At 34.2% G+C, this 72,089-nt stretch overlaps 2 protein-coding genes across 3 annotated transcripts in view; both read right to left on the bottom strand.

Moving 5' to 3' along the window:
• LOC128209961 (uncharacterized) overlaps window positions 1-2,986 on the bottom strand; it is a 12,973-nt gene extending 9,987 nt beyond the window's left edge. For both annotated transcript variants that reach the window (XR_008257088.1, XM_052914239.1), the window contains exon 1: window positions 2,713-2,986. Coding sequence is in view for 1 of the 2 variants with exons in the window: in XM_052914239.1 (XP_052770199.1) it covers window positions 2,713-2,812 (100 nt within the window). In the remaining variant the exon portion in view is untranslated. The remainder of the gene's footprint in view (window positions 1-2,712) is intronic.
• A 10,219-nt stretch (window positions 2,987-13,205) lies between these two features.
• Window positions 13,206-22,747, bottom strand: LOC128208465 (uncharacterized). The gene is made up of 5 exons (XM_052912029.1): window positions 22,591-22,747; window positions 22,233-22,382; window positions 16,530-16,633; window positions 14,132-14,197; window positions 13,206-13,334 (listed from the first exon to the last, which is right to left on the bottom strand). Exons 1-5 carry the CDS (start codon window positions 22,691-22,693, stop codon window positions 13,206-13,208), a joined length of 552 nt encoding a protein of 183 aa, XP_052767989.1. The 5' UTR covers window positions 22,694-22,747.
• Between the last annotated feature and the right edge of the window lie 49,342 nt (window positions 22,748-72,089).

The following is a 72,089-nucleotide window of genomic DNA, read 5'->3' as shown; positions in this document are numbered from 1 at the left end:
GACACTATTTCCAATCTAAAGTCTATCTGACTGTAAATAAGAATTGGTTCTACTAGAATTAACTTTAAATGTATCTAGTGTGTGTGAGTTTCGCGTGTGATTTGTACTTGTATCTGTTCTTTGTAGATAAACGAAAACATGTGCTTTTAACACGCGCTGTTATGCTAAATGTTGATTCCATTGGTCTGCTGCTTTGTAATTCCTGCACCATTTCGTGTAGGTATGTCCACTGTCATGGTTTCATGTAATGTTCCATAACGTACGAAAGTTGTTATCATTAAATAGACTCTTGGAACCCAAGAGCCAGCTTAGCAACAACAACGCGACCAGCGTCGGCAACTGCAGCTATGTAAATGAGTGTATCATCAGCATATGCAAGTTGTAAACTGATTTGGATTTAACTTGGTGGTAGCAGGTTTGTTTCTATTCCTTCAACAAATAAAAATTGTTAAGTGGTGTAATTGCATGAACAGTAAAGTTGTCCTCAAAGATTATTTACGCGCTTTAAATCCTTTGTTGTGACCGTCATCACTGGTTTCCTCATCATTCATATTTAAATGAAAATATTCACTCGCATTACTTGTTTTTACTTAGCTCTAAGACATTTCTAGCAAGCTTTTTTATATTCGTTGTTCTAAATAATCCATTTCCGTTTTGTTGTCTTTACAATTTTGATGCAATTTTGGATCCAATATTCGTTAAACATCATTCGTCTGGGGGCCAGCTAAGTGAACTAATGGGTAAACCAGCGGTTAAACCAACGGGTAAACATCTATCATAATACTCATATGTTCCACTACGAATATTATATTTACTTTTCTTTTAATCTTAAGGCAAACCTTTAATATACTGCATTTAAGATAACCTTTTTACCAAATGATTTTATATTTTATTCATTTTACAAAATTTAATTATTGCAGGGCGATAATGAGGATTTTAACTATGAATTTTTATCTGATTATTATAGAAATAATAATAGTAATTTTCCCACCTTGACCGTTTCGATAGATCCATAAGTGGAGAAGAAATATTTAAGGCGATTGGTGAACATGGAAATAACAAGGCATGTTCGATTGATAATATTTTGTATGAGTAAATTAAAGCCAGTCTCCCGATTTTTATTCAGCCCTTACGTTATTGTTCATTACCGTTCTTGACAGGGAAATATTTCCCAAGTCCTGTCCTAACGAGGCCATTATTCCCGTAGATAAAAAAGGAGATAAAAAAAGATATTTTAAACGGGATGCTTAAAAAATGGACTAGGGGGTAAGATGTTCTCACTGATGCTGAATTTGGCTTTTAAAATAACTTCCGTTGATCCGATTTTTATTTTACACTCGCTGATTCAAGGGCAGTTGAATTCTAGGCAGAAGTTATACTGTTTTGTTGACTTTAAAAACACATATGACTGCATTGGAGCAGGATGTGGTATAAATTAATAAAATCAGGTAACGATTGTAAGTTGCTGGCTCTGTTACGTTCAATGTACGAAGAAGTGAATCTTTGTGTTAAACATGTAGGTACATTGTCTGATTTCTTTGGTAGTAATGTCGGATTAATTCAAGGAAATTATATACCAAGATATTATTCATAACATTCTAGTATGGCTAACTTAAAGTTTATTTCTTTGCTGCAAACTGATAACAAATCACTATTTGTTACATTAGCAATAGTTTGTTTAAACGCCTTTGAAATAAGAAAGACTAATGTCTAATGGTCTTATTTATGACCTGTCACCCAAAACAAAACGAGCCATATGTGTCTTTGTATTACTTTTACATGTTTTTGTTGTTGTTGTTGTTGTTGTTTTCTGATGTAGATTTTCACAAATGATTTACCTGTAATCTATATATATAAGGCTCCTTTATAACTGCAATATTGCTTCTATTTTCATGTTTCATTCTATTGCTTTTCGCAATTTACAAAATTCATATGTTAAATGATTTTAAATTCTCACTTTCATATCAACGATAATACACGCTGATATGTGTGTAACTAGGTTGACGTTTTTGTGTGATTTTTTTCTCTTTTCGTTTTAGAGAAACTTCTAAAAAGACTGTGTATAATACAAAAATAATTAAAAAAACGCGTTATAATATAATCATGTATGTATTGATTGGTTGTGTGCGTATATTCTGTATTTGTATTTTACGTTTGTGTTATGTGACGATGAGCTGTTTATTAGACAAAAGAAAGTTTTCTGTTCTGTTCAAACACATTACTATACCTCTAAAGTTAAACAACGATTGAGCAATTATATAAAGCGTGTTTATCAATTCGTCTAAAAATATAAATCAACTTCTTCATTCAGAAAACATTTCGTTAATATCATCATGCGCAGACTAATGAAAAGGTTGGCGTTAACAGCGTTAACAACCTCATCAAATTTAACAATGGAACAGTACTTCGTTTTGTAGTTGCTTATTTAAATTGGAATTGAATCCGCATTGTATGTTTACCACAGTATATTTAAACACGTTTGTATACCTCTCGCTTAAAGACTACTGCTCAAATCTTTTTATTGGAGTAAATTTAATTGAAACCATTCAATCAATACGTGTAGTCTATTTTTACCTGCGTATAATTTCCATTAAATATAATTTAAATTAATTCAGTACACTGGTAAATTTATGTTTATCACAAGGCAGTTTTTCCTTGACCGTTTTGTAAGTTTTACTAATAGTATCATCACGTTTAGGACAACATTATTACCTGGACAATCTTTAATATACGGGATCCCATTCACAATCGAATCCGTCCCTTCAAATCCAAGCAGAAGCAGTAAAACTACGTACAGAATTTTGAATTCCATATTTAATGAAAAATCTGTCCAGCAAAAATATGTCCTTGCTGCTTGCCACCCGTGTTGACGATGACACAGTATACTGTTTTGCTATTCTTATTTTCCGAAATTGATATTTTCGTTTTGTCTAATTAGATTGACCAAATCGGAACACCTCGGCCATAATCCAACATAATCGGAACACCTCGGCCATTACCCAATAGAAATGACCTCGGAAATAATACGGTTTTACTGAAAGAAATAGCCCATCATCGCGGACCAGTGAGATGTTCAAACAACAAAGCGATATGTTACACCAAATATAGAATGCTGGGCTAAATATTGCCACCTTTTATGTGTAAGCGTTATTTCACCACAGCCGTGTAAAACTGTTGACTGTAACCTAAAAGTTGTTTCCACTTATATTTTAATTGCCAAACGTTAAACCTGTATGCATTCCTACTCGATTTTTTTAAGGTTATTTATAAAATATCGTTGCTATTTTATATAAAAGAATCATATTAAGGACTGAAATACTGGTAAAAGTGTTTTATGATCTATGTAAATCACTATTTTGTTTGTGTTACTTTTAACAAGACTTTAGCATATTAAAGCTGCACTCTCACAGATATGCCAATTTTACAACTTTTTTTTGTCTTGGAAAGAGCAAACTTTTGCGTAAATATCTGCAAACCAGTGATATAAGATTGTTGACAAAAAATCAGATCGTAGATTTTCATATTTCCGTTTAAAAATTAATGTTTAATGGCTTAAATCGTTACTAACGGTGTAGGAAAAATGCATAAAACATCAATTTTTGAACTTAAATATAAAAATCTGCGATCTTATTTTTGTCAGCAGTCTTATATAACTGGTTTCCATGGATTTTTGCAAAAATTAGCTCGTTCCAAGACAAAAAATAAAAAGTTGTCAAAACCTCCAATCTGTGAGAGTGCAGCTTTAAAGTCGGTCTTAAAAAAGGCAAAATTAAAATGCATAGTGAATATCGCAAGCCAGATTCATCTTAGGAAGTCATTTTATAAGAATATTTTTTACCAAAAAGAATGCTGATTGCGACCAATCAAAGTGCTTGGTTTCAAACAAACGACGCTCAGTTTAAAGACGATTTTTTGGAATAGGGCACTTGTATTGTCACATAACCATCTTAGTAAATGAAATTGCTGATAAAATTGCAAAACAAGCGCCAAGACAAGGTTCACGAACATACATCAAATTAACGTCCCCAAAGCAAACAGCTGGATAAACAAACTAACAAAAAACAAATTTGTAAGAGACTTTATAATACATGTATATAAACTTGAGCACAATTTTGAGTATGGGAAAATCCACACTACAATCAAAACATACAGTACAAATACACTAAAACATAAAGTCTACACAAGACTTAGATTAGAAACTAGCATGCTAGCTGCTGAAAACTATGCGAATAATGACGGCTGTAACCAACGCGGTGACAAAGAAACATGTAACCACATTTCCTTTAAATGCCCATTGTTTAAAGAACAACGGGATAAACTAAAAATAGATCGTCTAAAGCTAAATATTCCAGTCATTTTGATAGGTATCACCTGCTGTTTCCCGAACCTGATGTTACAGAGAAGGTAAGAAGAGCAGTAGTTGCATACTTGTCGAAAATAAAATACCTAAAAAAATATCTAATACCACACAAAATATGATGGTATGTAAGGTACGGGGTTCTGGGTAAGTTCATAACACTAGTCAATCAACAAATTTCAAAAACATTAACCTTTGTAAGCGATCCGTGCCCAGTATGGGCGCACGCAATATCAAAGCTACAGCGATACTCAAGTAATAAATTTAAAAATAAACTTCAGAAAACGAGCAAGATCATTGTATACGACGAGAACAACTTATTTGTGCCCTTTTTAAAAGGGTGGTAGTACGATAACTGCTTTTAATATTTCTGAGTAGGTTCTGAGTAGGTTCATTACAATAATCATCAAACTAAAAATAGAAAAGAGTAAAAAGGGCACGATCATTGTATACGCCGAGAACCACTTGTTTGGGCCTTTTTTAAAAGGGTGGTAATACATCATCCCGTTGAGGTAGAAAACATGATTTCCTAATAATGCTTACCTCACCATAAACGCATTAATTTGAAGTTTTCAAGACACGCGTGCTATCCAATTTCTAAATAACAACAAGTTATGACCAAAGAAATAAAACCATATCCAATATTCACATGCAGCTGTGGGATCACTCTAGATGTCATTCATTGTAGGGCCCGCGGCAATTTGGGTTCAAAATTACTCGTTTTGGCGAAAATTCCACAAAACGATGGGAATAAATCTCTTTGGCCTCAAAAATGTTACAGTCACAATTGGGGATGTGGCAGAGTCAAGCCATAATGCAGCCATTATAGGGTGCGGGCAGACCTTTATAAACTCAACAACGACAACAGGGCACTTGTGCCATAGTTCGTAGTGATGCACCAGGAGCCTGCGATGTCTGGTCGCGTTTGAGGGTTCACTGACGTAATGTATCACTACGCTCTTCATTTTGATTCGTTGTCCGTTAGTGAATTTGAATAATCAAAGTAGTACCAGGACTGCTCACAATGTACTATAACGTGAAAAATAGTTCTCCTAGCCAGGCATTCTAAAAGTGACAGCAGCCAAATTTTAACATAGAAGATGTAGGACAATTTTTAACTCATTTAACCAAATTAGTCGCAGCATGTAGAAAAAAAAACAACTATAAAATGTTCAAATATAAGCACAGCTTTAAACGTAATAAGCAGTTTAAATGGACGCACTGCTGTGTTAGCTTTAGTACCGGCCATACCAAATGTTGTAGCAGGTGCTATTCCCGAAGGAATTACTGTTTTTGCTAAATAAAACTCGCGGCGGCATGAATTAGGTAAGTATCTTAAATATGTTTTTCATTACAATTATATTTTATATGGTAAAGAGAATAAAATCCTACTTTTAACAGACGGTGACTCCCTTTGTTATAAAGTAAAAACGAAAGACGCATATGAAGATTTAAAGATTTACATGCTGATATTTTAACACCTTTTTGATAACAGTGATTACCCCAAAAATAGTAAACACTATTAAACACTATTAAACATTATTAAACAATATTCAATCAAATCCTGAAAGGGTTACCAAGATTAAACGCCATCTAGAAATCCTAGCCATTTTACTAGATCTTTTTTTTTTCTTTTTGTAATAATTTCTAGTAACCTTCTTTCAATCTAAAGACATATTTTTTGCATGGATTGTCTATTGTCCATAAAAAAGAAACCAACATGGAATCTCCATATAAATATTTCAATTGATACGTAACTGGATCCGTCACAAACAGTGTATCTATAACAAATATTTCTTCTGTCGGTGTATAACCCTTTTCAAAGTGACGGCTGAATTAACTTAAATGAACTTGATCCACAATTTGTACTTAAATGGTTTAATTTCATTGTGCGAATCAGAACAAAGATTAAGGTCAACTTGCCCTCTGTTTAAGTTTACTTGCTGCTATTGGATAAATTTTAATACTTTACTGTCTTGTTTTAATGAAATGTTGAACCATATCCTGCTTGCCACCCGTGTTGACGATGACACAGTATACTGTTTTGCTATTCTTATTTTCCGAAATTGATATTTTCGTTTTGTCTAATTAGATTGACCAAATCGGAACACCTCGGCCATAATCCAACATAATCGGAACACCTCGGCCATTACCCAATAGAAATGACCTCGGAAATAATACGGTTTTACTGAAAGAAATAGCCCATCATCGCGGACCAGTGAGATGTTCAAACAACAAAGCGATATGTTACACCAAATATAGAATGCTGGGCTAAATATTGCCACCTTTTATGTGTAAGCGTTATTTCACCACAGCCGTGTAAAACTGTTGACTGTAACCTAAAAGTTGTTTCCACTTATATTTTAATTGCCAAACGTTAAACCTGTATGCATTCCTACTCGATTTTTTTAAGGTTATTTATAAAATATCGTTGCTATTTTATATAAAAGAATCATATTAAGGACTGAAATACTGGTAAAAGTGTTTTATGATCTATGCAAATCACTATTTTGTTTGTGTTACTTTTAACAAGACTTTAGCATATTAAAGCTGCACTCTCACAGATATGCCAATTTTACAACTTTTTTTTGTCTTGGAAAGAGCAAACTTTTGCGTAAATATCTGCAAACCAGTGATATAAGATTGTTGACAAAAAATCAGATCGTAGATTTTCATATTTCCGTTTAAAAATTAATGTTTAATGGCTTAAATCGTTACTAACGGTGTAGGAAAAATGCATAAAACATCAATTTTTGAACTTAAATATAAAAATCTGCGATCTAATTTTTGTCAGCAGTCTTATATAACTGGTTTCCATGGATTTTTGCAAAAATTAGCTCGTTCCAAGACAAAAAATAAAAAGTTGTCAAAACCTCCAATCTGTGAGAGTGCAGCTTTAAAGTCGGTCTTAAAAAAGGCAAAATTAAAATGCATAGTGAATATCGCAAGCCAGATTCATCTTAGGAAGTCATTTTATAAGAATATTTTTTACCAAAAAGAATGCTGATTGCGACCAATCAAAGTGCTTGGTTTCAAACAAACGACGCTCAGTTTAAAGACGATTTTTTGGAATAGGGCACTTGTATTGTCACATAACCATCTTAGTAAATGAAATTGCTGATAAAATTGCAAAATAAGCGCCAAGACAAGGTTCACGAACATACATCAAATTAACGTCCCCAAAGCAAACAGCTGGATAAACAAACTAACAAAAAACAAATTTGTAAGAGACTTTATAATACATGTATATAAACTTGAGCACAATTTTGAGTATGGGGAAATCCACACTACAATCAAAACATACAGTACAAATACACTAAAACATAAAGTCTACACAAGACTAAGATTAGAAACTAGCATGCTAGCTGCTGAAAACTATGCGAATAATGACGGCTGTAACCAACGCGGTGACAAAGAAACATGTAACCACATTTCCTTTAAATGCCCATTGTTTAAAGAACAACGGGATAAACTAAAAATAGATCGTCTAAAGCTAAATATTCCAGTCATTTTGATAGGTATCACCTGCTGTTTCCCGAACCTGATGTTACAGAGAAGGTAAGAAGAGCAGTAGTTGCATACTTGTCGAAAATAAAATACCTAAAAAAATATTTAATACCACACAAAATATGATGATATGTAAGGTACGGGGTTCTGGGTAAGTCCATAACACTAGTCAATCAACAAATTTCAAAAACATTAACCTTTGTAAGCGATCCGTGCCCAGTATGGGCGCACGCAATATCAAAGCTACAGCGATACTCAAGTAATAAATTTAAAAATAAACTTCAGAAAACGAGCAAGATCATTGTATACGACGAGAACAACTTATTTGTGCCCTTTTTAAAAGGGTGGTAGTACGATAACTGCTTTTAATATTTCTGAGTAGGTTCTGAGTAGGTTCATTACAATAATCATCAAACTAAAAATAGAAAAGAGTAAAAAGGGCACGATCATTGTATACGCCGAGAACCACTTGTTTGGGCCTTTTTTAAAAGGGTGGTAATACATCATCCCGTTGAGGTAGAAAACATGATTTCCTAATAATGCTTACCTCACCATAAACGCATTAATTTGAAGTTTTCAAGACACGCGTGCTATCCAATTTCTAAATAACAACAAGTTATGACCAAAGAAATAAAACCATATCCAATATTCACATGCAGCTGTGGGATCACTCTAGATGTCATTCATTGTAGGGCCCGCGGCAATTTGGGTTCAAAATTACTCGTTTTGGCGAAAATTCCACAAAACGATGGGAATAAATCTCTTTGGCCTCAAAAATGTTACAGTCACAATTGGGGATGTGGCAGAGTCAAGCCATAATGCAGCCATTATAGGGTGCGGGCAGACCTTTATAAACTCAACAACGACAACAGGGCACTTGTGCCATAGTTCGTAGTGATGCACCAGGAGCCTGCGATGTCTGGTCGCGTTTGAGGGTTCACTGACGTAATGTATCACTACGCTCTTCATTTTGATTCGTTGTCCGTTAGTGAATTTGAATAATCAAAGTAGTACCAGGACTGCTCACAATGTACTATAACGTGAAAAATAGTTCTCCTAGCCAGGCATTCTAAAAGTGACAGCAGCCTTTGTTGTTATTGAACTATACGAAAACAACAACATAAAAAAGGCAACAAGATTAGCAAAATGCATGACATGTTGTAGTATTGTAGTATATATAAAATAAAAGTAATCGATTAAATGATAAACAACCGTCAATCAAGTCTGCCAAAAAATTGACATGTCAATGCTACTTTCGGACTACATGGATCTTTATGGCTACTTTATGCAAGTTCAAGTGAAGTTATTTTGCAGTAAGGCAACCCATGGAATGGTTTCCATTATCAAGTAGATTCAATCACAATATAGTGAATATACCGTGAGTTGCATGGACAATTTGACACGCAATACAAATTCGTTTGATCCCGATCAAAAACGGGTCAAATCAAAGTCATTTTATGTTTGCAAATGGAGTGAGATTAGAAATAAAAACTCTGCGCATAATTATTTCTTTCTAAATGAAGCCAAATATGAATATTTGCATCATCGGCAGTTTACTGGCGCCTTGAAAAGTCTTCGGAAACATTTTCAGGCCAATCAGGGTAAGTACATATTTATTTCATACATTGTCCACAGACAGTTTTCATGAAAAGTAATGAAGTTACCTGGCGATGTCAAACCGGAAACCCTCTTGGCTTGTGATTGGCTTGTATATTCAGATTAAGGCTTGGGCCAGTAGTTGACACATTAACTCCAATATAATGTTACCTCTTCTTGGTCGCATGAGTACGGGCCATCCGACGATTGCGCAATTTTAAGAATATACAGATGTTATACTCTATGCATGTTATCTTGAAGATTAACAAAGACTGTGTGAATCTTAACGTTTCATACCAAATACAATTACCTCGCAGGGTGAAAGTTAATTGTAAAGTTGATACTTAAATGCACCATTCAATTGTATAGCATCCCCCCCCCCACCCCGTTCCGGGGATAGCGGGGGAAATGGGCCGTTATTCTACCTTCCAGGTGGCCCCGCAGTGCCAAGTGAATGCGGTGGTTTTGTTTTTGAGCCGCAAATAGCGGGAAATGGGCTTTACCTAGGATGTCCCCGGGGTGCAGGGGCATTTTGCGGGGATTTTACCAGCAGTTTGTTCCCGATTTTACCTGGGTTTGGCTGTACCGAAAGTCAAAGTTTCCGCTATTCCCCGGACCTGGAGGGCGTGGTTACAATTGACTGGTGCATAATACAGTGAGATTTTCAGAAAGTTTTCGATAATGTTGACGCTTATTAAATGCTTGAAACCTGTGTACATAAAACAAATCTGGGTTGCAAAAACAAGTGTATAGAGGATGAAAAGGGAGAGGCAGAAGACGTAGTACTTCAATTAACAACAAGTGAAACCGATGCTACAATTAAATGAAGAACAAAAAGGAAATGGCAAAACATGGCACAAATGGCGAGAATATCTCACATTTATATATTGACCAAGGTTAGGTAGAACGACACATTTTTTATATTTTCAATTCAATTCAGACGACTTCTATGCGAGAAATCACGAGAATCGAACTTGAATTATCCCTGTCATAGTCAAAACTCATGACCAATAAACACTTAATAATTTGATTTAAGTCATTTACATGGATGTGAAAATCAGATTTTTGATTAACAAATATATACTTTTTTTAGTGACCTAACATTATTATAAATAAGAACATTAATCTAAATGTCAAACAAATGTGATTCAATTAAAGTTGTCTTGCCCCTAAAAGTATTTGAACAAGTATATGTGCTTGGGATTTAACATTTTTACATACAACGATGAGTACGTTTGAAGGGTTTAGATATTCTACTTAAGGTAACTTTTGCATAAAACAATTCTACAAAGTGCATAAATAGAGCAACATTAAGGGAAATTGTCACTCACTCTGTATTTTGAATTTTCTTATTTGTCTAAACTTTCTCTCGGTAATGAGGAATACATTTTATTTTATGCCGTTGCTTTTCTAGAAAGAAAATAAAAATATAGAAAACAACGTATTACTCTAATGCCGATAAGCGTGTAGATTTCTTGAGGTCATGGCAGATTGCTACGGGCAACTGATAAGCCCCGCCGAATGCGGACACTGATCGGTCAGTCGGGTATGGATCGGCTGGCTTGACTGGCAGGGAAGGCCTTGTCAGGTCAATTTTCAATGTAGTTATGCTTATGGTAGGCATTATGAGCATGTTTATTTCTTCATTTCAACTATCATTTTGTGAATGTTTACGTAATTATTGTACAATGAAATAAAACAATGCGAGAAGTGTAGGTTTGAATATGAGAGCTACCTTTACATAGAATACGTACAGTGTTTTCACAAGAGACCATTGTCCGGTCTGTGGAACAGATAATACATTATAAATTGTTTAAATTGCTTGTTTCGAAAGTTCGATAGTTAGATTTTTTTATTGTACATCAGGAAAATGTTGAATCGTATTGTTAGTTAAATGACGACTTCTCCAGCTCTCTAGAAAGTCAACGTCGGGCCCTTAGCAGATCAAATTTCATGTGATTCCAAATAATCAATTTGACAATGGTTTATATCGTAACATATTAATGATTAGTTTGAAAGAACGTGTAAGTGTTTTGATTTATTGAATGTGGAATCAAATATCATGCACTAAATGAAACATAATTTACAGTTCTACCATTGACACATTAACACATAATCTCAAGTACGTGTAGATCAAGGACCAGCGGCTTTGATGGAGTGGGCAGAAAAATTGCATGTTCATACATTGTAATTTCCTATGAAAGAACCGCTTGTTTATTGAAAGTAAAAGAACTACGATATGGCTTGTCGAGCTGAGATACCATCAAGATTTGCGTTCAAAGTTGCTGCAATTCCAGTCACATCTAGATATCAGAGGTATTGAAACACTGTTCTATTAGTATACAATGAATCACTGTCAAGAAACTAAAGCTCTTTTAAATAGACATGGCCATTTGTAAAGTAGCTGCAACATGTACCGACACACCTGATACACATTTCCATGTGTCTTTTGAACAAATAGTGAGCACTCCAAATGTCATGGTACCATTTCATTCGAGTGCCAGGAAAGAAAGCTACTTGATTCAATTGCCAACGTCTTCTTTCTGTATGACACGTTGGACCAGGAGGATCATGAACCTACAACCTTTAGTTACCAATGAGGTACTGAGCTCTTGGGACAGTTACGGAAGACAATACAATCTTGAATGACAAGGCCTGTGTATGATCTATGTGGTGATTGCAAAATAAGACAGAGAAAAAACTATACATTTGTCCAAACTATTTCCTTACCACAGTAGTTGGCATTTTGTATGCAGTCTGACATACATGCAGTGGTCCTTTACCATGTTTGTTGTCTAATGTGGGCTGTCAGGTTTTTCTGTATAATCATTATATATTAATATCTTTGAAAATATTCTTCTCTGAAACTTCAAATCGCAAACCTTTTGTATTAAGATGTACAAGCTCATCAAGTGGCCCTTTACCAAGCTTGTTCAAATTATGAACATTGTGTTAAATCTTGTACAAGCCCTGAGGTCCCGGGTTTTCTATATAGTTATATAGTTAAAGCTTTGGAAATATGAGAAACTAACTCTTTCTTATTTCATCATTTTCGGAATAAGTGTTGAAAATCATTAAATGCATTAAACTGTTTACAACGTTTGTAAAACAACTGGTCAACGAGATAAACAATCGCGTCCGTTTCATGTTTCACGTTTCAATAAAACTCAATTTGTCCCTCTGAATGTTAGCCCATCCGGAGATCTTGGTTTAAACATATTTTATTGAGCAGAATTAATCAACATTTCAATACAAATGCATAATCTTATTTCAGGATTAGAACGGTAGAAATAAATTAAAAGAGTTCCTTCCGGGAAACTTATAATACATATACTTTATAAAATGAATTGTAAAAGAAGACTTGATGGCTTCAACTCCATGCAATTGTGTACACAATACAATCATCACCAAACTAAAGAAAGCAAAACAAACAGAACAGACTAGCAAGTTTCTTTGATTTTAAGGCATTACTGTTACTCATGACATGCAAACATACAAGAAAATTGATGAACGCATTTATGCATGTCAAGATTAATTAAAGAGCTCGAGTCAATAAAAATAAAGAAAAAAACAGGACATGTTTAAAAGATTGATGGATTCATTACTTGTTATAGAATTTAATAATTATTTTATCTTAAAAACACTTAGATTACTCCAATAAATTAATGTGTTAAAGTTCCACAGGTTGCCGACACATTCAAGCCTGCTGGTGCTCCCCACCTCGTCCCCGGTGTATCTTCCTGTTTCAATGCTGACAATGACACAGGTTTGGTTCTGGTAAATCAACATCCAGATCAGACGTTTCTTGTATAGGAGGAACGTGAATAATCTCTGGCAATCGAGGATCAAGTGGCAACGCGTTCAAACTAAACCGCTACAATATAAACGAAGAATATGTGAATACCTGGTTAAGCTAATTCATGATCAGCAATTAATTTAAAGAAAAAAAATCAATATTTAATTATATCTATATCCATAGATAGTTTGTAGTAATATGATCATTATTGTGCGTATTTTTACAAATAATGCTGGCGTTGAACATATTGTTCAATGGTTCTATTTAAGTTCAATTCATTCAAAATTACCATCGTCTTGAAGACAAGCATGGAAGGAAAAAGCACAAATTAACGTAAGAATATTATTCAAGGATCTGTTATAATTATAATCAAAACATGTTTTAAACCATCGTCGGATATCCCGGATACACTACTACGCTATGTATCATTATGTAGTGTAACGAAAAATGTACCGTGGTTGTTTTAAACTCAAAATATGTAGTTTCTTTGTAAATTGCAACGCTTATTTAATCAGTATTTAAGAATATACAACAGTTGCGTGCCGGTACTGGAGGATATCTCGAAGCTGTTCAAATTGTTATTGAATAAACTGTGCATTGAAGTAAGAAACGTGTTCATGGGTCATTAGGCCTATACCACAAAACCATGACAACCATTCTTTATTGCTTTACAAATGCCAATCACAGCCCAATTGTAATTTTATTTCAATTTAACATGCAATCGTAGTTTACTTAAGTATTTGATAATCATATTTCGTTTTTCAAAACTGCTGAAGAACGAGAAACTTTTGTCATACATGCGTTTTTAACATGACAAACTCGAAAACACATTGCAGATCACAACACTTCCACATAGAAAAGCTCGCTGTGTTTACCTCGGGAACAAATTCCACTACACTATGCGCTAGCTGGAAAGCACTTCCGGCGTACTCTTGGACACCCTAAAAGAAATGAAGCATTGATCTATTTCATAAAAAAGCTTGCTAGCAAGCACAGCAACAGAATCACCATCAAAGAAAAACCGTTTTATTTTCGAAAATTCGTTTGATAGTTGGGAGCATATACGTTTATTTTGTCAGATAAATAATTATAAATGATGCAGTATAAACATAACATGAATCAAACTGGACTCTACCGTGAAATCCGGTAAGTTCGAATTACATACCTTGTTTCTTTCTTGTATATCAAAGGCACTAAATTTCTTCAGATGTCTTGTTTATCTCACTGTATATACCCAAAATGATTTTAATTAACATTTTAGAGACAAACAATGATTCAGACGCCGGTGATTGAATTGAGAACTTTAGACATGAAAATGAAAAATGTCAATGATTAGTACTGAACAAATTTGTGAAGACTTTTAATATATGAAATTGATAGAAAAATGAATAAGCACCCCAATGTTGTTTTCATTTGCTTCCGACTTGGCTTGGCTCACAAAACCTATGTTTAATTTAAAACTAAGTTTACTAATCATCGGTAGGCTTTAATGAGATAGGAATACAACTGGGCTTGGTGTAAATTTTAAACAACAATTATAATTAACTTATAAAAAGAAGACAAGTATGTACAAGAAAAAAGTTGATGCATAGCATCAAGTCGGCGCAATGAAATTAGAAGAAAAACGTGCATGCAGATAACCAAAAATGGTTATTATTTCAATGATAATATTTTGTTTTATGTTGGGTGTACATATGCTCGAAGGACATTATGGTTATTTTTTCCCCAAGCTAATCCTCCGGTTAAAACTGAATAATAACAAAAATATACATACGTTTCTTCGGATTAAATAGAGTCAATGGTCTAATACATAGATTTCAATAGCATGAAATTCACCTTTTATTTGTACCGGCATGTTCTGTGAATTCCTTGCTTTATATTTTGTACAAGTTTATGTAACACATTTCACTCATATGAGTATATAGAATGGGGGTAAAAATACTATATATCAAAGGGGAATTATCTGGAGTTCATTCTTTCGAATGGCATTTTCAAAACAAACAAATAAGCTCAAGGTTAATTTTTCAAAACTCGGCATTTTTGCTGTCACCAAGGGAGATTACTGCGTAGGAGGTTTACAGACATAAAGGAGATTTTAATAGTACCGTGTAACCTTCATCTATATCAATCGGAACACCTCGGCCTGTATCTATCTCGGAGATGGCCGAGTTGCTATGATTGAGTTGGTATTTAAAATCAAAACGATAAGCAGGGCTATTATAATTCAAGGTTTCATGATCAATTAAAGTGTAAAGTTTTATAAAACAAATTAAACTTCATATTTTATCATGCAACGTGGAAACTATTGAAAGCATTGTTCTGCAATATATGAACTAGTCCCTAAGTTGGAATATTTCTAAAGTAATATCAAATATAGTCGGCGCCCTTCTGGGCGCCGACTAATTAAAGAAATTAAAACATTGAGGAGACGGGCCGTTGTGACGGGCCCTCGTATTCCTAACGTCAATCGACTACGTCTCAGGCCAATTATCACACAACAGACCGGCTCCGCCTGCTATAAACCTCTGAATAACGACTGAGCACACATGTGGTATAGAAAACATCATATATTGAAAACATCAACCTCGCAGTGAGTCATTTAAAGTTGGGAAGTCATACCTTGCTTGGGGAAGATCGTATTGTACATAACCATTGGGTTAAATAGTATAAACATATACCCACAGAAAACAACCAGAAGCGCCACAAAACGAAACTAGGTGTTTTAAATGGGCAATTAACATTATAGCCAATTCATGTCTGGTAGTTAAAAAACAGCAGCTTTTCTTTTGACTTGTATGAAAAGGGGACATAAATGAACATTACTCTAGTAAAGTATAGTATGTGTTTAGTTTCGCTTTAACATTCATACTTAGTTTCATGACCTTGACCCGACCCCCTTCAAAGTCAAATCCTAAACTTACTCTTCATATTATCTACATACACACCAAATTTGTTCACTTTCAAGCAATCGTTGCTAAAGTTATTGGGTAGAAATTATTTTACTGTTTTTAGAAACAGTGACCTACTGTTTTTAGAAACAGGGACCTTATCCAAGCTAGTTCTTCGCATAAACTACATACACACCAAGTTTCGTCGCTATCCAAGTCATTGGGCGCAATCACCTTGACATTGGCCCCACACACATTTAAAGCAATCCCAGACGAGCTGATAACATTACATACACACTAAACATCACGTTTTGCCCGCCCGCCCATGAACATCCTCATTCTGATAATAAGGTTTTCGTTGAAAACCTTGTTAATAAGAATATACCTGTAGCCCTACAGCTGAGAATCCAGCAGCTTCGCCCGCGGAAGCTGCAAGGGATGCAGCAGCGGCATCCAACCAAGGTCTCGATGCTTCACTCCCGCTTGGTTCTGAAAGTTTTCAACACACGGTAAACTTGGATATAACTATTACGTATCGGTCAAGAGTAAATTTGCTCACATCTTACAAGTTTGAAGAGTATATACGTGTTTTCTCCACCTAAAAGATATCGTGCCGAATATGGGCCCTGTTTACAATTAAAAGACCACGGGCTACTAACTCGAAGCAACCTTAGGCCCTTATACCACCTTTACGCTCCCTTGGATTTGTTTTCACTAAGGTTGTGTTGTAAATGTCTCCTTAGCTTAAGAGGACTCCATCGAACTCTTAGTGCTCCTTTAAATGCACTTTAAATATAATATTTGGGGAAATACCGCTTCGTTAATAAACATAACGGTAAAATTCGGAGGTAGTTTGTAGTTGGTGACTCGATTATCCCACTACCAATTAGAAGGTAGTTGGTTAATCCAGTATTCAACTACCTGCTAGTCGCCAGTTGGGGATTCGAATAATCAACTACATAGTTGTTAGATGTTGCTGTTGATATTTAGCTACTCGATCATTTCCAGTTGCTTATTTGCGAATATCAGCGTGTAGTGGGGGATTCAAATTTTGTCTCGTTTTATGGTTGAAGGGTACTCATGGAAGAAATCAATGTACACAAATGTATTTTCATGAGAAATACTGTTTCATTTTGGTGTTTTTTTTCTGCATTTGCCGGTTGAATATTTGAACATTTCCAGATTTTTGCGATTATTCAACTACCAACCAGTAAGCAGGTTGGGGATTCAGATTTGGTGTTGTATTATGGTTAAGTTGGTAGTTGGATCTTTACGAATAACCAACTGGCAATGTTTGAATAACCTACAAGCCAATGTACGAAAATAAGCGATTAAAACAAGTGTGAAACATATATGTGAAAATGCATAAAAAATACATTTAGCTTGTGATTTCTTCAAATGTGTACTCAAGACCATACAAATAAGACAAAATCTGAATTTATTTATCTTTAAACTAAGTATCGATCAACGAATGTATCTGTTACCATTGAAATCGCATTTTTGCTTGTATAAGTTGTGATTATTACTGGTTCAGTTTAATCCTATCAGTGGGTTATAAGTTGTTACAAATAATTATTATTTGTAGTAATTTATGTTTAATTCAGAATGTCACAAACATGTGTATTGTTACTTTGTTCTCTCTAAAACGTTTGATGCAGTATAAAAATACTAAAGTTAGATACACTGCATTTTTTAATTGCTTGCGGCGACCTTTTACAGAAATATGCTGAGGCAGTTAAATTATCACAGGACTGATGCTACAAGCGCGTTACCACTATTAAAATATATAAAGTTACTTCAAAACACGTTTTTCAATATATAAATACAATATCCCAATAAAGTAAAATCTTATCCTAACATATATATAGCTGAATTGCCTGAGCTTATTGCAAGAGGTAGAACAGAGAAGTCAGATTGACAATATTCCGCATCAAACATTTCCTTCGCTTAATATTCGGAAGATGGACCCCTGCGTTTTGCAGATTTCATATCAAAGTATATTCATCTTGTTGTTATCTTTCACAAACGATGCATCACATATGAAATTGTTTTATGGTAAGGATTTTAAATAAGTAGGCTTTGTATGAGCAGATGTTTGACTGATCACATTCTTCACACATGTGAAAACATGATTTTATTCGTTTATTCGATATGAAGAATTAGATCTTATTTTAAGCATCACGAGGTATATCCCTCAATCCCAAAGATTCAGCCGCTTTACTGTTACAGGAATGTTCATGCAATTGCCAACACTTTACCACTTTTACAATAACTCAAATGTTACACTGTAATTAGGATGTATGTTTAGTGGTCTTTCAACAAATAAATGCATGTTTGAAAAAAACTTGATCGAATTTATCAATAAATAGCATGTCTATTTCATGATCCTCCAATGCAGGGGGTCCAAGCTGAACACTCACAGATTGAACGTTTTGACAACCTCTTTATTTGTTGTCTTGGAACGAGCCAATTTTTGCGATAATCCATGGAAACCAGTTATATAAGACTGCCGACAAAAATTAGATCGCAGATTTTTATATTTAAGTTCAAAAATTGATGTTTTATGCAGTTTTCTTAAACCGTCAGTAACGGTTTAAGCCATAAAACATTAATTTTCGAACGGAAAGTGAATACAGAAAATTGCGTGACTTTAAACTATGTTTTTAGACAAAGTGCACTGTTTGTACCTAATTTAGCTGTTTTGCATTGAATGTTGGCATATTTTTTTTATTTTCAACGGTTAGTGCACTTACATGGGCACTATACGGCTGATTTTTCTATGTTTAAACACCTTTTACGTTGGGCGAGGAAGTTGTATGCAGTTTTTGTGTGATGCAGAATCAGAATAAGCCGGGCGTGTTAATAAAAGTGTAATTAAAACACGAGCTGTAAGACAGGTTAAATTTTATAACAAAAGGCAATTTGTTATCCAATAAGAACGTACCGCGTATTTGTTATGCAAAATTACCTATATATCCCCATTTTCATGTCCTCGTTTAACAATCAAATATTGTTCAATGGTGATAACAAAACGCCAAATGTTAATGTAAATACGAAAACAGTTTGCGTGACAGTGTCCATGAGTATCTGAGTGTACATAACATGTTTTTAAAAACGTATGCCAATAAAACCCAGATGACATCGATGAAATTATTCGTTTGAAATAAATGTTATGTCATTAAATATTTATATGATGTTTAGAATTGGGGAGAACGTCCGGTATATTTTTCACTATGTTATATTTGCTAATCGCTCAAATCAAGATTATACTGCATTTCATATCAATAATGCGTCATCATTTTCGTAGAAAAGATATGTTATCTTCAGGATGGAGAGTATTTAATTGAGAGTGAAGCTAGTTAATTGCGACCCGTAAAGACAATACATTGTCTCATAAAATTCATACATATAATATTGTACTGACATACCAGAAAGTGTTGTTAGTGGGATTGCCCATGGTTTGTTAAATGCACTTTTTACGAAAAAACATATAACGAAATAAAGTGTGGCAAATCATTATGCACTTATGCAAAAGATTGTAGAATGATTGGTTGATAAACATGTTCACGTGATGTTAACAATGAATTCGATAAAGGTTAAAATATTCGACAGTTGCTCTGCATGAGACATAGTTGTGTTGTTAAGGCTTCAGTACTCTATTTTTCTGAAATGCAATGGCGTTTGTTCGCTCCTCACTACACCAAGAATGTTATTTACTTTAATTTTTCTGCAATTCGGTATGAAAGAATTAACTAACTATAAAATAAGTGTTTTCAGATGCATTACCGGGTCCGAAAAATTAACCGAGTCCCTATTAATAGGGCTACGAAATTTATACCAAAAACATACGTTTTTTTATTATCGTTACACACCTTAAATAAATATGGACATAATTGTATCTAGGATAGTTAAAATTTGAATATACAGAAGAACATTTCTAAATGATGAACACCACAATATTGATTTTTATATGAAATAAGATAATAAATGCACTATAAATGTATGAAATGGTGATAATGTAATGTCAGAGATATGAACATTGGCAATGGATATAAAATAAATAGTATAACATGCATACATAAATGATAACTAATCAATGATTCATACATTGTCGAGTAAAATACACTAACTATTAACAATGTTTAAATGATTACATACTTAAAAACAATCTTTCAAAATGACATAAACAAAATAATTAACGCTAGTGTATGCGTACCGCGAAAAGTAGAAGTCGGCTTTAGGTAGCTGATGGTTGAAAGAGGAAAGCTCCTGAACTAGAAATTATTATAAAAACGATAGCATGGCTCAATAGAAGTAAACAAAATGAGAAAAAAGCTGCGAGACAAACAAGCTTCGTACCAATAGCAATGATCATGATTCAATGTATCAACAGCCCAGCACCAGCAATACTAATCGCAATGAAGTTCAATGGAAATATTTTGAAGTAACAAAAAGGTTATTGTAAAACCGACATTCCGCAAGAATGCAAACAATATTACCTCAAGTGTGTACAGGGTCAGCTAAAACGAAAGAATCATATATGTCACATATATTTGTATTGAGTACCTATGAGAAATTTCAAGTCTAAAAATGTATAAAAACAATTCAAACCCTGTTATTTAATATCGACTTATATAACCAAATGTTAATATTGATCTCTTTCAGTTTGAATCAGTAGATTTCATCCTTTAATATTTTTGTGAATCAAATTATCATAATTCATTATCATTTGTAGTATGTAAAACTGATTATTAGACTGTGTAACAACTGTTTTATCCATATTATATTATGATTATACACAACATTTTTGTAAGGTTTAATTCGTTTGATGTTCTATGTTTAACAGCATGTATTCAATAAAAAAGGTCAGTGTGTGTGTATGCTTATTTATAATAGCACTCGGGCAAGGCCTATTCGGCGAGTTCTCCGATAAGATTGTGTTACCACTAGATCACGGATCCGCCACACACGTTTTGATCAGGGGTCAATTAACTGGATGATATATAATGAGGAAATTAAGTAAGTGGTCGCAGACCTTCCACACAAAAGCATGCTTGAAACAATAAACACTCCGATGATTGGCAAAATTAAAACAATGCAAGAAAATGATAACAGAGATAACATATACACCTACTTTTCTTTCGTTTCAACTCTTTACGACATTTTGTAAGAGGTAAGATTATGTTTTATTACTTTTAGCTTATTGCTTGCTTATTCTAAAATTTATACGGCTTCTTTAAAATTTCTTAAAAATAAACGTTTTTTTCATCAATATTTTTTAACGTGAGATAATTTGGTTAAAACATTGTTTAAGCTTTGATATTTTGAAATGTGTATTTTAATTTAATTTATAGATAAACAAAATGCGTTGTTTTACATAATTTACTTCGTTTGAATTCCGAAGTTTAAAATTTGACCTATTTTGGGGCAGAAAAAATGATAAAAATGTAAAATTAAAAGGGCAATAAGTAAAAAAATGATGGATTTTTAAGATATGCATATTTGAGTTTGTAATGACGTAACCTTTAAAATAATATATCACCTGACCGCATAAAATTCATTTTTACGTTGTTTTTGCTTTATTTGTGTTACTTAACTCGGGGAACCTGTATATACAGCTACTTTCGAGAGTTTGAGTTAATTTTTCATAAAAGTAGAAATATTCACTCAACAGTATACTTTTACATTTTTCATTTTTGTTTATGGAATATTATGGAATATTGTCTCGGCCTTTAATCTGCTATATTTCAGCGTCGGTGAGCAATGTTATTAATTGTAGCAAATATTTAATGAACATTGTTTGAAAAATCTGAACAGTGTCGCTTTTTCATTCACGGTTTGAAAGGTCTTGGCCCATTCACATGGAGACATAGAAATAAACATAAACACCTCATGCACTACCCCCCACTTTGTTTGTTTGTTTTTTTCAAAAGTTAGTCCGCACACTCTAATCAGGTGTGTGGAATGCATGTAGTTATATTTATCTATTACATTCGGCCAAACACGTAAATAAGAAGACTTAATTGTAAACCGTTTTAGAAGTTGTAGCCAATGTTTTAGATACTGCTTGTGTCAAAACAAATCATACCTTTGACGCAATGTGGTATCTTTTCATAGTTCCAGTGATCTCCTTGACGACGTAACACGTGACAGGCGTCTGGTGTGTATCCCTGGTAACACTTCAGAATGCACCTACGGTCACTAACTGTCCAGTTACCACGACCATCATAGCCATTCTCTGCAATATATAAGAAAGACCAAAATACTAATTTATCCCTTCAAATGGATCAGTTTTAAAACACGATAATACGAGCCATATTTCATGCTATACAGTTTTCAGTTCGTCGGTGTAAATGTTTTGAAATTTCAGTTCTTATGAAAAGTTTAAATCATACAAATAATAAATAACTGATGTAAAACCATCATGTTTAAAACAGCAGAGTTACCTGGGCAATCTGCAATCGACTGGATTCCAGACACAGTCAAATCCGTCCCTACAAATTCAAGAAAGAGCAGTAAATTTACTGCGTATAGAAATTTAAATTTCATATTTAACGAACAAAATAGGTCCAGCAAAATGTTTCCCTTATCCCTCCAGCTTATCATCCGAGATGACGTAACCCGCACATGACCGTATTGTTATTTTACGAATTTGCCACTTTCGTTTTCTCCATTTAAACAGGTATAGCCATTTTTATCGCGATAGTCAATCAATCTAAATTAGATAATTTTGTCATAAAAATAATATTGACCTATTTTGATATTGATAGTTATATATAAACCAATGATTGTGTTTTTATGAAGCGGAATTCGCAAACCATAAATAGAAAACCAGATACTGCTAGAAGGCAAAATTGCATTTAAAGATAAGTGCTACCAAGCATCTTATCTAGTTAACCAGTTCGCGAACGATATCAGGTTATCTTACGGCAGTAATATGCCACCATAGAAAGTAAGTATATTCCCAGACCTCTGCTGAGTAATTTAAGATGGAGCCAACAAAGGCGTCAAAAGATTGACACATAATCTTGGGTTTAAAATAATAATAAAAAAAACATTTAAAAAACAAAACTCCCATTGCCCTACTGGCTTTCCCAATCAAATACTCATGGTTTATACTAAAATTATCAGTATATTAAAAAAAAATATTTGAAAATAATAATCCAATTTATGTTTCAAGCTTGTAATACAATTATGTTTTATATGTATAGCTGAGTAGTAATTTCGCAAAATAGCTGAGTGTATGTCTTATAAACTTTCTTTTTGTGATGCTTTATCGCAAATAAGTCCGTAAAGGTATTTGTGTGCATTTTTGTCTACAGCGTTTCCATGGTGTCTTCGTATCTTTTTATGTGTGTGTGTGGGGGGGGGCTCAATTTTAGCTATGGTGGACAGTTTGTATCATGCCGGTTACCATAGCAAAGACGGTAGCCGTTTTCTGAGCCAATGACTAGTCTTATTATTTTTATTATATTATTACTATTTAATGTTTGTATTTAATTATGCTCCGATTTCCATCTTTTTAACAAACCTCATTTAGGTCACCAAATGTAAAGGTCAAAGTCATTTCAGGTCGACATGTGAAATTGTTTAAAAAATCAGTTATTTAACTATAACTGTTCCTTATTATTTACAAACGTAAGCAAAATTCCATTTAAAGAGCATAGTTCTACACCATACAATCAGTTCCTATCTGTGTAATCCAAACTATGACTGCACAAGATGCAATGGTAAGATAAGTTCTACAACATACAGTCAGTTCCTATCTGTGTAATCCAAACTATGACTGCACAAGATGCAATGGTAAGATAAGTTCTACAACATACAATCAGTTCCTATCTGTGTAATCCAAACTATGAATGCACAAGATGCAATGGTAAGATAAGTTCTATAACATACAGTCAGTTCCTATATGTGTAATCCAAACTATGACTGCACAAGATGCAATGGTAAGATAAGTTCTACAACATACAATCAGTTCCTATATGTGTAATCCAAACTATGACTGCACAAGATGCAATGGTAAGATAAGTTCTACACCATACAATCAGTTCCTATCTGTGTAATCCAAACTATGAATGCACAAGATGCAATGGTAAGATAAGTTCTACAACATACAATCAGTTCCTATCTGTGTAATCCAAACTATGACTGCACAAGATGCAATGGTAAGATAAGTTCTACAACATACAATCAGTTCCTATATGTGTAATCCAAACTTGGACTGCACAAGAAGCAATGGTAAGATAAGTTCTACAACAAACAATCAGTTCCTATCTGTGTAATCCAAACTATGACTGCACAAGATGCAATGGTAAGATAAGTTCTACAACATACAGTCAGTTCCTATCTGTGTAATCCAAACTATGACTGCACAAGATGCAATGGTAAGATAAGTTCTACAACATACAATCAGTTCCTATCTGTGTAATCCAAACTATGACTGCACAAGATGCAATGGTAAGATAAGTTCTACAACATACAATCAGTTCCTATCTGTGTAATCCAAACTATGACTGCACAAGATGCAATGGTAAGATAAGTTCTACAACATACAATCAGTTCCTATATGTGTAATCCAAACTATGACTGCACAAGATGCAATGGTAAGATAAGTTCTACAACATACAATCAGTTCCTATCTGTGTAATCCAAACTATGACTGCACAAGATGCAATGGTAAGATAAGTTCTACAACATACAGTCAGTTCCTATATGTGTAATCCAAACTAGGAATGCACAAGATGCAATGGTAAAATAAGTTCTACAACATACAATCAGTTCCTATCTGTGTAATCCAAACTATGACTGCACAAGATGCAATGGTAAGATTAGTTCTACAACATACAATCAGTTCCTATATGTGTAATCCAAACTAGGAATGCACAAGATCAATGGTAAGATTAGTTCTACAACATACAATCAGTTCCTATCTGTGTAATCCAAACTATGACTGCACAAGATGCAATGGTAAGATTAGTTCTACAACATACAATCAGTTCCTATATGTGTAATCCAAACTAGGAATGCACAAGATGCAATGGTAAGATAAGTTCTACAACATACAATCAGTTCCTATATGTGTAATCCAAACTATGACTGCACAAGATGCAATGGTAAGATAAGTTCTACAACATACAATCAGTTCCTATCTGTGTAATCCAAACTATGACTGCACAAGATGCAATGGTAAGATAAGTTCTACAACATACAATCAGTTCCTATCTGTGTAATCCAAACTATGACTGCACAAGATGCAATGGTAAGATAAGTTCTACAACATACAATCAGTTCCTATATGTGTAATCCAAACTTGGACTGCACAAGAAGCAATGGTAAGATAAGTTCTACAACAAACAATCAGTTCCTATCTGTGTAATCCAAACTATGACTGCACAAGATGCAATGGTAAGATAAGTTCTACAACATACAGTCAGTTCCTATCTGTGTAATCCAAACTATGACTGCACAAGATGCAATGGTAAGATAAGTTCTACAACATACAATCAGTTCCTATCTGTGTAATCCAAACTATGACTGCACAAGATGCAATGGTAAGATAAGTTCTACAACATACAATCAGTTCCTATCTGTGTAATCCAAACTATGACTGCACAAGATGCAATGGTAAGATAAGTTCTACAACATACAATCAGTTCCTATATGTGTAATCCAAACTATGACTGCACAAGATGCAATGGTAAGATAAGTTCTACAACATACAATCAGTTCCTATCTGTGTAATCCAAACTATGACTGCACAAGATGCAATGGTAAGATAAGTTCTACAACATACAGTCAGTTCCTATATGTGTAATCCAAACTAGGAATGCACAAGATGCAATGGTAAAATAAGTTCTACAACATACAATCAGTTCCTATCTGTGTAATCCAAACTATGACTGCACAAGATGCAATGGTAAGATTAGTTCTACAACATACAATCAGTTCCTATATGTGTAATCCAAACTAGGAATGCACAAGATCAATGGTAAGATTAGTTCTACAACATACAATCAGTTCCTATCTGTGTAATCCAAACTATGACTGCACAAGATGCAATGGTAAGATTAGTTCTACAACATACAATCAGTTCCTATATGTGTAATCCAAACTAGGAATGCACAAGATGCAATGGTAAGATAAGTTCTACAACATACAATCAGTTCCTATATGTGTAATCCAAACTATGACTGCACAAGATGCAATGGTAAGATAAGTTCTACAACATACAATCAGTTCCTATCTGTGTAATCCAAACTATGACTGCACAAGATGCAATGGTAAGATAAGTTCTACAACATACAGTCAGTTCCTATATGTGTAATCCAAACTAGGAATGCACAAGATGCAATGGTAAGATAAGTTCTACAACATACAATCAGTTCCTATCTGTGTAATCCAAACTATGACTGCACAAGATGCAATGGTAAGATTAGTTCTACAACATACAATCAGTTCCTATATGTGTAATCCAAACTAGGAATGCACAAGATGCAATGGTAAGATTAGTTCTACAACATACAATCAGTTCCTATCTGTGTAATCCAAACTATGACTGCACAAGATGCAATGGTAAGATTAGTTCTACAACATACAATCAGTTCCTATATGTGTAATCCAAACTAGGAATGCACAAGATGCAATGGTAAGATAAGTTCTACAACATACAATCAGTTCCTATATGTGTAATCCAAACTATGACTGCACAAGATGCAATGGTAAAATAAGTTCTACAACATACAATCAGTTCCTATCTGTGTAATCCAAACTTGGAATGCACAAGATGCAATGGTAAGATAAGTTCTACAACATTTAATCAGTTCCTATATGTGTAATCCAAACTAGGACTGCACAAGATGCAATGGTAAGATAAGTTCTACAACATACAATCAGTTCCTATATGTGTAATCCAAACTAGGAATGCACAAGATGCAATGGTAAGATAAGTTCTACAACATACAATCAGTTCCTATCTGTGTAATCCAAACTATGACTGCACAAGATGCAATGGTAAGATAAGTTCTACAACATACAATCAGTTCCTATATGTGTAATCCAAACTATGACTGCACAAGATGCAATGGTAAAATAAGTTCTACAACATACAATCAGTTCCTATCTGTGTAATCCAAACTAGGAATGCACAAGATGCAATGGTAAGATAAGTTCTACAACATACAATCAGTTCCTATATGTGTAATCCAAACTATGACTGCACAAGATGCAATGGTAAGATAAGTTCTACAACATACAATCAGTTCCTATATGTGTAATCCAAACTAGGAATGCACAAGATGCAATGGTAAGATAAGTTCTACAACATACAATCAGTTCCTATCTGTGTAATCCAAACTATGAATGCACAAGATGCAATGGTAAGATAAGTTCTACAACATACAATCAGTTCCTATATGTGTAATCCAAACTTGGACTGCACAAGATGCAATGGTAAGATAAGTTCTACAACATACAATCACTTTCTATCTGTGTAATCCAAACTATGACTGCACAAGATGCAATGGTAAGAATAGTTCTACAACATACAATCAGTTCCTATCTGTGTAATCCAAACTATGACTGCACAAGATGCAATGGTAAGATTAGTTCTACAACATACAATCAGTTCCTATATGTGTAATCCAAACTAGGAATGCACAAGATGCAATGGTAAGATAAGTTCTACAACATACAGTCAGTTCCTCTATGTGTAATCCAAACTATGACTGCACAAGATGCAATGGTAAGATAAGTTCTACAACATACAATCAGTTCCTATCTGTGTAATCCAAACTATGACTGCACAAGATGCAATGGTAAGATAAGTTCTACAACATACAATCAGTTCCTCTATATGTAATCCAAACTATGACTGCACAAGATGCAATGGTAAGATAAGTTCTACAACATACAATCAGTTCCTATCTGTGTAATCCAAACTATGACTGCACAAGATGCAATGGTAAGATAAGTTCTACAACATACAATCAGTTCCTATCTGTGTAATCCAAACTAGGAATGCACAAGATGCAATGGTAAGATAAGTTCTACAACATACAATCATTCCTATATGTGTAATCCAAACTAGGAATGCACAAGATGCAATGGTAAGATAAGTTCTATAACATACAGTCAGTTCCTATATGTGTAATCCAAACTATGACTGCACAAGATGCAATGGTAAGATAAGTTCTACAACATACAGTCAGTTCCTATCTGTGTAATCCAAACTATGACTGCACAAGATGCAATGGTAAGATAAGTTCTACAACATACAATCAGTTCCTATCTGTGTAATCCAAACTATGACTGCACAAGATGCAATGGTAAGATAAGTTCTACAACATACAATCAGTTCCTATCTGTGTAATCCAAACTATGACTGCACAAGATGCAATGGTAAGATAAGTTCTACAACATACAGTCAGTTCCTATATGTGTAATCCAAACTATGACTGCACAAGATGCAATGGTAAGATAAGTTCTACAACATACAATCAGTTCCTATCTGTGTAATCCAAACTATGACTGCACAAGATGCAATGGTAAGATAAGTTCTACAACATACAATCAGTTCCTATATGTGTAATCCAAACTATGACTGCACAAGATGCAATGGTAAGATAAGTTCTACAACATACAATCAGTTCCTATATGTGTAATCCAAACTATGACTGCACAAGATGCAATGGTAAGATAAGTTCTATAACATACAATCAGTTCCTATCTGTGTATTCCAAACTATGACTGCACAAGATGCAATGGTAAGATAAGTTCTACAACATACAATCAGTTCCTATCTGTGTAATCCAAACTATGACTGCACAAGATGCAATGGTAAGATAAGTTCTACACCATACAATCAGTTCCTATCTGTGCAATCCAAACTATGACTGCACAAGATGCAATGGTAAGATAAGTTCTACAACATACAATCAGTTCCTATATGTGTAATCCAAACTATGACTGCACAAGATGCAATGGTAAGATAAGTTCTACAACATACAATCAGTTCCTATCTGTGTAATCCAAACTATGACTGCATAAGATGCAATGGTAAGATAAGTTCTACAACATACAATCAGTTCCTATCTGTGTAATCCAAACTATGACTGCACAAGATGCAATGGTAAGATAAGTTCTACAACATACAATCAGTTCCTATCTGTGTAATCCAAACTATGACTGCACAAGATGCAATGGTAAGATAAGTTCTACAACATACAATCAGTTCCTATCTGTGTAATCCAAACTATGACTGCACAAGATGCAATGGTAAGATAAGTTCTACAACATACAATCAGTTCCTATCTGTGTAATCCAAACTATGACTGCACAAGATGCAATGGTAAGATAAGTTCTACAACATACAATCAGTTCCTATATGTGTAATCCAAACTAGGAATGCACAAGATGCAATGGTAAGATAAGTTCTACAACATACAATCAGTTCCTATATGTGTAATCCAAACTAGGAATGCACAAGATGCAATGGTAAGATAAGTTCTACAACATACAATAAGTTCCTATCTGTGTAATCCAAACTATGACTGCACAAGATGCAATGGTAAGATAAGTTCTACAACATACAATCAGTTCCTTTCTGTGCAATCCAAACTAGGACTGCACAAGATGCAATGGTAAGATAAGTTCTACAACATACAATCAGTTCCTATCTGTGCAATCCAAACTATGACTGCACAAGATGCAATGGTAAGATAAGTTCTACAACATACAATCAGTTCCTATCTGTGTAATCCAAACTATGACTGCACAAGATGCAATGGTAAGATAAGTTCTACAACATACAGTCAGTTCCTATATGTGTAATCCAAACTATGACTGCACAAGATGCAATGGTAAGATAAGTTCTACAACAAACAATCAGTTCCTATCTGTGTAATCCAAACTATGACTGCACAAGATGCAATGGTAAGATAAGTTCTACAACATACAGTCAGTTCCTATCTGTGTAATCCAAACTATGACTGCACAAGATGCAATGGTAAGATAAGTTCTACAACATACAATCAGTTCCTATCTGTGTAATCCAAACTATGACTGCACAAGATGCAATGGTAAGATAAGTTCTACAACATACAATCAGTTCCTATCTGTGTAATCCAAACTATGACTGCACAAGATGCAATGGTAAGATAAGTTCTACAACATACAATCAGTTCCTATATGTGTAATCCAAACTATGACTGCACAAGATGCAATGGTAAGATAAGTTCTACAACATACAATCAGTTCCTATATGTGTAATCCAAACTAGGAATGCACAAGATGCAATGGTAAGATAAGTTCTACAACATACAATCAGTTCCTATCTGTGTAATCCAAACTATGACTGCACAAGATGCAATGGTAAGATAAGTTCTACAACATTTAATCAGTTCCTATATGTGTAATCCAAACTAGGACTGCACAAGATGCAATGGTAAGATAAGTTCTACAACATACAATCAGTTCCTATATGTGTAATCCAAACTAGGAATGCACAAGATGCAATGGTAAGATAAGTTCTACAACATACAATCAGTTCCTATCTGTGTAATCCAAACTATGACTGCACAAGATGCAATGGTAAGATAAGTTCTACAACATACAGTCAGTTCCTATCTGTGTAATCCAAACTATGACTGCACAAGATGCAATGGTAAGATAAGTTCTACAACATACAGTCAGTTCCTATATGTGTAATCCAAACTATGACTGCACAAGATGCAATGGTAAGATAAGTTCTACAACATACAATCAGTTCCTATCTGTGTAATCCAAACTAGGACTGCACAAGATGCAATGGTAAGATAAGTTCTACAACATACAATCAGTTCCTATCTGTGTAATCCAAACTATGACTGCACAAGATGCAATGGTAAGATAAGTTCTACAACATACAATCAGTTCCTATCTGTGTAATCCAAACTATGACTGCACAAGATGCAATGGTAAGATAAGTTCTACAACATACAGTCAGTTCCTATATGTGTAATCCAAACTATGACTGCACAAGATGCAATGGTAAGATAAGTTCTACAACATACAATCAGTTCCTATCTGTGTAATCCAAACTATGACTGCACAAGATGCAATGGTAAGATAAGTTCTACAACATATAATCAGTTCCTATATGTGTAATCCAAACTATGACTGCACAAGATGCAATGGTAAGATAAGTTCTACAACATACAATCAGTTCCTATCTGTGTAATCCAAACTATGACTGCACAAGATGCAATGGTAAAATAAGTTCTACAACATACAATCAGTTCCTATATGTGTAATCCAAACTATGACTGCACAAGATGCAATGGTAAGATAAGTTCTACAACATACAATCAGTTCCTATATGTGTAATCCAAACTAGGACTGCACAAGATGCAATTGCAAGATAAGTTCTACAACATACAATCAGTTCCTATCTGTGTAATCCAAACTATGACTGCACAAGATGCAATGGTAAGATAAGTTCTACAACATACAATCAGTTCCTATCTGTGTAATCCAAACTATGACTGCACAAGATGCAATGGTAAGATAAGTTCTACAACATACAATCAGTTCCTATCTGTGTAATCCAAACTATGACTGCACAAGATGCAATGGTAAGATAAGTTCTACAACATACAATCAGTTCCTATCTGTGTAATCCAAACTATGACTGCACAAGATGCAATGGTAAGATAAGTTCTACAACATACAGTCAGTTCCTATCTGTGTAATCCAAACTATGACTGCACAAGATGCAATGGTAAGATAAGTTCTACAACATACAATCAGTTCCTATCTGTGTAATCCAAACTATGAATGCACAAGATGCAATGGTAAGATAAGTTCTATAACATACAATCAGTTCCTATATCTGTAATCCAAACTAGGAATGCACAAGATGCAATGGTAAGATAAGTTCTACAACATACAATCAGTTCCTATCTGTGTAATCCAAACTAGGAATGCACAAGATGCAATGGTAAGATAAGTTCTACAACATACAATCAGTTCCTATCTGTGTAATCCAAACTATGCCTGCACAAGATGCAATGGTAAGATAAGTTCTACAACATACAGTCAGTTCCTATCTGTGTAATCCAAACTATGACTGCACAAGATGCAATGGTAAGATAAGTTCTACAACATACAATCAGTTCCTATCTGTGTAATCCAAACTATGACTGCACAAGATGCAATGGTAAGATAAGTTCTACAACATACAATCAGTTCCTATATGTGTAATCCAAACTATGACTGCACAAGATGCAATGGTAAGATAAGTTCTACAACATACAGTCAGTTCCTATATGTGTAATCCAAACTAGGAATGCACAAGATGCAATGGTAAGATAAGTTCTACAACATACAATCAGTTCCTATATGTGTAATCCAAACTATGACTGCACAAGATGCAATGGTAAGATAAGTTCTACAACATACAGTCAGTTCCTATCTGTGTAATCCAAACTATGACTGCACAAGATGCAATGGTAAGATAAGTTCTACAACATACAATCAGTTCCTATCTGTGTAATCCAAACTATGACTGCACAAGATGCAATGGTAAGATAAGTTCTACAACATACAATCAGTTCCTATCTGTGTAATCCAAACTATGACTGCACAAGATGCAATGGTAAGATAAGTTCTACAACATACAATCAGTTCCTATATGTGTAATCCAAACTATGACTGCACAAGATGCAATGGTAAGATAAGTTCTACAACATACAATCAGTTCCTATCTGTGTAATCCAAACTATGAATGCACAAGATGCAATGGTAAGATAAGTTCTACAACATACAATCAGTTCCTATCTGTGTAATCCAAACTATGACTGCACAAGATGCAATGGTAAGATAAGTTCTACAACATACAATCAGTTCCTATATGTGTAATCCAAACTAGGACTGCACAAGATGCAATGGTAAGATAAGTTCTACAACATACAATTAGTTCCTATCTGTGCAATCCAAACTATGACTGCACAAGATGCAATGGTAAGATAAGTTCTACAACATACAATCAGTTCCTATCTGTGTAATCCAAACTATGACTGCACAAGATGCAATGGTTAGATAAGTTCTACAACATACAATCAGTTCCTATCTGTGTAATCCAAACTATGACTGCACAAGATGCAATGGTAAGATAAGTTCTACAACATACAATCAGTTCCTATCTGTGTAATCCAAACTAGGAATGCACAAGATGCAATGGTAAGATAAGTTCTACAACATACAATCAGTTCCTATCTGTGTAATCCAAACTATGACTGCACAAGATGCAATGGTAAGATAAGTTCTACAACATACAATCAGTTCCTATCTGTGTAATCCAAACTATGACTGCACAAGATGCAATGGTAAGATAAGCTCTACAACATACAGTCAGTTCCTATATGTGTAATCCAAACTATGACTGCACAAGATGCAATGGTAAGATAAGTTCTACAACATACAATCAGTTCCTATATGTGTAATCCAACCTATGACTGCACAAGATGCAATGGTAAGATAAGTTCTACAACATATAATCAGTTCCTATATGTGTAATCCAAACTATGACTGCACAAGATGCAATGGTAAGATAAGTTCTACAACATACAGTCAGTTCCTATATGTGTAATCCAAACTATGACTGCACAAGATGCAATGGTAAGATAAGTTCTACAACATACAATCAGTTCCTATCTGTGTAATCCAAACTATGACTGCACAAGATGCAATGGTAAGATAAGTTCTACAACATACAATCAGTTCCTATCTGTGTAATCCAAACTATGACTGCACAAGATGCAATGGTAAGATAAGTTCTACAACATACAATCAGTTCCTATATGTGTAATCCAAACTATGACTGCACAAGATGCAATGGTAAGATAAGTTCTACAACATACAATCAGTTCCTATATGTGTAATCCAAACTATGACTGCACAAGATGCAATGGTAAGATAAGTTCTACAACATATAATCAGTTCCTATATGTGTAATCCAAACTATGACTGCACAAGATGCAATGGTAAGATAAGTTCTACAACATACAGTCAGTTCCTATATGTGTAATCCAAACTATGACTGCACAAGATGCAATGGTAAGATAAGTTCTACAACATACAATCAGTTCCTATCTGTGTAATCCAAACTATGACTGCACAAGATGCAATGGTAAGATAAGTTCTACAACATACAATCAGTTCCTATCTGTGTAATCCAAACTATGACTGCACAAGATGCAATGGTAAGATAAGTTCTACAACATACAATCAGTTCCTATCTGTGCAATCCAAACTAGGAATGCACAAGATGCAATGGTAAGATAAGTTCTACAACATACAATCAGTTCCTATATGTGTAATCCAAACTAGGAATGCACAAGATGCAATGGTAAGATAAGTTCTACAACATACAATCAGTTCCTATCTGTGTAATCCAAACTATGACTGCACAAGATGCAATGGTAAGATAAGTTCTACAACATACAATCAGTTCCTATCTGTGCAATCCAAACTATGACTGCACAAGATGCAATGGTAAGATAAGTTCTACAACATACAATCAGTTCCTATATGTGTAATCCAAACTAGGAATGCACAAGATGCAATGGTAAGATAAGTTCTACAACATACAATCAGTTTCTATCTGTGTAATCCAAACTATGACTGCACAAGATGCAATGGTAAGATAAGTTCTACAACATACAATCAGTTCCTATATGTGTAATCCAAACTATGACTGCACAAGATGCAATGGTAAGATAAGTTCTACAACATACAGTCAGTTCCTATCTGTGTAATCCAAACTATGACTGCACAAGATGCAATGGTAAGATAAGTTCTACAACATACAATCAGTTCCTATATGTGTAATCCAAACTATGACTGCACAAGATGCAATGGTAAGATAAGTTCTACAACATACAGTCAGTTTCTATCTGTGTAATCCAAACTATGAATGCACAAGATGCAATGGTAAGATAAGTTCTACAACATACAATCAGTTCCTATCTGTGTAATCCAAACTATGACTGCACAAGATGCAATGGTAAGATAAGTTCTACAACATACAATCAGTTCCTATCTGTGTAATCCAAACTATGACTGCACAAGATGCAATGGTAAGATAAGTTCTATAACATACAATCAGTTTCTATCTGTGTAATCCAAACTATGACTGCACAAGATGCAATGGTAAGATAAGTTCTACAACATACAGTCAGTTTCTATCTGTGTAATCCAAACTATGAATGCACAAGATGCAATGGTAAGATAAGTTCTACAACATACAATCAGTTCCTATCTGTGTAATCCAAACTATGAATGCACAAGATGCAATGGTAAGATAAGTTCTACAACATACAATCAGTTCCTATATGTGTAATCCAAACTAGGAATGCACAAGATGCAATGGTAAGATAAGTTCTACAACATACAATCAGTTCCTATCTGTGTAATCCAAACTATGAATGCACAAGATGCAATGGTAAGATAAGTTCTACAACATACAATCAGTTCCTATATGTGTAATCCAAACTAGGAATGCACAAGATGCAATGGTAAGATAAGTTCTACAACATACAATCAGTTCCTATATGTGTAATCCAAACTAGGAATGCACAAGATGCAATGGTAAGATAAGTTCTACAACATACAGTCAGTTCCTATATGTGTAATCCAAACTAGGAATGCACAAGATGCAGTGGTAAGATAAGTTCTACAACATACAGTCAGTTCCTATATGTGTAATCCAAACTAGGAATGCACAAGATGCAATGGTAAGATAAGTTCTACAACATACAGTCAGTTCTTATATGTGTAATCCAAACTATGAATGCACAAGATGCAATGGTAAGATAAGTTCTACAACATACAATCAGTTCCTCTATCTGTAATCCAAACTATGAATGCACCAGATGCAATGGTAAGATAAGTTCTACAACATACAATCAGTTCCTATATGTGTAATCCAAACTAGGAATGCACAAGATGCAATGGTAAGATAAGTTCTACAACATACAATCAGTTCCTATCTGTGCAATCCAAACTATGACTGCACAAGATGCAATGGTAAGATAAGTTCTACAACATTTAATCAGTTTCTATATGTGTAATCCAAACTAGGACTGCACAAGATGCAATGGTAAGATAAGTTCTACAACATACAATCAGTTCCTATCTGTGTAATCCAAACTAGGAATGCACAAGATGCAATGGTAAGATAAGTTCTACAACATACAATCAGTTCCTATCTGTGTAATCCAAACTATGACTGCACAAGATGCAATGGTAAGATAAGTTCTACAACATACAGTCAGTTCCTATCTGTGTAATCCAAACTATGACTGCACAAGATGCAATGGTAAGATAAGTTCTACAACATACAGTCAGTTCCTATATGTGTAATCCAAACTATGACTGCACAAGATGCAATGGTAAGATAAGTTCTACAACATACAATCAGTTCCTATCTGTGTAATCCAAACTAGGAATGCACAAGATGCAATGGTAAGATAAGTTCTACAACATACAATCAGTTCCTATCTGTGTAATCCAAACTCTGACTGCACAAGATGCAATGGTAAGATAAGTTCTACAACATACAATCAGTTCCTATCTGTGTAATCCAAACTATGACTGCACAAGATGCAATGGTAAGATAAGTTCTACAACATACAGTCAGTTCCTATATGTGTAATCCAAACTATGACTGCACAAGATGCAATGGTAAGATAAGTTCTACAACATACAATCAGTTCCTATCTGTGTAATCCAAACTATGACTGCACAAGATGCAATGGTAAGATAAGTTCTACAACATATAATCAGTTCCTATATGTGTAATCCAAACTAGGACTGCACAAGATGCAATGGTAAGATAAGTTCTACAACATACAGTCAGTTCCTATATGTGTAATCCAAACTAGGACTGCACAAGATGCAATGGTAAGATAAGTTCTACAACATACAATTAGTTCCTATATGTGTAATCCAAACTATGAATGCACAAGATGCAATTGTAAGATAAGTTCTACAACATACAATCAGTTCCTATCTGTGTAATCCAAACTATGACTGCACAAGATGCAATGGTAAGATAAGTTCTACAACATACAATCAGTTCCTATCTGTGTAATCCAAACTATGACTGCACAAGATGCAATGGTAAGATAAGTTCTACAACATACAATCAGTTCCTATCTGTGTAATCCAAACTATGACTGCACAAGATGCAATGGTAAGATAAGTTCTACAACATACAATCAGTTCCTATCTGTGTAATCCAAACTATGACTGCACAAGATGCAATGGTAAGATAAGTTCTACAACATACAATCAGTTCCTATCTGTGTAATCCAAACTATGACTGCACAAGATGCAATGGTAAGATAAGTTCTACAACATACAATCAGTTCCTATCTGTGTAATCCAAACTATGAATGCACAAGATGCAATGGTAAGATAAGTTCTATAACATACAATCAGTTCCTATATGTGTAATCCAAACTAGGAATGCACAAGATGCAATGGTAAGATAAGTTCTACAACATACAATCAGTTCCTATCTGTGTAATCCAAACTATGCCTGCACAAGATGCAATGGTAAGATAAGTTCTACAACATACAGTCAGTTCCTATCTGTGTAATCCAAACTATGACTGCACAAGATGCAATGGTAAGATAAGTTCTACAACATACAATCAGTTCCTATCTGTGTAATCCAAACTATGACTGCACAAGATGCAATGGTAAGATAAGTTCTACAACATATAATCAGTTCCTATATGTGTAATCCAAACTATGACTGCACAAGATGCAATGGTAAGATAAGTTCTACAACATACAGTCAGTTCCTATATGTGTAATCCAAACTAGGAATGCACAAGATGCAATGGTAAGATAAGTTCTACAACATACAATCAGTTCCTATCTGTGTAATCCAAACTATGAATGCACAAGATGCAATGGTAAGATAAGTTCTACAACATACAATCAGTTCCTATCTGTGTAATCCAAACTAGGAATGCACAAGATGCAATGGTAAGATAAGTTCTACAACATACAATCAGTTCCTATCTGTGTAATCCAAACTATGACTGCACAAGATGCAATGGTAAGATAAGTTCTACAACATACAATCAGTTCCTATCTGTGTAATCCAAACTATGACTGCACAAGATGCAATGGTAAGATAAGTTCTACAACATACAGTCAGTTCCTATATGTGTAATCCAAACTATGACTGCACAAGATGCAATGGTAAGATAAGTTCTACAACATACAATCAGTTCCTATATGTGTAATCCAAACTATGACTGCACAAGATGCAATGGTAAGATAAGTTCTACAACATATAATCAGTTCCTATATGTGTAATCCAAACTATGACTGCACAAGATGCAATGGTAAGATAAGTTCTACAACATACAGTCAGTTCCTATATGTGTAATCCAAACTATGACTGCACAAGATGCAATGGTAAGATAAGTTCTACAACATACAATCAGTTCCTATCTGTGTAATCCAAACTTGGAATGCACAAGATGCAATGGTAAGATAAGTTCTACAACATACAATCAGTTCCTATCTGTGTAATCCAAACTTGGAATGCACAAGATGCAATGGTAAGATAAGTTCGACAACATACAATCAGTTCCTATCTGTGTAATCCAAACTATGACTGCACAAGATGCAATGGTAAGATAAGTTCTACAACATACAATCAGTTCCTATCTGTGTAATCCAAACTATGACTGCACAAGATGCAATGGTAAGATAAGTTCTACAACATACAATCAGTTCCTATATGTGTAATCCAAACTATGACTGCACAAGATGCAATGGTAAGATAAGTTCTACAACATACAATCAGTTCCTATATGTGTAATCCAAACTATGACTGCACAAGATGCAATGGTAAGATAAGTTCTACAACATATAATCAGTTCCTATATGTGTAATCCAAACTATGACTGCACAAGATGCAATGGTAAGATAAGTTCTACAACATACAGTCAGTTCCTATATGTGTAATCCAAACTATGACTGCACAAGATGCAATGGTAAGATAAGTTCTACAACATACAATCAGTTCCTATCTGTGTAATCCAAACTATGACTGCACAAGATGCAATGGTAAGATAAGTTCTACAACATACAATCAGTTCCTATCTGTGTAATCCAAACTATGACTGCACAAGATGCAATGGTAAGATAAGTTCTACAACATACAATCAGTTCCTATCTGTGTAATCCAAACTATGAATGCACAAGATGCAATGGTAAGATAAGTTCTACAACATACAATCAGTTCCTATCTGTGTAATCCAAACTATGACTGCACAAGATGCAATGGTAAGATAAGTTCTACAACATACAATCAGTTCCTATATGTGTAATCCAAACTAGGAATGCACAAGATGCAATGGTAAGATAAGTTCTACAACATACAATCAGTTCCTATCTGTGTAATCCAAACTATGACTGCACAAGATGCAATGGTAAGATAAGTTCTACAACATACAATCAGTTCCTATCTGTGCAATCCAAACTATGACTGCACAAGATGCAATGGTAAGATAAGTTCTACAACATACAATCAGTTCCTATATGTGTAATCCAAACTAGGAATGCACAAGATGCAATGGTAAGATAAGTTCTACAACATACAATCAGTTTCTATCTGTGTAATCCAAACTATGACTGCACAAGATGCAATGGTAAGATAAGTTCTACAACATACAATCAGTTCCTATATGTGTAATCCAAACTATGACTGCACAAGATGCAATGGTAAGATAAGTTCTACAACATACAGTCAGTTCCTATCTGTGTAATCCAAACTATGACTGCACAAGATGCAATGGTAAGATAAGTTCTACAACATACAGTCAGTTCCTATATGTGTAATCCAAACTATGACTGCACAAGATGCAATGGTAAGATAAGTTCTACAACATACAGTCAGTTTCTATCTGTGTAATCCAAACTATGAATGCACAAGATGCAATGGTAAGATAAGTTCTACAACATACAATCAGTTCCTATCTGTGTAATCCAAACTATGACTGCACAAGATGCAATGGTAAGATAAGTTCTACAACATACAATCAGTTCCTATCTGTGTAATCCAAACTATGACTGCACAAGATGCAATGGTAAGATAAGTTCTATAACATACAGTCAGTTTCTATCTGTGTAATCCAAACTATGAATGCACAAGATGCAATGGTAAGATAAGTTCTACAACATACAATCAGTTCCTATATGTGTAATCCAAACTAGGACTGCACAAGATGCAATGGTAAGATAAGTTCTACAACATACAATCAGTTCCTATATGTGTAATCCAAACTAGGACTGCACAAGATGCAATGGTAAGATAAGTTCTACAACATACAATCAGTTCCTATATGTGTAATCCAAACTAGGACTGCACAAGATGCAATGGTAAGATAAGTTCTACAACATACAATCAGTTCCTATATGTGTAATCCAAACTATGACTGCACAAGATGCAATGGTAAGATAAGTTCTACAACATACAATCAGTTCCTATATGTGTAATCCAAACTATGACTGCACAAGATGCAATGGTAAGATAAGTTCTACAACATACAATCAGTTCCTATATGTGTAATCCAAACTAGGAATGCACAAGATGCAATGGTAAGATAAGTTATACAACATACAATCAGTTCCTATATGTGTAATCCAAACTAGGAATGCACAAGATGCAATGGTAAGATAAGTTCTACAACATACAATCAGTTCCTATATGTGTAATCCAAACTAGGAATGCACAAGATGCAATGGTAAGATAAGTTCTACAACATACAATCAGTTCCTATATGTGTAATCCAAACTATGACTGCACAAGATGCAATGGTAAGATAAGTTCTACAACATACAGTCAGTTCCTATATGTGTAATCCAAACTAGGAATGCACAAGATGCAATGGTAAGATAAGTTCTACAACATACAATCAGTTCCTATATGTGTAATCCAAACTAGGAATGCACAAGATGCAATGGTAAGATAAGTTCTACAACATACAGTCAGTTCCTATATGTGTAATCCAAACTATGACTGCACAAGATGCAATGGTAAGATAAGTTCTACAACATACAGTCAGTTCCTATATGTGTAATCCAAACTATGAATGCACAAGATGCAATGGTAAGATAAGTTCTACAACATACAATCAGTTCCTCTATGTGTAATCCAAACTATGAATGCACAAGATGCAATGGTAAGATAAGTTCTACAACATACAATCAGTTCCTATATGTGTAATCCAAACTATGAATGCACAAGATGCAATGGTAAGATAAGTTCTACAACATACAATCAGTTCCTATCTGTGCAATCCAAACTATGACTGCACAAGATGCAATGGTAAGATAAGTTCTACAACATACAATCAGTTCCTATCTGTGTAATCCAAACTATGACTGCACAAGATGCAATGGTAAGATAAGTTCTACAACATACAATCAGTTCCTATCTGTGTAATCCAAACTATGACTGCACAAGATGCAATGGTAAGATAAGTTCTACAACATACAATCAGTTCCTATCTGTGTAATCCAAACTATGACTGCACAAGATGCAATGGTAAGATAAGTTCTACAACATACAATCAGTTCCTATCTGTGTAATCCAAACTATGACTGCACAAGATGCAATGGTAAGATAAGTTCTACAACATACAATCAGTTCCTATCTGTGTAATCCAAACTATGACTGCACAAGATGCAATGGTAAGATAAGTTCTACAACATACAATCAGTTCCTATCTGTGTAATCCAAACTATGACTGCACAAGATGCAATGGTAAGATAAGTTCTACAACATACAATCAGTTCCTATCTGTGTAATCCAAACTATGACTGCACAAGATGCAATGGTAAGATAAGTTCTACAACATACAATCAGTTCCTATCTGTGTAATCCAAACTATGACTGCACAAGATGCAATGGTAAGATAAGTTCTACAACATACAATCAGTTCCTATCTGTGTAATCCAAACTATGACTGCACAAGATGCAATGGTAAGATAAGTTCTACACCATACAATCAGTTCCTATATGTGTAATCCAAACTATGACTGCACAAGATGCAATGGTAAGATAAGTTCTACAACATACAATCAGTTCCTATATGTGTAATCCAAACTATGACTGCACAAGATGCAATGGTAAGATAAGTTCTATAACATACAATCAGTTCCTATATGTGTAATCCAAACTAGGAATGCACAAGATGCAATGGTAAGATAAGTTCTACAACATACAGTCAGTTCCTATATGTGTAATCCAAACTATGACTGCACAAGATGCAATGGTAAGATAAGTTCTACAACATACAATCAGTTCCTATATGTGTAATCCAAACTATGACTGCACAAGATGCAATGGTAAGATAAGTTCTACAACATACAATCAGTTCCTATATGTGTAATCCAAACTATGACTGCACAAGATGCAATGGTAAGATAAGTTCTACAACATACAATCAGTTTCTATCTGTGTAATCCAAACTATGAATGCACAAGATGCAATGGTAAGATAAGTTCTACAACATACAATCAGTTCCTATATGTGTAATCCAAACTATGAATGCACAAGATGCAATGGTAAGATAAGTTCTACAACATACAATCAGTTCCTATATGTGTAATCCAAACTATGACTGCACAAGATGCAATGGTAAGATAAGTTCTACAACATACAATCAGTTCCTATATGTGTAATCCAAACTAGGACTGCACAAGATGCAATGGTAAGATAAGTTCTACAACATACAGTCAGTTCCTATATGTGTAATCCAAACTAGGACTGCACAAGATGCAATGGTAAGATAAGTTCTACATCATACAATCAGTTCCTATATGTGTAATCCAAACTAGGAATGCACAAGATGCAATGGTAAGATAAGTTCTACAACATACAATCAGTTCCTATCTGTGTAATCCAAACTATGACTGCACAAGATGCAATGGTAAGATAAGTTCTACAACATACAGTCAGTTCCTATATGTGTAATCCAAACTATGACTGCACAAGATGCACTGGTAAGATAAGTTCTACAACATACAATCAGTTCCTATATGTGCAATCCAAACTATGACTGCACAAGATGCAATGGTAAGATAAGTTCTACAACATACAATCAGTTCCTATCTGTGTAATCCAAACTATGACTGCACAAGATGCAATGGTAAGATAAGTTCTACAACATACAATCAGTTCCTATCTGTGTAATCCAAACTATGACTGCACAAGATGCAATGGTAAGATAAGTTCTACAACATTTAATCAGTTCCTATCTGTGTAATCCAAACTAGGAATGCACAAGATGCAATGGTAAGATAAGTTCTACACCATACAATCAGTTCCTATATGTGTAATCCAAACTAGGAATGCACAAGATGCAATGGTAAGATAAGTTCTACAACATACAATCAGTTCCTATCTGTGTAATCCAAACTAGGACTGCACAAGATGCAATGGTAAGATAAGTTCTACAACATACAATCAGTTCCTATATGTGTAATCCAAACTATGACTGCACAAGATGCAATGGTAAGATAAGTTCTACACCATACAATCAGTTCCTATATGTGTAATCCAAACTAGGAATGCACAAGATGCAATGGTAAGATAAGTTCTACAACATACAATCAGTTCCTATCTGTGTAATCCAAACTAGGACTGCACAAGATGCAATGGTAAGATAAGTTCTACAACATACAATCAGTTCCTATCTGTGTAATCCAAACTATGACTGCACAAGATGCAATGGTAAGATAAGTTCTACAACATACAATCAGTTCCTATCTGTGTAATCCAAACTATGACTGCACAAGATGCAATGGTAAGATAAGTTCTACAACATACAATCAGTTCCTATATGTGTATTCCAAACTAGGAATGCACAAGATGCAATGGTAAGATAAGTTCTACAACATACAATCAGTTCCTATCTGTGTATTCCAAACTATGACTGCACAAGATGCAATGGTAAGATAAGTTCTACAACATACAATCAGTTCCTATATGTGTAATCCAAACTAGGAATGCACAAGATGCAATGGTAAGATAAGTTCTACAACATACAGTCAGTTCCTATATGTGTAATCCAAACTAGGAATGCACAAGATGCAATGGTAAGATAAGTTCTACAACATACAATCAGTTCCTATATGTGTAATCCAAACTAGGAATGCACAAGATGCAATGGTAAGATAAGTTCTACACCATACAATCAGTTCCTATATGTGTAATCCAAACTAGGAATGCGCAAGATGCACTGGTAAGACACACCAGCCATTAAAATAGCACCACCTTATTCAGATATTTGCTGACATATTGGTATTATCAAGGTTATCAAGCATTTCAATGTATCACTTTCAAGACATTGCTTATTCAAATCCTAATAAATGAATGACCAGTGAACATGTGCGAGTATTTAAATAAAGTGTCCACTATAACGGCAATTCAAAGTCATGTACCACCTGTATTTTATACCCCTGATTGGAATTAAGTTAAAATTGGAGAGACATAAAGTGGATTTGGGGGGAAAGTGGCAACAAAAGGTTACATACGAAAGTGTTTGTAAAGTCTGTAGACTGTAGGAAATGAAACTTGCAACATGAACTGACAACACATCGTGGTGGCCGAGAACTCTAGGACGGCGTCCAAGATGGCCGTTATAAATTTCAAATTTAGTTAAAATATGGTCATTTTTATTCAAAGATAAGGGTGAGAATTCGAATGGATATTACTTATCCTATTATGTACTTCAAATATATATGTAATAGTGAAATATAAATACAATATTAACTTTTGTGAAAAATGTTAGCTAATGAAAACAAAGAAGAAAAAATATAAAAAAAAATATGTTTGTGCTTCTGGCTAGATTCGAACCACTATCTTGAAACCCTCAAAAGATTTGTAGTCCTTTGCTTAACAACATAGGCTAAAGCATTCAAATTGAGTTCCAAGTGGAGGTTTCCATTAGGGGTGTGCTACCTTAAAACATACAACGTCAAACGAATTAAACGTTACAATTGTTTTGTTTATAAAATTATATGGATACGCAGTCTATTAACCAGTTTTACACATTACAAATAATAAAGAATTATAATGATTATATTCACAGAAATATTAAAGGATGAAATCTACTTATACAAACTGAAAAAAAATTTTTTGGTCCGTAACTGCCATGCAGGATTGGAATCTAAAATAACTTGGCATTAATAAGTGACCAGAGTTAGAAAACGACACCGTTGTTCAGCTTCACGGTGAAGGTCACTTGCATGGCTGGGTCAAGGTCTTGTGACAAAAATAATTAATTTCCTTCAAATAATCTTTATAAATATGTTATACTTTTCAATTAAATATTTGCCTGAGGCAAGGAATGACATTCTTTGTCACGTCAGTGACATTATAAGTTTATTATAAGTTTCTCGGGTGTGCTCTAGAACTAGTGTTCCAATGGAGGAATGGATATTAACGAGAAACGGACGCAATTGATTGTTCCGTTGTCTCGTTGGCCAATTGTTTGTCCCGTTTGTCACAAGTTTGTCCCGTTGTCTCGTTGGCACATAATCAGACGATGCAAATTACGAGATTATACAGAGGTTCGAAAACTACGATAAAAATCCCCCAAAACACATTTAATATTGACTGACATGCAACTTTTGCGCATGCATTACAAAAGGTAGTTTAAAATATCGTCCCTACCGTTGTGAATTCGATGATTCAGACGCGTATTAATCTGAACCGAAGGTTTTTTTTATAGCGGTAAACCTACTTTTACTCTTAGAATTTTATTGTCATGTCATATTAATACTTTTAAAACAATATCAAAGGACAGAAGGGCAATACTTTAGTTTCCAAGCTATGTGACGTTCGCGCATGGATGAGATAATTGTGCGGGGTTAAGGCGGTTTAAAGTTCTACACTATCTTAGAATACTATGTAATGACGATTTTGATATTTTTCACACTTTGCATGAACCCCCGTGTGCTTTAACACTAATGATATTTAGGTCATCTACAATATCGAAGTACTCCTGGAATATGAGAGTATGTCTGGCACCTGGTGCCGAGTCGACTTAGTGCCGATTACATGTGTGCCGAATTGTCCAGTTACTGGTTACACGCGCCAAATATACCGGTGTTGTTTCGTCCTTTCTTGGTGAGTTTAAACAAAGTCATTGGTCTATCTCAATAGTCATTATAACTATCTTAAAACCCCACATTATTTTTCAGATACTTTTGTAATAATAATGTAATATTCGGGGTAATTGATTTCATGTAATATGTTTTCGCGACATACGTGCGAAATTCACGTGTGTTGATTTGAATAGGATATAGTCAATATTAACAGCGTCCTCAGATACTTTGACGATTTTTAGCTCGAATATTCGAAGAATAAGCAGAGCTATACTAGTTACCCTAGCGTCGGCACAGGCATCGGCGTCACAATTTGTTTTTTTAAAAATGTGTTGCATTTAGGGCGTTTTTGTTGATACCAAACCAGTTTCAATTGTGGTTTCAATGGTTTCAGCAGTTACGAAACCGGTTTTGATAGTTTTCTTGAAGTAACAAATGCATGGTTTTGTGTACATTTTCAACAACATGGCGGAGCTACTGTAGCTACTGAGCTACACAATTACTAATGTAACCCTTTTCATTTAGCTCATTTGCCCATTGTAAGGTATTGATATCAAAAAGGTTGAGTTTCAACAAACATGTTGATCACTATCCACTGTGTTGTTTTCGAAGTAAACTAGCTTTCATATGGAACAAACCGATGAAACCGCCTCTGGTAGGGGTTTCGATAGTTTCAAAAACCGGTTTCGGTTTTCATTAAAAAACTATTGAAACTGGTTTTGGTTTAATTTGAAACTGTTACAACAAATACACAGTTCGTGAAATCGAAATAAAACCGAAACCAGTTTATTACCAACAAAAACACCCCTAATTTAGTCCATATAAACAGACGCTTCAGAGTCTTTGAAGATTTTTTATTTGGCTACTCTACGCGTCCATATCCCACTTGTTGTTTTCCTACCCGAGAATGACAGATCCCAGCACTAAGTGTATTAATCGGAAAGATAATGGGAATTAGTGTTTCATTAAACACTTAAGTGTAAGTGTAATAGGTATTGGCTAAATGTAAGCCCCTTTAAGGTATTATACTGTATCAGTACATTCATCATTTATTCAGGGATAATTCTAGTAGGCGGTTTTCTGCGCTTGATCACAGTTAGTGTATTTTGTGCCTTTTCCCTTTTGTTGTTTACAGATAGCTTCTTGTTTATATTTATTGAATTACTCATGAATTGCCTCCCCTACATTTAATGCATTTGTCTTGTCGAATGTTGCACTAAGTCTTGTTTTCAATCGCTTTTGCGAACTGGAAATTTTTTGTTTACGCGAGTTACCACTGCATTTTAAATGTGTCAACAAGATCGGAAGCATCAAAATGTCTAATCTGAAAACGTTAGCATTCCTTAAAAAAGCCTCTGGACCAAAATAAAATACCAGGTTCACAGATGAAAACAACAATGGAAAGCCTTCATCTCCCAAATAAAAAGTCAATGCACCTTTCAGCAAAAATGGCTTAATCCTTATTTTTTGCCCTCGTATAATATTAAATTATGAATGTTCATGCTATCTGAACTGTTAATAAGTGCTTCCTTCTAGTCAAACAAGTGTATATATTATATCTATATCAGGGCTTTTTCTGCCCAATTTGGGAAAAAGACCCTAGACATTTTGGAAAATTTTGTGTTGTGAAAATGCCAAATTGGGAAAATTTACAATTAAAAGAAAAAGCTGTCTTGTCTCCTGCAAATTAGGAAATTATTTTATAGTTTATTTTCTTTTAAAAGACCCAAAATGGCTGAAATATCAATCCTTGGGTGTAAATATCTATTGCAATAAATCGATAATATTTCATACAGTTATCTGAATGTGATGAAAATCAATGATTTCCAAGTTCAATTATCAAATAAACTTTACATCACTTAATTTATTAGGATGTTGAAAATGAACCAGTACATGTTAAAATACTTTCTAAAAAGAAATATAAAAAATAATATAATATTATATATTATATTATTTTATTTTTTTTGATTGGGATTTTTTTTTTGAAGATAGGGAAAAATATCTTAAATTTTGCTTTGGGAATGGGTCCGATAGTCAGACCCGTGGATACTATAGAAAAAAGCCCTGTATATAGACATGTATCTATATATTGTAAATTTGTAAATATATTGATAAGCATGAAACATTAGTTACTGTTATGCATTGTATTATCACTGCGTTATCCATGTATTATAAAAATCTCACTAAAATTAAAATTCTCACACCAATTTTGGACAAATGGGAGCAATTCTCTCGTTGAAAATCTGATATAGAATTATCCCTGTTTATTGCATTGAAACTTTGGATATATATATGAATTGTATTGAAACTTTATACAATGGTCCTCAACCATCCAACCTACTTGTTTAACCAAGTGAGATAACTATAGTTTGCATTTAATGCAAAATAACTGCCTATTATTATTCAACTGAATGCTGCGGAAAAGTAGAGTGTGCTGTCTCTGTGACGGAGCTTGTTTGATAAATATTAAAACAAATACAACAGAGTGTGGGCCATATCTTCAATTCTAGAGTGATTGAAATAAAACTCAATGGTCTACAGATCAATGGCAATGAGAGTAAGTGCAGTGCACAATAACCATAATCCTATCATGCATAGATATTCAGTTATCTCCCCTTAATCATTTTTTGTTATTGTTGCTAAGCACTCCCTTGTCCAGAGAATAACTTCAAAACTACTGATTGGATTGTAATAAAACTTGGTGTATATATATACAGTAGAAACTCACTAAACCGGACAAGGTCCGGACTGGGCAAAATTTCCGGTTTTGTGAGGATTCGGGTTTAGTGAGGGTTTGATGTACGGAGTAAGTTTACTCAAAATATTAACTGAGTTAACCTTTAAAGGGAAGTTGAAAACTGGAATAAAATGAAAACATAAAGATAACATTTATTTTACATCAACAATGGCTCAGGTAAATAATGCATAGAATATATATTCATTAATATATCAATGTGCATGTGCTTGTTTCATCACAGATACAGTTTATATCATTGTATCTTTACATTTCTACTGTGACACATAATGTTCAGTCAAGGTAATTGTTCTACATTACTTAAAGAAAGTGTCCAGTGTCGTCTGTTTCTGAGCACTAGTTCTTGATTTGAGTAACAAACAAACAAATTATCCGATTATCTGTAATTTAATGCTAAAGTATGTTTGATAGTTTAATTAACGCACCGCTCTAATTTGATTCAATCATAGAAGTCTTTGATTATCATGCGGCAGTCAATCCACAGCGCAATCATCATTATCGAGTTTACACAACATCACAGGTACAATATTTAACGACGCACCGGCTGTCAAAATAAAGTGACACGCGATTTGCGAATTTCTAATACACAAAATCATTTTGACATGTTGGAACAAATTTATGTCCGGTTTTGTGAGGTAAAATTCCGTTGACAACTAACAAATTTTCCCGATTTTTTGTCCGGTATCTGGAATTCAGGGCTTCCCTTTTTGTAGGAATTTTTTTACATTGAATAAAGAAGGGGAAAACCGGGACTCCGAAAAAAGTCCGGTTACCCGAGGATTCCGGTTTTGTGGAGTTCCGGTTTAGTGAGTTTCTACTGTAGATGGCAATGAGAGAAAATGCAGTGCACAAGTACCATAATCCTATCATGCATATTTATGAAGTAATTTTTTCATAATCAGTGCTTGTCTGGGCCAAATCTTAGAAAATACTATTAAAAAGGGATAAAACTTAAAATATATATAGATGGCAATTAAAGAGGAAGTGAAGTACACAAGAACTCTAATCCTGCCATTCATATATCTGAAGTTATCTCCGGACTGTAACTTTCACTTGTATGGACAGATTTTAAAGTTACTTGCCACATGTGTTGGACATACCAAGATGACATGTCATGTGCAAAAACCTGTGACCTGACCTCTAAGGTCAAGGTCACACTTAGTGTTTGTTTACCATGGAATGCTATATATAAGGACAAAAAGAATGGATGGTCGTGTCTGGGCTGTAGCTTTCTCACGTATGGACCGATTTCAAAATAACTTGCTATGTGTGTTCGACATATAAAACTGACATATTCTTTTTAAATGACCTTTGAATCACACTTGAGTACTGCTTTAGGGGCATTTGTCACTGACGGTGACACTCTTATTGGTTATTTTCCCCCGCCTATAAAATAGGGAGGGGGATATTGAAATGGCGTTGTCCGTCCTTCCATCCGTCCTTCCTTCTGTCCGTCACTTGCGTTTTCTAAGTAACTAGCTGGTAGAATTTCATGAACATTAAAATAAATATGAACCACTATTCTGGAATGATGCCCGTCCAAAAAAAAATTTGATTGGTCAATTGTCCTTGGAGTTATTGCCCTTGATTTTTTGAAAAATGCACATTCACAGCCATTTCTCAGTTACTAGCTGGCAGAATTTCATGAAACTTAAAATAAATATGAATTACTATACTGGGATGATGCCTGTTCATTTTTTTGGATTGGTCAATTGTACTTGGAGTTATTGCCCTTGATTTTTTGAAAAACTCATTTGCCCTTTGTTAATTTTCTTGCTTAGGTTTTGTCCATGGCATATCTCGTAAACTATAGGAGGTATCAACCTGAAACTTATTGCGTAGGTATATCTGATTGAGGGAAAGTGCAGTGCACAAAAACCATAACTCTTGCTTCCATATTTTTAGAGTTATTGCCCTTTGTTAATTTTCAAGCTTAAATTTTGTCCGGGCATTTCTTGTTATTTTTGAAGCTTCAGCAATGAAATTTGGACATGATGTTTAAAGTTTGCAGACAAGCATCAATTTTGTCCTCAGATGAACTTGATTGTGACCTTTTGAACTACATTCTTATTTTTGAAGCTACAGCAATAAAATTTGGATCATGTGTAGTGTTTAATAAACAAATTTTTATTTTGTATTTTAATGACCTTGTTTGTGACCTCTTGACCTACTTTGCAAGTTTTGTTTTTCCTCTGAAGACCTTGACTTGGAACATATTAAAATAGTTCATGCAACTAATTTGCTTACAACACTTTAACTGTCCTCAGATGTTGAATGCCCAACATTTTCAGCTAACCCAAACACAAAACATGAACTATATGTTTCTGGCCTATTAACCATACATACATGCTCTGGATTGAAAATGACCACAAGAGCAATGCCAGTAGAGCATAGGCCCTCATGGGCCTCTTTGTTTTTGGATACATTCGGAAACAAATTTCTTTAACTAGACACAGGTTCAGGTGATAATTCTGGTTGAAAGATTGTAGGGTAATGTGCATGTAGGCTGCATGTTTTTGATGCGACTTTGGATACTTTTCTTGGCATGTTTTTCTTACTCCAAATATTCGATCAAATTTAAGTTGTTTTAATTTCAGATATTTGGGCATTTCAAGATTTTCAGACATTGTTTATCTGCAGTTTTTCAGTTTTTTCATGCTAGATTGTTCAAAGGAGAGACCCCTTCGATTAATTTGAAGAGAAGAAATGTTTAAGGTTTAAATGTCACTAAACCTTGTACACCAAAGCAGGAATTCATTCCGATCAACTAACTGTGATAGAGATGTGTTTCAGTGATTCAAATTTTCTCCTGATTGAAATTGATACTAATAAATTATTGTCATAAAAAGTAACTCAAATATGTAACTCAGGACTTTTGTATGGGTTTCATGTCAATTTTATATAAAGCCAGTGACCAGGCTATTACAAATTATCATTTATGGAAGAGTGACCAGTGGTCAGTTTGAGTGACATTTTAATCCATAAGTTAACAATGGTTGACACCAATTACTTTCTTATCCTTTGCCATATTTTATTTCTTGCACTACCCCTTCTTATTCATTCCTATGCTAAATTCCAAAAGCTTGATATAGCTCAATACACATTAATACACTTTATTTAAAATTTAAAAACAGTTATGAAGAATTTTACATATCAAGTTAATGTGATTCTTGGATAAGGATATTCCTGGTATGCACTTGTATTGATATGTTACTATAATAACTTTTGAATTATGAATTGCTTATGTTATAAATTGTTTTTATGAATTATTGTATGAAATGTATTGCTTAATACATATACATTGTTATAGTACAATTATGAATACATTGTTATTTACTGATATAATCATGTATTATTGATATCTCTTGCAAAAAGGCAAAGGGGATATAGTAATGGTAGGCATGTGTATGTGTGCATCAGGGCAATCAATGTAACATTCGTACCCTGTTCTGATCGTACCAAAATTAGATTCGCCTCCTGCACTTAATGATTTTTAAAAGGACATGTATGTATGACATTGTGATTGTTTCAAATGTTTAACTCAGGATGTTAATTGGTCCTTATTTTTCCTACTTTTTCCCCCATCACCATGTTCATTTCAGTCCATCACTTTGCAACCGCATTGCATGTTTTGGTTGGGATATTTCACCAACACTAAGTCTTGCATCTATGCCATCTACTTTGCCGTCTGGTATTTCACCAACCCTAAGTCTTGCATCTATGCCATCTACTTTGCCGTCTGGTATTCTACCAACACTAAGTCTTGCATCTATGCCATTTACTTTGCCGTCTGGTATTTCACCAACACTAAGTCTTGCATCTATGCCATCTACTTTGCCGTCTTGTATTTCACCAACACTAAGTCTTGCATCTATGCCATCTACTTTGCCGTCTGGTATTTCACCAACACTAAGTCTTGCATCTATGCCATCTACTTTGCCGTCTGGTATTTCACCAACACTAAGTCTTGCATCTATGCCATCTACTTTGCCGTCTGGTATTTCACCAACACTAAGTCTTGCATCTATGCCATCTACTTTGCCGTCTGGTATTTCACCAACACTAAGTCTTGCATCAGATCTATGCCATCTACTTTGCCGTCTGGTGTTTCACCAACACTAAGTCTTGCATCTATGCCATCTACTTTGCCGTCTGGTGTTTCACCAACACTAAGTCTTGCATCTATGCCATCTACTTTGCCGTCTGGTATTCTACCAACACTAAGTCTTGCATCTTTGCCATCTACTTTGCCGTCTGGTATTTCACCAACACTAAGTCTTGCATCTATGCCATCTACTTTGCTGTCTGGTATTTCACCAACACTAAGTCTTGCATTTATGCCATCTACTTTGCCGTCTGGTATTTCACCAACACTAAGTCTTGCATCTATGCCATCTACTTTGCCGTCTGGTATTTCACCAACACTAAGTCTTGCATCTATGCCATCTACTTTGCTGTCTGGTAAGGAATATTAATTCAATGAAGTTGCTTGTTTAATTGTTTAAATGCCTGTCAGTAAGGACTGACCTTAAATTGTTGTCTTCAGATTATGTCCTTAAATTGTTGTCTTCAGATTATGTCTGCTTTGCAAGTTTGAACTGATGGTGTGTCAACATGGCTTCATGACATCGGCGCTACCCCTGACAAATCATTGCAGACACAACTCTTTGATGTCATCATTGTCTCCTAGTCCACCTCTACAGACAACCAACACTCATTGAGAGCTAAGTTTAATAAGCGTAATTGCCCTTTGTTATTTTCATGTTTAAAGTTTTGCCCTGGGCATATCTTGTAGATAATAAGAGTTATCAACTTGAAACTTCATAGCTAGCTAGATCTCATTGAGGGCAAGTGCAGTGCACAACAACCGTAACTCTTGCTTCCATATTTTTAGAGTTATTGCCCTTTGTTAATTTTCATGCTTAAAGTTTTCTCCAGAGCATATTATTTAGAAAATAAGAGTTATCAACTTGAAACGTTATATGAAGATAGATCTCATGGAGGGCAAGTGCAGTGCACAATAACAGTAACTCTTGCTTCCATATTTTTAGAGTTATTGCCCTTTGTTAATTTTCATGCTTAAAAGTTTTGCCCGGGGCATATCCTGTAGAATATAAGTGGTATCAACTTGAAACTTCATAGCTAAATAGATCTCATTGAGAGCAAGTGCATAGCACAAGAACCGTAACTCTTGCTTCCATATTTTTTTAGTTTTGCCCTTTGTTATTTTCATGCTTAAAGTTTTGTCCGGGGCATATCTTGTAGAATATAAGAGTTATCAACTTGAAACTTCATAGCTAGATAGATCTCAGTGAGAGCAAGTGCAGTGCACAAGAACTGTTGCTTCCATATTTTTAGAGTAATTGCCCTTTGTTGGCGTCTGTGTCCTGTTTTCACTTGTCCGGGGCATGTCTCGTGAACTATTAGTGGTATCAATTGAAATTTTATATGTAGATAAATCTCATTGAGGTCAAGTGCAGAGCACAAGAACTGTTACTCTTGCTTTCATAGTTACAGAATAATTGCACTTTATTAATTTTCATGCTTAAAGTTTTATCTGGGGCATATCTTTAAGAATATGATAGGTATCAACTTGAAACTTTGTACCAGTGACATTTGGAATTTGAAATTATACAGCTATCTGGTTGAAATTTGGCCAGTTAACAGTGCTTAACCAAAGAATATTGATGTTTGAGTATGAAATTGTAAATATAATAATACATAATATAAATTAAAATACATTATTTTCTTATATAGTTTTGACATTTTAACATTAACACTCGAGGCAAAAGAAATGAAAAGTGAGTCGATTTCATTAAAGGGACTGTACACAAGATTGGCACTAAAGAAATTTTTTCTGTAACAAATCTCGGGGCAATTATTTGGTTTGCAATAATTGATAGGACCAGCTCATTTAAATGAACCCAAAGGGTATTGCACATTTTAATTGCTTGAGTCACTGATGGAATATCACTTTATTTATTTAAGGGGCTGCTGATCTTTTGGTTAATCCTCATCTTGGAGGACTCCTTTGAGAGCTTGTGGATGCAGTTATCTGCACAGCCGAGTTATCATTTTAGGAGCCTTCCTCTGATGTTTGAAACATAATTATCTTTCTATAGATCGCGTTTTTTTTTCTTATTTCGGGAATGTAACGTATACCAGTGACATTTGGAATTTGGAATTATACAGGTATCTGGTTGAAATTTGGCCAGTTGACAGTGTTTAACCAAAGAATATTGATGTTTGAGTATGAAATTGTAAATATAATAATACATAATATAAATTAAAATACATTATTTTCTTATATAGTTTTGACATTTTAACATTTACACTCGAAGCAAAAGAAATGAAAAGTGAGTCGATTTCATTAAAGGGACTGTACACAAGATTGGCACTAAAGAATTTTTTTCTGTAACGAATCTCGGGGCAATTATTTGGTTTGCAATAATTGATAGGACCAGCTCATTTGAATGAACCCAAAGGGTATTGCACATATTAATTGCTAGAGTCACTGATGGAATATCACTTTATTTATTTAAGGGGCTGCTGATCTTTTGGTTAATCCTCATCTTGGAGGACTCCTTTGAGAGCTTGTGGATGCAGTTATCTGCACAGCCGAGTTATCATTTTAGGAGCCTTCCTCTGATGTTTGAAACATAATTATCTTTCTATAGATCGCGTTTTTTTTCTAATTTTGGGAATGAAACGTATACATTTTGTACCAGTGACATTTGGAATTTGGAATTATACAGCTATCTGGTTGAAATTTGGCCAGTTGACAGAGCTTAACCAAAGAATATTGATGTTTGAGTATGAAATTGTAAATATAATAATACATAATATAAATTAAAATACATTATTTTCTTATATAGTTTTGACATTTTAACATTAACACTCGAGGCAAAAGAAATGAAAAGTGAGTCGATTTCATTAAAGGGACTGTACACAAGATAGGCACTAAAGAATTTTTTTCTGTAACAAATCTCCGGGCAATTATTTGGTTTGCAATAATTGATAGGACCAGCTCATTTGAATTAACCCAAAGGGTATTGCACATATTAATTGCTAGAGTCACTGATGGAATATCACTTTATTTATTAAGGGGCTGCTGATCTTTTGGTTAATCCTCATCTTGGAGGACTCCTTTGAGAGCTTGTGGATGCAGTTATCTGCACAGCCGAGTTATCATTTTTGGAGCCTTCCTCAAAGGGTATTGCGCATATTAATTGCTAGAGTCACTGATGGAATATCACTTTATTTATTTAAGTGGCTGCTGATCTTTTGGTTAATCCTCGTCTTGGAGGACTCCTTTGAGAGCTTGTGGATGCAGTTATCTGCACAGCCGAGTTATCATTTTAGAAGCCTTCCTCTGATGTTTGAAACATAATTATCTTTCTATAGATCACGTTTTTTTTCTTATTTCGGGAATGTAACGTATACCAGTGACATTTGGAATTTGGAATTATACAGCTATCTGGTTGAAATTTGGCCAGTTGACAGTGCTTAACCAAAGAATATTGATGTTTGAGTATGAAATTGTAAATATAATAATACATAATATAAATTAAAATACATTATTTTCTTATATAGTTTTGACATTTTAACATTTACACCATTAAAGGGACTGTACACAAGATTGGCACTAAAGAATTTTTTTCTGTAACAAATCTCGGGGCAATTATTTGGTTTGCAATAATTGATAGGACCAGCTCATTTCAATGAACCCAAAGGGTATTGCACATATTAATTGCTAGAGTCACTGATGGAATATCACTTTATTTATTTAAGGGGCTGCTGATCTTTTGGTTAATCCTCATCTTGGAGGACTCCTTTGAGAGCTTGTGGATGCAGTTATCTGCACAGCCGAGTTATCATTTTAGGAGCCTTCCTCTGATGTTTGAAACATAATTATCTTTCTATAGATCGCGTTTTTTTTTCTAATTTTGGGAATGTAACGTATACATTTTGTACCAGTGACATTTGGAATTTGGAATTATACAGCTATCTGGTTGAAATTTGGCCAGTTGACAGTGCTTAACCAAAGAGTATTGATGTTTGAGTATGAAATTGTAAATATAATAATACATAATATAAATTAAAGTACATTATTTTCTTATATAGTTTTGACATTTTAACATTAACACTCGAGGCAAAAGAAATGAAAAGTGAGTCGATTTCATTAAAGGGACTGTACACAAAATTGGCACTAAAGAATTTTTTCTGTAACAAATCTCGGGGCAATTATTTGGTTTGCAATAATTGATAGGACCAGCTCATTTGAATGAACCCATAGGGTATTGCACATATTAATTGCTAGAGTCACTGATGGAATATCACTTTATTTATTTAAGGGGCTGCTGATCTTTTGGTTAATCCTCATCTTGGAGGACTCCTTTGAGAGCTTGTGGATGCAGTTATCTGCACAGCCGAGTTATCATTTTAGGAGCCTTCCTCAAAGGGTATTGCACATATTAATTGCTAGAGTCACTGATGGAATATCACTTTATTTATTTAAGTGGCTGCTGATCTTTTGGTTAATCCTCGTCTTGGAGGACTCCTTTGAGAGCTTGTGGATGCAGTTATCTGCACAGCCGAGTTATCAGTTTAGGAGCCTTCCTCTGATGTTTGAAACATAATTATCTTTCTATAGATCACGTTTTTTTTTTCTAATTTCGGGAATGTAACGTATACCAGTGACATTTGGAATTTGGAATTATACAGCTATCTGGTTGAAATTTGGCCAGTTGACAGTGCTTAACCAAAGAATATTGATGTTTGAGTATGAAATTGTAAATATAATAATACATAATATAAATTAAAATACATTATTTTCTTATATAGTTTTGACATTTTAACATTTACACTCGCGGCAAAAGAAATGAAAAGTGAGTTGATTTCATTAAAGGGACTGTACACAAGGATTGGCACTAAAGAATTTTTTTCTGTAACGAATCTCGGGGCAATTATTTGGTTTGCAATAATTGATAGGACCAGCTCATTTGAATGAACCCAAAGGGTATTGCACATATTAATTGCTAGAGTCACTGATGGAATATCACTTTATTTATTTAAGGGGCTGCTGATCTTTTGGTTAATCCTCATCTTGGAGGACTCCTTTGAGAGCTTGTGGATGCAGTTATCTGCACAGCCGAGTTATCATTTTAGGAGCCTTCCTCTGATGTTTGAAACATAATTATCTTTCTATAGATCGCGTTTTTTTTCTAATTTTGGGAATATAACGTATACATTTTGTACCAGTGACATTTGGAATTTGGAATTATACAGCTATCTGGTTGAAATTTGGCCAGTTGACAGTGCTTAACCAAAGAGTATTGATGTTTGAGTATGAAATTGTAAATATAATAATACATAATATAAATTAAAGTACATTATTTTCTTATATAGTTTTGACATTTTAACATTAACACTCGAGGCAAAAGAAATGAAAAGTGAGTCGATTTCATTAAAGGGACTGTACACAAGATTGGCACTAAAGAATTTTTTCTGTAACAAATCTCGGGGCAATTATTTGGTTTGCAATAATTGATAGGACCAGCTCATTTGAATGAACCCATAGGGTATTGCACATATTAATTGCTAGAGTCACTGATGGAATATCACTTTATTTATTTAAGGGGCTGCTGATCTTTTGGTTAATCCTCATCTTGGAGGACTCCTTTGAGAGCTTGTGGATGCAGTTATCTGCACAGCCAGTTATCATTTTAGGAGCCTTCCTCAAAGGGTATTGCACATATTAATTGCTAGAGTCACTGATGGAATATCACTTTATTTATTTAAGTGGCTGCTGATCTTTTGGTTAATCCTCGTCTTGGAGGACTCCTTTGAGAGCTTGTGGATGCAGTTATCTGCACAGCCGAGTTATCAGTTTAGGAGCCTTCCTCTGATGTTTGAAACATAATTATCTTTCTATAGATCACGTTTTTTTTTCTAATTTCGGGAATGTAACGTATACCAGTGACATTTGGAATTTGGAATTATACAGCTATCTGGTTGAAATTTGGCCAGTTGACAGTGCTTAACCAAAGAATATTGATGTTCGAATATGAAATTGTAAATATAATAATACATAATATAATTTAAAATACATTATTTTCTTATATAGTTTTGACATTTTAACATTTACACTCGCGGCAAAAGAAATGAAAAGTGAGTTGATTTCATTAAAGGGACTGTACACAAGGATTGGCACTAAAGAATTTTTTTCTGTAACGAATCTCGGGGCAATTATTTGGTTTGCAGTAATTGATAGGACCAGCTCATTTGAATGAACCCAAAGGGTATTGCACATATTAATTGATAGAGTCACTGATGGAATATCACTTTATTTATTTAAGGGGCTGCTGATCTTTTGGTTAATCCTCATCTTGGAGGACTCCTTTGAGAGCTTGTGGATGCAGTTATCTGCACAGCCGAGTTATCATTTTAGGAGCCTTCCTCTGATGTTTGAAACATAATTATCTTTCTATAGATCGCATTTTTTTTCTAATTTCGGGAATGAAACGTATACCAGTGATATTTGGAATTTGGAATTATACAGGTATCTGGTTGAAATTTGGCCAGTTGACAGTGCTTAACCAAAGAATATTGATGTTTGAGTATGAAATTGTAAATATAATAATACATAATATAAATTAAAATACATTATTTTCTTATATAGTTTTGACATTTTAACATTTACACCATTAAAGGGACTGTACACAAGATTGGCACTAAAGAATTTTTTTCTGTAACGAATCTCGGGGCAATTATTTGGTTTGCAATAATTGATAGGACCAGCTCATTTGAATGAACCGAAAGGGTATTGCACATATTAATTGCTAGAGTCACTGATGGAATATCACTTTATTTATTTAAGGGGCTGCTGATCTTTTGGTTAATCCTCATCTTGGAGGACTCCTTTGAGAGCTTGTGGATGCAGTTATCTGCACAGCCGAGTTATCATTTTAGGAGCCTTCCTCTGATGTTTGAAACATAATTATCTTTCTATAGATCGCGTTTTTTTTCTAATTTTGGGAATGTAACGTATACATTTTGTACCAGTGACATTTGGAATTTGGAATTATACAGCTATCTGGTTGAAATTTGGCCAGTTGACAGTGCTTAACCAAAGAATATTGATGTTTGAGTATGAAATTGTAAATATAATAATACATAATATAAATTAAAGTACATTATTTTCTTATATAGTTTTGACATTTTAACATTAACACTCGAGGCAAAAGAAATGAAAAGTGAGTCGATTTCATTAAAGGGACTGTACACAAGATTGGCACTAAAGAATTTTTTCTGTAACAAATCTCGGGGCAATTATTTGGTTTGCAATAATTGATAGGACCAGCTCATTTGAATGAACCCATAGGGTATTGCACATATTAATTGCTAGAGTCACTGATGGAATATCACTTTATTTATTTAAGGGGCTGCTGATCTTTTGGTTAATCCTCATCTTGGAGGACTCCTTTGAGAGCTTGTGGATGCAGTTATCTGCACAGCCAGTTATCATTTTAGGAGCCTTCCTCAAAGGGTATTGCACATATTAATTGCTAGAGTCACTGATGGAATATCACTTTATTTATTTAAGTGGCTGCTGATCTTTTGGTTAATCCTCGTCTTGGAGGACTCCTTTGAGAGCTTGTGGATGCAGTTATCTGCACAGCCGAGTTATCAGTTTAGGAGCCTTCCTCTGATGTTTGAAACATAATTATCTTTCTATAGATCACGTTTTTTTTTCTAATTTCGGGAATGTAACGTATACCAGTGACATTTGGAATTTGGAATTATACAGCTATCTGGTTGAAATTTGGCCAGTTGACAGTGCTTAACCAAAGAATATTGATGTTCGAATATGAAATTGTAAATATAATAATACATAATATAATTTAAAATACATTATTTTCTTATATAGTTTTGACATTTTAACATTTACACTCGCGGCAAAAGAAATGAAAAGTGAGTTGATTTCATTAAAGGGACTGTACACAAGGATTGGCACTAAAGAATTTTTTTCTGTAACGAATCTCGGGGCAATTATTTGGTTTGCAGTAATTGATAGGACCAGCTCATTTGAATGAACCCAAAGGGTATTGCACATATTAATTGATAGAGTCACTGATGGAATATCACTTTATTTATTTAAGGGGCTGCTGATCTTTTGGTTAATCCTCATCTTGGAGGACTCCTTTGAGAGCTTGTGGATGCAGTTATCTGCACAGCCGAGTTATCATTTTAGGAGCCTTCCTCTGATGTTTGAAACATAATTATCTTTCTATAGATCGCATTTTTTTTCTAATTTCGGGAATGAAACGTATACCAGTGATATTTGGAATTTGGAATTATACAGGTATCTGGTTGAAATTTGGCCAGTTGACAGTGCTTAACCAAAGAATATTGATGTTTGAGTATGAAATTGTAAATATAATAATACATAATATAAATTAAAATACATTATTTTCTTATATAGTTTTGACATTTTAACATTTACACTCGCGGCAAAAGAAATGAAAAGTGAGTTGATTTCATTAAAGGGACTGTACACAAGGATTGGCACTAAAGAAATTTTTTCTGTAACGAATCTCGGGGCAATTATTTGGTTTGCAATAATTGATAGGACCAGCTCATTTCAATGAACCCAAAGGGTATTGCACATATTAATTGCTAGAGTCACTGATGGAATATCACTTTATTTATTTAAGGGGCTGCTGATCTTTTGGTTAATCCTCATCTTGGAGGACTCCTTTGAGAGCTTGTGGATGCAGTTATCTGCACAGCCGAGTTATCATTTTAGGAGCCTTCCTCTGATGTTTGAAACATAATTATCTTTCTATAGATCGCGGTTTTTTTCTAATTTTGGGAATGTAACGTATACATTTTGTACCAGTGACATTTGGAATTTGGAATTATACAGCTATCTGGTTGAAATTTGGCCAGTTGACAGTGCTTAACCAAAGAATATTGATGTTCGAATATGAAATTGTAAATATAATAATACATAATATAAATTAAAATACATTATTTTCTTATATAGTTTTGACATTTTAACATTTACACTTGAGGCAAAAGAAATGAAAAGTGAGTTGATTTCATTAAAGGGACTGTACACAAGGATTGGCACTAAAGAATTTTTTTCTGTAACGAATCTCGGGGCAATTATTTGGTTTGCAGTAATTGATAGGACCAGCTCATTTCAATGAACCCAAAGGATATTGCACATATTAATTGCTAGAGTCACTGATGGAATATCACTTTATTTATTTAAGGGGCTGCTGATCTTTTGGTTAATCCTCATCTTGGAGGACTCCTTTGAGAGCTTGTGGATGCAGTTATCTGCACAGCCGAGTTATCATTTTAGGAGCTTTCCTCTGATGTTTGAAACATAATTATCTTTCTATAGATCGCGTTTTTTTTTCTAATTTCGGGAATGAAACGTATACCAGTGATATTTGGAATTTGGAATTATACAGGTATCTGGTTGAAATTTGGCCAGTTGACAGTGCTTAACCAAAGAATATTGATGTTTGAGTATGAAATTGTAAATATAATAATACATAATATAAATTAAAATACATTATTTTCTTATATAGTTTTGACATTTTAACATTTACACCATTAAAGGGACTGTACACAAGATTGGCACTAAAGAATTTTTTTCTGTAACAAATCTCGGGGCAATTATTTGGTTTGCAATAATTGATAGGACCAGCTCATTTGAATGAACCCAAAGGGTATTGCACATATTAATTGCTAGAGTCACTGATGGAATATCACTTTATTTATTTAAGGGGCTGCTGATCTTTTGGTTAATCCTCATCTTGGAGGACTCCTTTGAGAGCTTGTGGATGCAGTTATCTGCACAGCCGAGTTATCATTTTAGGAGCCTTCCTCTGATGTTTGAAACATAATTATCTTTCTATAGATCACGTTTTTTTTCTTATTTCGGGAATGTAACGTATACCAGTGACATTTGGAATTTGGAATTATACAGCTATCTGGTTGAAATTTGGCCAGTTGACAGTGCTTAACATAAGAATATTGATGTTTGAGTATGAAATTGTAAATATAATAATACATAATATAAATTAAAATACATTATTTTCTTATATAGTTTTGACATTTTAACATTTACACCATTAAAGGGACTGTACACAAGATTGGCACTAAAGAAATTTTTTCTGTAACGAATCTCGGGGCAATTATTTGGTTTGCAATAATTGATAGGACCAGCTCATTTGAATGAACCCAAAGGGTATTGCACATATTAATTGCTAGAGTCACTGATGGAATATCACTTTATTTATTGAAGGAGCTGCTGATCTTTTGGTTAATCCTCATCTTGGAGGACTCCTTTGAGAGCTTGTGGATGCAGTTATCTGCACAGCCGAGTTATCTTTTTAGGAGCCTTCCTCTGATGTTTGAAACATAATTATCTTTCTATAGATCGCGTTTTCTTTTCTTATTTAGGGAATGTAACGTATACCAGTGCCATTTGGAATTTGGAATTATACAGGTATCTGGTTGAAATTTGGCCAGTTGACAGTGCTTAACCAAAGAATATTGATATTTGAGTATGAAATTGTAAATATAATAATACATAATATAAATTAAAATACATTATTTTCTTATATAGTTTTGACATTTTAACATTTACACCATTAAAGGGACTGTACACAAGATTGGCACTAAAGAAATTTTTTCTGTAACGAATCTCGGGGCAATTATTTGGTTTGCAATAATTGATAGGACCAGCTCATTTGAATGAACCCAAAGGGTATTGCACATATTAATTGCTAGAGTCACTGATGGAATATCACTTTATTTATTGAAGGAGCTGCTGATCTTTTGGTTAATCCTCATCTTGGAGGACTCCTTTGAGAGCTTGTGGATGCAGTTATCTGCACAGCCGAGTTATCATTTTAGGAGCCTTCCTCTGATGTTTGAAACATAATTATCTTTCTATAGATCATGTTTTTTTTCTTATTTCGGAATGTAACGTATACCAGTGACATTTGGAATTTCGAATTATACAGCTATCTGGTTGAAATTTGGCCAGTTGACAGTGCTTAACCAAAGAATATTGATGTTTGAGTATGAAAGTGTAAATATAATAATACATAATATAAATTAAAATATATTATTTTCTTATATAGTTTTGACATTTTAACATTTACACCATTAAAGGGACTGTACACAAGATTGGCACTAAAGAATTTTTTTCTGTAACGAATCTCGGGGCAATTATTTGGTTTGCAATAATTGATAGGACCAGCTCATTTGAATGAACCCAAAGGGTATTGCACATATTAATTGCTAGAGTCACTGATGGAATATCACTTTATTTATTGAAGGAGCTGCTGATCTTTTGGTTAATCCTCATCTTGGAGGACTCCTTTGAGAGCTTGTGGATGCAGTTATCTGCACAGCCGAGTTATCATTTTAGGAGCCTTCCTCTGATGTTTGAAACATAATTATCTTTCTATAGATCGCGTTTTTTTTCTTATTTCGGGAATGTAATGTATACCAGTGACATTTGGAATTTGGAATTATACAGCTATCTGGTTGAAATTTGGCCAGTTGACAGAGCTTAACCAAAGAATATTGATGTTTGAGTATGAAAGTGTAAATATAATAATACATAATATAAATTAAAATATATTATTTTCTTATATAGTTTTGACATTTTAACATTTACACCATTAAAGGGACTGTACACAAGATTGGCACTAAAGAAATTTTTTCTGTAACGAATCTCGGGGCAATTATTTGGTTTGCAATAATTGATAGGACCAGCTCATTTGAATGAACCCAAAGGGTATTGCACATATTAATTGCTAGAGTCACTGATGGAATATCACTTTATTTATTTAAGGGGCTGCTGATCTTTTGGTTAATCCTCATCTTGGAGGACTCCTTTGAGAGCTTGTGGATGCAGTTATCTGCACAGCCGAGTTATCATTTTAGGAGCCTTCCTCTGATGTTTGAAACATAATTATCTTTCTATAGATCGCGTTTTTTTTCTTATTTCGGGAATGTAATGTATACCAGTGACATTTGGAATTTGTAATTATACAGCTATCTGGTTGAAATTTGGCCAGTTGACAGTGTTTAACCAAAGAATATTGATGTTTGAGTATGAAATTGTAAATATAATAATACATAATATAAATTAAAATACATTATTTTCTTATATAGTTTTGACATTTTAACATTTACACTCGAAGCAAAAGAAATGAAAAGTGAGTCGATTTCATTAAAGGGACTGTACACAAGATTGGCACTAAAGAATTTTTTTCTGTAACGAATCTCGGGGCAATTATTTGGTTTGCAATAATTGATAGGACCAGCTCATTTCAATGAACCCAAAGGGTATTGCACATATTAATTGCTAGAGTCACTGATGGAATATCACTTTATTTATTTAAGGGGCTGCTGATCTTTTGGTTAATCCTCATCTTGGAGGACTCCTTTGAGAGCTTGTGGATGCAGTTATCTGCACAGCCGAGTTATCATTTTAGGAGCCTTCCTCTGATGTTTGAAACATAATTATCTTTCTATAGATCGCGTTTTTTTTTTCTAATTTTGGGAATGTAACGTATACATTTTGTACCAGTGACATTTGGAATTTGGAATTATACAGCTATCTGGTTGAAATTTGGCCAGTTGACAGAGCTTAACCAAAGAATATTGATGTTTGAGTATGAAATTGTAAATTTAATAATACATAATATAAATTAAAATACATTATTTTCTTATATAGTTTTGACATTTTAACATTAACACTCGAGGCAAAAGAAATGAAAAGTGAGTCGATTTCATTAAAGGGACTGTACACAAGATTGGCACTAAAGAATTTTTTTCTGTAACAAATCTCCGGGCAATTATTTGGTTTGCAATAATTGATAGGACCAGCTCATTTGAATGAACCCAAAGGGTATTGCACATATTAATTGCTAGAGTCACTGATGGAATATCACTTTATTTATTAAGGGGCTGCTGATCTTTTGGTTAATCCTCATCTTGGAGGACTCCTTTGAGAGCTTGTGGATGCAGTTATCTGCACAGCCGAGTTATCATTTTTGGAGCCTTCCTCAAAGGGTATTGCGCATATTAATTGCTAGAGTCACTGATGGAATATCACTTTATTTATTTAAGTGGCTGCTGATCTTTTGTTTAATCCTCGTCTTGGAGGACTCCTTTGAGAGCTTGTGGATGCAGTTATCTGCACAGCCGAGTTATCATTTTAGGAGCCTTCCTCTGATGTTTGAAACATAATTATCTTTCTATAGATCACGTTTTTTTTCTTATTTCGGGAATGTAACGTATACCAGTGACATTTGGAATTTGGAATTATACAGCTATCTGGTTGAAATTTGGCCAGTTGACAGTGCTTAACCAAAGAATATTGATGTTTGAGTATGAAATTGTAAATATAATAATACATAATATAAATTAAAATACATTATTTTCTTATATAGTTTTGACATTTTAACATTTACACCATTAAAGGGACTGTACACAAGATTGGCACTAAAGAATTTTTTTCTGTAACAAATCTCGGGGCAATTATTTGGTTTGCAATAATTGATAGGACCAGCTCATTTGAATGAACCCAAAGGGTATTGCACATATTAATTGCTAGAGTCACTGATGGAATATCACTTTATTTATTTAAGGGGCTGCTGATCTTTTGGTTAATCCTCATCTTGGAGGACTCCTTTGAGAGCTTGTGGATGCAGTTATCTGCACAGCCGAGTTATCATTTTAGGAGCCTTCCTCTGATGTTTGAAACATAATTATCTTTCTATAGATCACGTTTTTTTTCTTATTTCGGGAATGTAACGTATACCAGTGACATTTGGAATTTGGAATTATACAGCTATCTGGTTGAAATTTGGCCAGTTGACAGTGCTTAACATAAGAATATTGATGTTTGAGTATGAAATTGTAAATATAATAATACATAATATAAATTAAAATACATTATTTTCTTATATAGTTTTGACATTTTAACATTTACACCATTAAAGGGACTGTACACAAGATTGGCACTAAAGAAATTTTTTCTGTAACGAATCTCGGGGCAATTATTTGGTTTGCAATAATTGATAGGACCAGCTCATTTGAATGAACCGAAAGGGTATTGCACATATTAATTGCTAGAGTCACTGATGGAATATCACTTTATTTATTGAAGGAGCTGCTGATCTTTTGGTTAATCCTCATCTTGGAGGACTCCTTTGAGAGCTTGTGGATGCAGTTATCTGCACAGCCGAGTTATCATTTTAGGAGCCTTCCTCTGATGTTTGAAACATAATTATCTTTCTATAGATCATGTTTTTTTTCTTATTTCGGAATGTAACGTATACCAGTGACATTTGGAATTTCGAATTATACAGGTATCTGGTTGAAATTTGGCCAGTTGACAGTGCTTAACCAAAGAATATTGATGTTTGAGTATGAAAGTGTAAATATAATAATACATAATATAAATTAAAATATATTATTTTCTTATATAGTTTTGACATTTTAACATTTACACCATTAAAGGGACTGTACACAAGATTGGCACTAAAGAATTTTTTTCTGTAACGAATCTCGGGGCAATTATTTGGTTTGCAATAATTGATAGGACCAGCTCATTTGAATGAACCCAAAGGGTATTGCACATATTAATTGCTAGAGTCACTGATGGAATATCACTTTATTTATTTAAGGGGCTGCTGATCTTTTGGTTAATCCTCATCTTGGAGGACTCCTTTGAGAGCTTGTGGATGCAGTTATCTGCACAGCCGAGTTATCATTTTAGGAGCCTTCCTCTGATGTTTGAAACATAATTATCTTTCTATAGATCGCGTTTTTTTTCTTATTTCGGGAATGTAATGTATACCAGTGACATTTGGAATTTGGAATTATACAGCTATCTGGTTGAAATTTGGCCAGTTGACAGTGTTTAACCAAAGAATATTGATGTTTGAGTATGAAATTGTAAATATAATAATACATAATATAAATTAAAATACATTATTTTCTTATATAGTTTTGACATTTTAACATTTACACTCGAAGCAAAAGAAATGAAAAGTGAGTCGATTTCATTAAAGGGACTGTACACAAGATTGGCAGTAAAGAATTTTTTTCTGTAACGAATCTCGGGGCAATTATTTGGTTTGCAATAATTGATAGGACCAGCTCATTTGAATGAACCCAAAGGGTATTGCACATATTAATTGCTAGAGTCACTGATGGAATATCACTTTATTTATTTAAGGGGCTGCTGATCTTTTGGTTAATCCTCATCTTGGAGGACTCCTTTGAGAGCTTGTGGATGCAGTTATCTGCACAGCCGAGTTATCATTTTAGGAGCCTTCCTCTCATGTTTGAAACATAATTATCTTTCTATAGATCGCGTTTTTTTTTCTAATTTTGGGAATGTAACATATACATTTTGTACCAGTGACATTTGGAATTTGGAATTATACAGCTATCTGGTTGAAATTTGGCCAGTTGACAGAGCTTAACCAAAGAATATTGATGTTTGAGTATGAAATTGTAAATATAATAATACATAATATAAATTAAAATACATTATTTTCTTATATAGTTTTGACATTTAAACATTAACACTCGAGGCAAAAGAAATGAAAAGTGAGTCGATTTCATTAAAGGGACTGTACACAAGATTGGCACTAAAGAATTTTTTTCTGTAACAAATCTCCAGGCAATTATTTGGTTTGCAATAATTGATAGGACCAGCTCATTTGAATGAACCCAAAGGGTATTGCACATATTAATTGCTAGAGTCACTGATGGAATATCACTTTATTTATTTAAGGGGCTGCTGATCTTTTGGTTAATCCTCATCTTGGAGGACTCCTTTGAGAGCTTGTGGATGCAGTTATCTGCACAGCCGAGTTATCATTTTAGGAGCTTTCCTCTGATGTTTGAAACATAATTATCTTTCTATAGATCGCGTTTTTTTTTCTAATTTCGGGAATGAAACGTATACCAGTGATATTTGGAATTTGGAATTATACAGGTATCTGGTTGAAATTTGGCCAGTTGACAGTGCTTAACCAAAGAATATTGATGTTTGAGTATGAAATTGTAAATATAATAATACATAATATAAATTAAAATACATTATTTTCTTATATAGTTTTGACATTTTAACATTTACACCATTAAAGGGACTGTACACAAGATTGGCACTAAAGAATTTTTTTCTGTAACAAATCTCGGGGCAATTATTTGGTTTGCAATAATTGATAGGACCAGCTCATTTGAATGAACCCAAAGGGTATTGCACATATTAATTGCTAGAGTCACTGATGGAATATCACTTTATTTATTTAAGGGGCTGCTGATCTTTTGGTTAATCCTCATCTTGGAGGACTCCTTTGAGAGCTTGTGGATGCAGTTATCTGCACAGCCGAGTTATCATTTTAGGAGCCTTCCTCTGATGTTTGAAACATAATTATCTTTCTATAGATCACGTTTTTTTTCTTATTTCGGGAATGTAACGTATACCAGTGACATTTGGAATTTGGAATTATACAGCTATCTGGTTGAAATTTGGCCAGTTGACAGTGCTTAACATAAGAATATTGATGTTTGAGTATGAAATTGTAAATATAATAATACATAATATAAATTAAAATACATTATTTTCTTATATAGTTTTGACATTTTAACATTTACACCATTAAAGGGACTGTACACAAGATTGGCACTAAAGAAATTTTTTCTGTAACGAATCTCGGGGCAATTATTTGGTTTGCAATAATTGATAGGACCAGCTCATTTCAATGAACCCAAAGGGTATTGCACATATTAATTGCTAGAGTCACTGATGGAATATCACTTTATTTATTGAAGGAGCTGCTGATCTTTTGGTTAATCCTCATCTTGGAGGACTCCTTTGAGAGCTTGTGGATGCAGTTATCTGCACAGCCGAGTTATCTTTTTAGGAGCCTTCCTCTGATGTTTGAAACATAATTATCTTTCTATAGATCGCGTTTTCTTTTCTTATTTAGGGAATGTAACGTATACCAGTGCCATTTGGAATTTGGAATTATACAGGTATCTGGTTGAAATTTGGCCAGTTGACAGTGCTTAACCAAAGAATATTGATATTTGAGTATGAAATTGTAAATATAATAATACATAATATAAATTAAAATACATTATTTTCTTATATAGTTTTGACATTTTAACATTTACACCATTAAAGGGACTGTACACAAGATTGGCACTAAAGAATTTTTTTCTGTAACGAATCTCGGGGCAATTATTTGGATTGCAATAATTGATAGGACCAGCTCATTTGAATGAACCCAAAGGGTATTGCACATATTAATTGCTAGAGTCACTGATGGAATATCACTTTATTTATTGAAGGAGCTGCTGATCTTTTGGTTAATCCTCATCTTGGAGGACTCCTTTGAGAGCTTGTGGATGCAGTTATCTGCACAGCCGAGTTATCATTTTAGGAGCCTTCCTCTGATGTTTGAAACATAATTATCTTTCTATAGATCATGTTTTTTTTCTTATTTCGGAATGTAACGTATACCAGTGACATTTGGAATTTCGAATTATACAGCTATCTGGTTGAAATTTGGCCAGTTGACAGTGCTTAACCAAAGAATATTGATGTTTGAGTATGAAAGTGTAAATATAATAATACATAATATAAATTAAAATATATTATTTTCTTATATAGTTTTGACATTTTAACATTTACACCATTAAAGGGACTGTACACAAGATTGGCACTAAAGAATTTTTTTCTGTAACGAATCTCGGGGCAATTATTTGGTTTGCAATAATTGATAGGACCAGCTCATTTGAATGAACCCAAAGGGTATTGCACATATTAATTGCTAGAGTCACTGATGGAATATCACTTTATTTATTGAAGGAGCTGCTGATCTTTTGGTTAATCCTCATCTTGGAGGACTCCTTTGAGAGCTTGTGGATGCAGTTATCTGCACAGCCGAGTTATCATTTTAGGAGCCTTCCTCTGATGTTTGAAACATAATTATCTTTCTATAGATCGCGTTTTTTTTCTTATTTCGGGAATGTAATGTATACCAGTGACATTTGGAATTTGGAATTATACAGCTATCTGGTTGAAATTTGGCCAGTTGACAGAGCTTAACCAAAGAATATTGATGTTTGAGTATGAAAGTGTAAATATAATAATACATAATATAAATTAAAATATATTATTTTCTTATATAGTTTTGACATTTTAACATTTACACCATTAAAGGGACTGTACACAAGATTGGCACTAAAGAAATTTTTTCTGTAACGAATCTCGGGGCAATTATTTGGTTTGCAATAATTGATAGGACCAGCTCATTTGAATGAACCCAAAGGGTATTGCACATATTAATTGCTAGAGTCACTGATGGAATATCACTTTATTTATTTAAGGGGCTGCTGATCTTTTGGTTAATCCTCATCTTGGAGGACTCCTTTGAGAGCTTGTGGATGCAGTTATCTGCACAGCCGAGTTATCATTTTAGGAGCCTTCCTCTGATGTTTGAAACATAATTATCTTTCTATAGATCGCGTTTTTTTTCTTATTTCGGGAATGTAATGTATACCAGTGACATTTGGAATTTGTAATTATACAGCTATCTGGTTGAAATTTGGCCAGTTGACAGTGTTTAACCAAAGAATATTGATGTTTGAGTATGAAATTGTAAATATAATAATACATAATATAAATTAAAATACATTATTTTCTTATATAGTTTTGACATTTTAACATTTACACTCGAAGCAAAAGAAATGAAAAGTGAGTCGATTTCATTAAAGGGACTGTACACAAGATTGGCACTAAAGAATTTTTTTCTGTAACGAATCTCGGGGCAATTATTTGGTTTGCAATAATTGATAGGACCAGCTCATTTCAATGAACCCAAAGGGTATTGCACATATTAATTGCTAGAGTCACTGATGGAATATCACTTTATTTATTTAAGG

Source organism: Mya arenaria, chromosome 11 (genome assembly GCF_026914265.1).
Source record: "Mya arenaria isolate MELC-2E11 chromosome 11, ASM2691426v1".
NCBI classification, from domain to species: domain Eukaryota; kingdom Metazoa; phylum Mollusca; class Bivalvia; order Myida; family Myidae; genus Mya; species Mya arenaria.
The sequence above is the reverse complement of the archived record's forward strand: the minus strand, read 5'-3'. Positions and strand labels throughout refer to the sequence as shown.

Excerpts from the sequence above, each read along its gene's own strand:
- LOC128208465 (XM_052912029.1), bottom strand. The coding sequence starts at position 22,693 with ATGAAATTTAAATTTCTATACGCAGTAAATTTACTGCTCTTTCTTGAA. Across the intron at positions 22,383-22,590 it reads GTCGATTGCAGATTGCCCAG|AGAATGGCTATGATGGTCGT; the intron begins GTAACTCTGCTG and ends TATATATTGCAG. Across the intron at positions 13,335-14,131 it reads TAGTGGAATTTGTTCCCGAG|CGGTTTAGTTTGAACGCGTT; the intron begins GTAAACACAGCG and ends TTTATATTGTAG.